The following is a 72,089-nucleotide window of genomic DNA, read 5'->3' as shown; positions in this document are numbered from 1 at the left end:
GCAGCGCCTTACCGGTATCTACAAGAACATTCTAATCAATGCTGGCATTACCTTAATTGAAGGTCGTGGAAAGGTGGGATTATGAGCGAGTCATGGTTTAATTATTGTTTAGATTACTTTATGCCTTGTGTACTGCGTGATGTACATTTGTATTTTTTATTTTTTATTTTTTTGCTTTTTTTAATTGCATTGATGAAAATTGTGTAGATTGTGGACCCACACACTGTTGATGTGGATGGGAAACTGTATTCAGCTAGGCACATACTGATTTCGGTTGGGGGACGGCCCTTCATTCCTGACATTCCTGGCAGTGAATATGCAATAGATTCTGATGCTGCCCTTGATTTGCCCTCGAAGCCTGAGAAAATTGCAATTGTTGGTGGTGGATACATTGCCTTGGAATTTGCTGGCATCTTCAGTGGTCTAACAAGTGAGGTCCACGTATTTATACGGCAGAAGAAAGTTTTAAGGGGTTTCGATGAAGATGTGAGGAGCGATGGATGATGCTAGATGTTTAATTAATATAACTCTACCCTAAGTTTTATTATGTTATAACATTTACATTATTGTGTATTTGTAGATACGAGATTTTGTTGCTGAACAGATGTCTCTGAGAGGAATTGAGTTTCACACTGAGGAGTCACCTCAGGCTATCCTGAAATCAACAGACGGTTCACTATCTGTGAAGACTAATAAAGGAACAGTTGATGGCTTCTCTCATGTAATGTTTGCAACTGGACGCAGGCCTAATACAAAGGTTTGGAATAGCTTTTCCATGGTCGGTTTTATTTTATTGCTGGCATCATTGGGTCCATTAGGCTATTAACTATGCCATATTGTGGGTGTGAAAATCTGCATAACCAATTTCTCAGTAGAAAGAAATGACAAGCAATGAGCATTTATCTTCTAGGTTTGTAATTATGCATTGTATTTTGATGGAATCCCCTTCCAATGTCGACCATGCAATCCTTAAGATGGCCAATTTTTACTCCTTTTTAGCAACTGCAATCTACGTTTGCAAGTGAATTGATAAAACAGTTATGAAGTCCCTCGCTTTTAGCAGGGTTCATCAAAAATAAATAGTTATGAAATGATTGTTATGAGAATTTCTGGTGCATTGCAGAACTTAGGTTTGGAGAAAGTGGGGGTCAAAATGACCAAGAATGGAGCTATAGAGGTAGTGTTCTTGCATCATTGTACATCTACTGTTTCTTCTGTTTTTTTCCTGTTGTGTTGCTCTTTTTAAATAGTTTCTTCTTCATTGTTTTTCCTCTTCATTATTTCCTTAGGTTGATGAATATTCCGGTACAGCAGTTCCTTCCATTTGGGCAGTTGGAGATGTTACAGACAGAATAAATTTGACTCCAGTGGCTTTAATGGAGGGAGGGGCCCTAGCAAAAACTTTGTTTCAGGCTGAGCCAACAAAACCTGATTACAGGTAACATACAAATCTTGCCCTCAAAAGTGATTGATCAAGTGAGCCCTCCATTAATCAATAGCTGTCATAGGAACTAATTTGTTTTTTAAGGGAGGATTATTATGTTATCCAGTAAAGCTTATGTGTATTTTAGAGCATATAATCTGTATGAGTTACCCGCTATGTTAGGTATCTCGATTACTTTTGTTTGCACTGTTTAGTCAATTGATATATAAATGCCATTTACTGTTTATTGTTGGAATTTAAAAACCATTCCCTATGACTCTTATCATAAGCTGAGGGAATATTTTTCTTCATTTTCAAATTTTAAGTTCATTCTGCTAGAATGTTTGTGAGGTTTTAAGATCTAGTGATGTGAATTTCGGTTGATACCCTAATGCCTTGACATTGTTCCCTCTTCCTTTTTTGTTGGAGAATAGCGCTGTTCCATCTGCAGTCTTTTCTCAGCCACCAATTGGACAAGTTGGTCTTTCTGAAGAACAGGTGACGTTGATTTTTTAGTTAGCATTTATGGAACTAGTGCAGTGAGTCCCTAGTGATTTAACCTTTAAGAAATTCACAGGCTATACAAGAATATGGCGACATTGATGTCTTCACAGCAAATTTCAGACCACTAAAAGCTACTCTCTCTGGGCTTCCAGACAGGATCTTCATGAAACTTGTTTTATGTGCAAAGACGAACAAAGTTCTGGGTTTGCACATGTGTGGAGAAGATGCACCTGAAATTGTGCAGGTTTTTGCCTCCAGCGTCAAAAGCTACTCTTTGCCTTTTTAATTCTTTTACTTTAAAGGTCACAAAGTCCAAAAACTCCCATTTAGTTTTGCTAACCAGAACTACCCTATCCAGCGGCTTTTGGTTGGGTTGGGGGGGTGGGGACTTTTCTCTTCTAAACCTCAAATACCTCAGCTATGTTTAGGAGGCATGAACACTGAACATGCAGTGACCATGCCTTTTTTGAGGATCAAGCACCTCTTTGTCTGAGCTATAATATTGGGGATAATGTGGTACAAATACATGTTTATCATTGCACAATATATAACAATTTCTGTGTTGACCTGGAAGGCAAAAGAACTATAAGTGATTTGAAGAAATAGAGGGTAAAAACAAAATTTAGACATGCTGTTTCATGTTGATCTTTCACTAACGGTGCTTACTGTTTTAAGGCGGTCAAATGATGGCCAAAATCCTTAAATTTAGCATCCAAAGTGGTAACATTTTCTGTGCCAAATCTTGCAGCCCCACCCCAAAGGGTGAAAAAGTTAAAAAAAAAAAAAAAGGAAGCTAGGAGTGAGTTTCAGGGATGCTGTGTATTGTTTTACAGATTTCTCAGATAGTGGGATGGATAAATAATGTTATTGGGATTCTGCAGAATCTAATTGGTCATCTTTTGTACACGTGTTAAATTTCCAGGGATTTGCTGTTGCTGTCAAAGCTGGTCTGACTAAGGCAGACTTTGATGCCACAGTGGGTGTTCATCCAACGGCAGCGGAGGAGTTTGTCACATTGAGGACGCCTACTCGGAAGATCAGAAAGAGCCCTCCGTCTGAGGTTTGTCAAGGACTAGCAGCATTGTTGAATTTTATACTGTAATAAGTTAATTTTAGTAATCTTTTTAGAATCAAGGGAAATTATCTCGGCACCACTTTTGTTTTGTCGTGTATATATCTAACCACCTCAAAATTTTGACATATTTTTTGCACCACCTTTGTTTTTAAGTTTGTATCAATAAACTACATTGACACTAAAAAATGAATATTTTACCCTTAAATGAATTAAAAGACCATTTATTCTACAAAATTTTAAAAAATTAAAAAAATTCTAATTACAAGGATACCCCTAAATTTCATAAAATAAATAAATCTAAACAATATGTTAATTTTTTATAATTATAATTTCATTTAAAAATTATCATGTTAATTTTTTGTAATTATAATTTCATTTAATTTGTATGGGAAAGTTTCTTAATATCAATTATATGGAAGTTTACAATAATTATAGGGAGCTTTTCTCTTCTTGTTAATTTTTGTAAACTTTCTATACTTTATTTAATTACAAAAATTAAATGAAATTATAATTATAAAAAAATTATAATTACAAGATGTTAATTTTTTATAATTATACTGTCATTTAAAAATTATGATCTTAAATTTTGAGATTTAGTTGTTTTACTGAATTTAGGGGTATTTTAATAATTATATTTTTTTTATTTTTCAAAATTTTGTAGAATAAAATAGTCTTTTAGTTTATTTTAGGGGTAAAATGATTATCTTTAGTGTTAAAGTGGTTGATTGATACAAGTTTAGAAACAAAGGTGGTGCAATGAATATATCAAAATTTTGTAGTGGTTAGATAAACATATGACAAAACAAAGGTGGTGCAGAGATAATTTCCCTAGAATTAATTTATTACCTATTCTTAACTCTTTTCCCTACTATGTTCTGGATTTTTGAATAGCCAAGCCTGGATCTCTTATTTTAATATCATGAATGGTTATTAATCTGCACTTGTTAACTTCTTTGTTGTTGTGGGCTGAATATTTCAGGGAATGACTGGTCCTGAGGTTAAGGCTGCAGCAGGAGTTTAGTAGAGTAGAAGCAATCAATTTGCTGCATGTTTTAGAAGGCAATTTCAAGGCGAGTAGGTGTCAGCATTTCTTGCTGAGTAGGATTAAGAATATGTTCATTTAGATTTACTGTTATTTCTCTGTTATATACCCTTCAAGGTGGACCCAAAAAAAAAAAGATTATAATGGATATTGAGAATGAGACTCAAGAATTCCTAGATGCTGCTCTACTTAATGCTTGTGTCATCAAAATGATTTAACACATGTTAAGAATACAATGTTAATATTGCATCTCATTGCCAGGTGGTTTACTGCGAAACCAGCTGGTGAAGCTATTGAACTGTGGTGCATGAATCTTACTGCATGATTGAACTTGAGATATGTGATTAAAAGGATGTGATGTTAATGACATTCGTGGGCACAGGTGAAAGAAAATTTTACAGAACCTTTTGATTCTGAATTTTGTAGTTTGATTCTGCCCTTTCCAGCATAGGAATGAGCATAATAGCATTCTCAGAGCCATCATATGGGCAAATGGGATCCCCTAACGCATTGGAAATATTGATCCTTTCTTTCCGTTGTACATTATGATGGAATGAATACTCGTGAGCAGATATGTTAATTTAATTTTCAATGTTCTCCTCTGTTTCTCAGGTGACAATAACAAAACTAAGAAATTTAAAAGTTGTTGTGGTTAGCAGGAAAGAACCATTAACATAGGCAACTGTAAGATCTGAAAGAGTTTGATGGCAAATTGCGGGGCATAGAAGGTAAATGGGAGCTTAAACTTGATATGGACAATTCAATTTAAAATCCGAGATCAAGCAATGCCAGATCCCGGCCTAGTTCCTGTCGTTATCGTTCAGTTCGAGAGAGATCATCTGCTGGTATCACGGCTCTATATAGAATTAAAATTGGACTTTCATTTGAGAATTGATTGCCAAATAACAGGAAAAAGCTCAAGGCAAACAAATAAATTCCACTGATTTGAAAATTCAACCAGAAACTTCTGCAACAAGGGAGCATGTAAGATTCAAAATATCCACTAATAAATTGATAATCGTGATCCTATTAGTAGTATTTCACAGTATAATTTATCCAAAAGTTTGATGTCATGACATGAAAATATAACGAATCTACCGAAACATAATCTATTGCAGCGATCAGTGTCTGCAATCAAGGGTACAAAACATTGAAAGGTCTGCAACTATAAAGTGATTCACATAATCAATCAATAAATCACTAGGAAACAGATGCAGCTCCAATGATAAAACAGAAAAGATAAACCAAAACTGATAGCAGTGTTCATCTAGTGACAGCCATAAGACATTCACCAGCATGAACTAGAGAAGCAAGGAAATAATATTCTTCGAGCACTAATGCAGTATAATCACATATTCCAGACCCTTCTATGTTCACATTATGCATGGTGGTAATGATGCAACTTGCGTAATAAAACTTATGAACTAGAATCGACGAGAGGCGCAATTCTTCTTCTGAGCCACTTATATAGTACGGAAGATCTCCTCTAATGTTGTCTAGCATTTCCTACAGCCATAAAACCACTGCTAAGACTGAAATCCAAACATCGAAGATAATGCTATTCGGAGGAGGCCAGTTAGAGAAAGCATTATATGATGGAATGCGTATCAACTTCAAATTGTTCTTTTTCATGGTAGAACAAATATCCAATTTTTTAGCATCATTATTGAATTTCATAAAATCCATTTTGGTGTTTGATTTTCACTTACCCCCTAAAAACTCTTCTCTATTGTAAAGATTCACAATCCCATTGTCAAAACCCGCGGCAAAGAAAGTTCCATTGGGGGAAGTGCAAAGAGCTGTACCATTTATACACCCTTCACAACTGTTTTTTGGATGCAAGTTCTTGTTTTTAAATCCCAATGATAGACCTGCCCATCACCTATAGAACTCAGCCATCGCTTCCCATCATTGGCAAAAGTCCAGAGAATGAATGGTTCCATTAATCTTTAAAGTTCCAATCAGCTCCTTTGTTTTAGACGAGACTAACAAGATATAATCTTCATTTTCCACAAATGCAATCATACTGGAATCGAGGAAACTTCAAAAAGTTCCAAGCTTTTCTCCTCCCTACCAACCAGGAGGCCTATTTTGTCAACCTTCGCTTTCACTAAATCAAGGCTATAAAAGAACTTTCTTCTTCTAGTTATTATGGCCCGAGAATCATCAGGTAAGAAAGATACCTTTTAAACAGGACAGTCTTCAAAGAAAATGCCCTGTGTTTTAGTATTCATTTGCCATCAATTTGAAAAAATCCTAATCTTCTATTCACCACAGCTAGACTTGGCTGCAATAGCTATAATTCAATCAATAAATCTTTCTTTCTCTTGTCTTTTGTTTAATTTTCTTTAATAAATTTGATATTGAATAATTCAAACACGTGTGAGTAGTCTTTTTATTAGTTAAGGTTGATTTCAAAACTTCATTTTTCTCACAAAAATTTTAAATATAACTAATTTTAATATTTAAGAATTGCTATCTTATTTGTTTAGCTGGCTACTAGATGAATTTGATGGTGATTTGGATACTAGTTTAGGGTTTTTGATCCGTAATTGTTAAAGAATGAAATTTAAATGGCATATTGTGATCAAGATCATGGGATATTTTCATAATTCTAGATAAATAAACTGAGCTTGCGTGTTTATTTCTTGTTTTAGCCACTATGTTTTATTGATTCTAGTTTTTTTATTAAATTGAATGAAATGTTTTATGGAGAGATTGTTTTACTTGACAACTAAGTTAGGACAGATCATGATAATTGAGCTTGTAATTATTTTAAGGTTGTTTTCAAAAGAAAATAAATGATGATTTTGATAATCAACCTAAAATCATGTGTCTAGTGGTGGAAAATATTCCTTAACCATATTTGGCATCATAATTCAACCTCTTTAAATCTATTTTCTACAATTTCAAATTTTCTACTTTAAATTCTTTAGTTTAGTTTACATAGGAAATCAACTACATATCCCATGCATGTTTTTTAGTGTCTTTAGTAAATATGGAAAGTTTGAGTTAATTTCATTAAGTATAGATAGGGTTTTTAATTTAATCTTTTTTACTAGTCAATTTGTGTATCTTGTTAATAACTTGTTAATTGGGAACAATCCTTTATGAGAATGACCCTTAAGGTAATCAATAACGATAATACTTAAGGTAAAGTTTTAAGTGATACACTTTATAGCCTATCACAAAGCATCTAACTTTGGAAGAAATAAAAAAGAGGATCAAAAAGGCTTTTGAGAACTCTGATGATGCGAACCCCATAATGAAACTTTAAAACTCACATTTAATTTGGAGTTTCAACTTTCCAAGAAAGTTCTAAATAGATATAAGCGAAATAAAAACCTTGACATAATGTTTAAGAAAACATGAACCAGAGGTGTAGAGAAGGATATTGACGCCACACTCAAGATTTAGATGAGAAGGTGAGTGATAAATCTATTTTGGAACGTCACAAGAATGCAAATTCTCGGTGAGTTCACTAGCTCTCAAAAGGAGTAAAGAAATAATGATTTTTCAAATTCAAAATAACATTAATCTCTAATTGTCTTATATAGGAAGGTTGTTGAGTTTAAATGGGCTAATAGAAACTCAAGATCCTAAAAATACAAATGGAAACATTGGAATAACCCTCCAAACATAGGTTTATCAAATGATGCTTCAAAAGTCTTCACCAACTCACCATTATTAATGCTAGTCATTGACAAACTTAATAGTAGCCTACCAAAATTAATGCTAATTATTGACAAATTTAATGTTAGCTCACCATCATTGATGGTAGCCTTACCTAAAACATTGATAGAAACAGAACAAATAAATGAAGTTGAATAAACAAAGGAGTGGTTGGAATTTCCAAGTCTGAATAAGCTGTAATAAATTGGTCATAACACCTTCTAAAGAACTCCAAATCCAACTCTGTAAATTGCATTGGAAAGTTAACTTAATTATCTTTCCAACGGTATATAGCTTGCACATTAGTTCCAACTCAATCAATACCAGTTTTATTCTGAATTTACCCTTTCTGCATTTTACCCAAATTGTGTATTTGGCTACTCAACAACTTGAATAATGCCCACAATGCCTTGTCTTCTCTCTAAGCCCAATTCATCATGTCTTGCATCATGAATTCTATTTACCACATTTTCTCAATTAATCCATTTAAAACTGCTTGCATCTTTTTGGCTCAAGCTCTTGTAATTTAGCGTCCATGAATATGCAAAGGATCACTTGAAGCTTAATGGTATTCCCTTGATGGTTCTCATAATTCCCTCTTTCCTCAAAAAGATTCATCCTTGAATCTTCACCTACATCGAAAGGAGAAAGATCAGAAACATTAAAAGTAGCACTCACATTATAATCATCGGGAAAGTCCAATTTGTAGGCATTGTCATTGATCCGTGTAACCACTTGAAATAGACCATCTCCCCTTAAGAGCAACTTGGAACGCCTTTGTGCTGGGAACCTTTCCTTTCTCATATGCACCCAAACCCAAACTCCAGGCTGAAAAACAACTTTCTTATGTCCTTTGTTGGTTTGAGTAGCATATTGTTCAATTTTTTTTTATGTGTTGTCGCGTTCTCTCATGTAATTGCTTGACAAATTTAGCTTTCTTTTTACCATCCATACTAGCACACTCATCAATAGGTAAAGGTAATAAATCGAAAGGAGTTAATGGATTAAAACCATATACAATTTTAATGGTGAAAATTTAGTAGTTGAATGGATAGTTTTATTGTAAGCAATTCAACATATGGTAACACATTCTTCCCAAGTTTTCAAGTTCTTTTGAATAATGGCACACAACAAAGTAGACAAAGTTTTATTTACAACCTCAGTTTGTGGATGACAAGTAGTATAAAACAAAAGTTTAGTACCCAACTTACCCCACAAAGTTTTCCAAAAGTGGCTCAAGAACTTAGCATCTCGATCTGAAACTATGCTCCTTAGTACTCCATGCCATCTAACTATTTTCTTGAAAAACAAATTAGCTATGTTTATTGCATCATCAGTTTTGAGACATGGAATGAAATGTGTCATCTTTGAAAACCTATCAACAACAACAAAAACCAAATCTTTTCCCCTTTTTGACCTAGGTAAACCCAAAACAAAGTTCATAGAAATATCAACCCAAGGTTCGCTAGTGTTGAGTGTTAGAAAGTGTATATTTATAAAGGAGAAAATCGTTATTTTACATTTCAAGTCTTACTAACACCTTTACTTTTATGTATTTAAGTCTCTTGTGATTTAATTATGTATGTTTTATTTTAATTAAGTATTTATGTATTCTAGGGGCATCATGGTTATTTCACAATGAACGAGAGATCAGACAGCAAAACGGACATTACTTTTGAACTCAGGACAGTCGAAAACCTTAGGAGGAGCATAAAATGAAAAATGGCACTGTTCATATGTACAGTACTATTCACATGTACGATATTGTCCATATTACTATTCACAACACTGTTCATATATACAGAACGATAACATTGCATTGACCGATGATGTGGCATTGACCAATGAAATGTCGCAATCCTATTGGACTAAAATTCTTATGTACTGTTGATCGGTAACATGGCAGCATGTTAGTGAACCCAAAATCGCGCATACGGTACATGCATATACCCGGAATTATTTACAACCAAATTGCGTCACTATTCAAACTGTGTGGTCAAACCGTGTTACTATTCAAACCGCGTGGTCAAACCACGTACTGTTGACTGATGACATGGCGCAATCCTGAGCGTCCAAAATATTTTTAATCTGATGGCCATGATTTACTCAGTGTATCTATAAAAAATGGGCTCTCCCTCCCTAATTTGGCATCCCTGAATTCATTTTTGAGTTCCATTTTCTGTAATTCCTTTTCCATCTTATATTTTCTATGTATTTTAATAAATTCTCATTTTACCCCTAGTTCAATTATGAGTAGCTAATTTTCTTTCAAACTTGGGTTAAAGGTGAAGTCTCAACATGTTCCATGAGCTTTATTTGGTAAATTTCATTAATTTTGAAAGTAAAAATTATTCAAGTGAGATCAAGCCCAAAGGACTCAAAGATTTGTTCATTAAGTTAAGACTCAAATTTAAGAAATATTAGATTAGATGGTGCTTTATTTTCATGATTATTGTAAAACTAGTTCATTGGATTTGTGCACGATCAAGCTTTTAAGAACTCATACTGATTATGATCATGGCACTCAAATTATATTTGGTCTCATGAAATATGTTTCTACATCTAAAAAAAACAAAAACTAAATGTTTTATCAAAAGGAACTTCTTCAAAGCATATGGATAGGTTTGAAAAATTCTTAAAAAGTTTTGATGTGTTGAAAAATGTGGAGAGTTTATATGGTCTTAATGCTATTTTTGAAAATATGAAAAAGGACCTAGTTGATAATATTTCAAACTTTTTAGGCAATTTTATAATTATATAAAAGTTTGGAAACATGGATCAAAATACAAAACTTTTAAAGTTGGCAAATCAGCTTGTTATAATTAAATTGTCCAGAGACTAACTAGCTTATAGTTTACCCTAAGCGCCAAATCGATTAGTTTAAAATACATTAATGGTAACTAGCCACATTAGCAAAGCGGTGGACCAGTTTATTAAGCGGTAAATTGGTTTCGCATAGAATGCTTATTTAATACTTCTAACTACTAGTTTTGATCTATCTATATAATCCCTAACTCCAAATCATTTTCTAAGGTTGATCTGAGTTAAAACTTGATATTTCTAAGTAATTTATGAACTTTCACTTACTTATTCATATAAATTCGTACAAACTTGAGGTTAGGGATGACAATTTAAAGGTCTAGGCCAGGCTTGAAATTGACAGCAGGCCGAACCCTCCAAAAGCTCGTCCATATTTAGATGGGCCGGGCTTGGGCTTAGATAAATTTTTTTAAATGAATTTTTAATAGAGTTTAAAATAGGGGAAAAAAAATAAAGGAACACTTAAATTAAAGATGATTAATTGATTATACAATATATCATAGACTAATAATCAAATACACAAAATATAAAATATACAATATTAATATATTAATATATATAAAATTTAAAATATAAAGCCCATAATATATAAAATAAAAAATTTTATTTATCTCATGAGCTCATACTCAGGCCCATCTACTATGGGCTTTTAAATTTTCAGCCCATGACTAGGCCCATTCGTTGTGGGTCCATACCCAGACTTTTTTGTCATCTCTACTTGAGCTATCTATCAAGGGATAAGTATTTTACACAGCAACCCATGCGACACTTAAATAATTTTTAGCAAGTTAGTCTATTGAAATTCTCAAGCTAACTAAGCAAAGATGCTTGTGAGAAAGTTAGAGAGAAGAGAGCAATATGGCCAAAAAGAATTTAATTACTCACATAAGAGAATACAATAGAGCTTTACAAGGATGCTTGAATTACTTGTGTGTGGTATGGTGTTAAACAAAATGGCAAGCACCATGCCCTATTTATAGAGAGGTTTGCCTATGTCTAGACCTTTCCATGCAACTTGTGCAAATATCTACAAAATTCTAGAGAAGCCTAGCTATACACAAATGTAGAACTATCTAAATAAGTACAAGTTGTAGAGAATTCTATAATCGGGCCAGGCTTGCTCACTTTAGCTTGTCAAATTGGGCTGTCCACTTGCTAAGTACACCACGGTTTGCTAATTGTATAAGGCGGCTCACTGCTAAGTGTATCCTACTGCTTAGCACACTCCGCCTTTGGGCGATTCTTTACTAAATGAATCCATGCAAGCCAATTTGGCCTTCATTTGGAGAACATCTAAGTGGCCCGTGACATATCACTTGCTTTATACTCTTATAGTTAGTGTGTTTTTTGTAAACTTTATTTCATTATTTCAATAGAGAGATTTTAATTGTGGGAAGCTCTTGGGTGAAGAGGTATAGGATATACACCTTGAAGTTGTAAAGATTAACCTTTGGGGTCAATTGTACTCATTTTTGGAGCCTCAATATATAAGACTCGGTGCTAGTGGAATCCTTAAGGTTGGATTACTTGGAGGCGTGCATGTAAGTGGGTTTGTCGAACCACGTAAAAATTGTTGAGTTTGTTTTCTTTACCTTACCATTTTAATTTACTTATTGTTGTTAGTTGTTGTTAGATTGTGTTAGTTGGTGTAGTCAATTATAGCTTTTATTGTTGGAGAAAATTTTAAAATCCATTCAAGCTTAATGTTCTTTAACTAAAATTTAATATTCGATTTAATTTTTTTAACTTGTTTTTAATTTAAGATTACTATCAAAATTTAACAATTTATTTTAACTAGTTTGTAATATTACATATAAAAATTATTTAATTATTTATTTACAATAATATTGAAGATTATATATTAAACTCAACAATTAGTAATATAACTTAATAACAATAGTTATTTTAGCTTCAATAAATTAAATTTAACAGTCTTGTCTGACATCGTATAACAATATTATACAATCCAATATAGTTCAATTAAGGTCGGCTCTAGAGTATTGGAGGCCTTAGATGAAATTTTTTTATGAGGTCTCCTTACATTCAACAGTTTCAACACTCAAAGAAATATAAAAGAGCTTAAAATTCAATCAACTTTTAATTATATCTTGAAGATCAATAATTAACAAGATAGTAAAAATTTCAAAAAATAAAAGCAGTCAACAAAATATGTTTTTTACTTCTTTTACAACATGAGAAATTATCATTTTACTACTAAAGTTATTCTGACATATCATGTCAATACCATGGTTTACCAAAAAGTACATTTTACTACCAAACGTTTGCACCGTTATCAATTTACTAATATTCCATTAAGAAAAAGTTAATGTTTAACGGAAATTGAGTTAAAATTTGATTTTACCCCCAAGAGTTTGGTAGTAAAATGATAATTCCCCTAAAACCTTGGTAGTAAAATGATAATTTAATTATCAAATTCACAAATAATTTTACTTTTGCAGCTGGAAGTGTCTTTGATGCCCTTATGACATCAGCAAATTTTTAGCGTTCTTAACGAAATGATAGTGAATTGATAACGACGCAAATGCTTGGTAGTAAAATATACTTTTCAGCAAACCATGGTACTGACATGATATATCATAATAGCTTTGGTAGTAAAATGATAATATCCCTTACAACATTATTTCAAGATTTTTTTTTTTACTTCAAAAGTGAATAATTTCTTTATAGAGAAGCGAATAAGAAATTTACAATGTTAATTAAGTTTTTTTTAACCAGATAAAAAATTTAATCTTTTTCTTGGAAAAACTAATAGTAAATTAATGGATAGACAATACTATAAGTATAGCTCTTCAACATTACAGTTACCAAATATAGAATTTGTTTAAAATTTTGTAATTGTAAAATAAATATTAATTAGAGAGAGGCCTAAAAAATAGATTTTCTAATTATAAATAACCTAAAAAAACTACCAATTTGAGTATATTAAGAAAAAGTTTTTTTTTTAAAAAAAAAGAGATCTTCGTAATATATAGGAATCAGACGATCACAATGGACCGTCTTAACATAAAAGGCTCTTGGCAAATGCGTAGTTCGTTTATGCAAGCCACCTCTGAGTCCAATCCATTTGAAAAATTAATTTAGTCCAATCCACCTTCTAAATTTGGTCTTAAATTCCTAAGTTGAGTACTTAATTAAGCTTGAGAAAAAAAATAATTATTATCTACTCCTTAGTACACAACGTGGACAGCTCAACAAATTTATGATATATTATAATGTTAGATTGTGTATAGGAATTATAGATAAAAATAAAATAAGGTGTTGTATAATATTGAACTTGTATTTTGCAAATTGAAAGTGAAATATAAAAGGAGACTAACTGATGTATTTATACCACGTGTTTTAATTCACTACACCATGTTGCACACATTACAGTGCGCGATGTTGCATATGGTAAGTTATAGTCCCAATAATACCAATTCATGATGTGTCATGTTCAATGTCCGCGCACCATAATACGTGCTAGATCATTGACAAATCCAAGGAATGACCACAAGGGGCTGGAGTTCCCCTTGAACTAAAATTTTCTTTTAAATTAAATTCTTTATTTAGTATAAATAATTAATTTTAATGTTAAGTATATTCATTAAAGCCCTTGGTAATTTATTTCATAAACGCCCACACTAAACTTCATCCTAGTAAAGTCAAAAAAAACTTAATTTCTTTAAGTAATTAAAAAGTTTCCAGTTGGAATTTAATCAAATTAATTTTTCTATTTTAATCTAAAAAATAATTTGACTCATTACCTTCTTTTCCAATTCAAAATCCTACATCTACAATCCCTAAAACCTACAAGAATCTAACGACATTTCATGTTTGCAAATCTCTAAGGCTGAAGACTGACAAATACAAATCATTTTCCAATTAAGTTCCAAATACGAATCCTCTTCCAACTAAGTTCCAACAGATATTCTTAATTCTTAATTTTCTAGTCATAATTACCATCACATATGATTATTTCTGTTAAGTTATATCATGTAATATTATATTAAATGAATTTCAAGTCTTGTATTTTTGTTTCTATTAAAATTGTTGAAAACTTGAATTAAGGTTAGTATTATAAATATTATCACTATTTTTTTATTGAATTGGTTTTATTATCTTATTTTTAGATAGTGACATTGTTATTAAGAATAACCCACTCGTGATAATTCATTTGGGTCCGTCCCTACACTAGATCAACCCTCTTTAACGCTCCTTATAATATTGCGATGGATCAACCCACTTTTCTTGTTTAGTATATGTAATTAAATGTAGCCACCACATATGTGACATTTACTACTAATCACATGCTTAATAAACTAGAGACAAAGGATTAGAAGCGGATAGATACGCCAGGACAGAACAAGATATAATTTATTTCATATTATTGATTTTTGTAACATTTAAAAAGGAATAAATTTGATTTTTTTTTGTTTTTTGTTTCTTTTAATGGAAAGGAAAAGAGAACCACCGCTTAATTTCAATTGATATTATCTGGCAGCCGAGAATCAAACATGCATCAAGTCAAATGCCTGGCTAGAGATATTGAAGATGTGAGGATGCAACGCCTCGAAAGAACATTCCGGTTAAAAATGAGACGCGTGAGCCTCTCTAAACACAGCGACAAAAATTCTTTTTCGAAATTTGATTTCATGGCCACCGCAGATTCCACGCACAACCAATGCTGGACACAGATTCAAACACGTCAGAGATAAATGGGTCCCACTTTCTTAAACCTAGAGATTTCCAAACTCTTCTTTTCGTGGGGAACTAAAAACAGAAAAAATCTTCGTTACCTAAACGTCCCTCCCCCGTTTATCTTAGGTTCCCATACTCGGTGCCTAAAGAGCCGCTTTCAATTCCCCACAAAAATATTGTGGGAGCTAAAATTTCTTTTGTAATTATGTAAATAATTATGTAAATATAATTTTTTTAAAAATAAAAATAGAGTAGACATCTCTTGAATATTTAAGAAAATTCAAATTTAAGTTTTTATCTCATTAATTGTTTGATTGTAAATATATCAATAAATATTTTTATGTAATGTGAGTTGTAATCCTAAATATTAGTCTCTTGTAATAAAAAAAATGTTAAAATGAATCATTGGTTTGTGTTTATATTGTATAAATTTTGCCTAATTTAAATATGACTTATTTAATAATTATATTAAAATATTAAAATATGAAGTCAACATCAAAATAATTGTTTTATTAACAAGGTAAATGGATCAAGAACTAAAACTGTAATTCAAAACAAAAAAAAAAATCATATTGACTTGGATATGATCTATTTAATAAGGATTAAGATTCTCTCTTGATCTGATCATGTCCTGAGCAAATAACTCAATTGTTGATTGGTTGTTAATAAATAAAAAAATAAAACAAATTAAATCTTACTCATACACTATCACTAAAAGACACATGGTAAAAGATATTTAAAAACTCAATAAAACTCATATTAGGAGAGGATTCTATTTCATTTGATAAACGTATTAAATTTGATAATCCAAGCTCATTTATTCTTTTTTTTTTCATGTCAAATAAATGAACCGTGTTAAATTTTGTTAGCTCTACTTGTGACAAATGAATAAGTAGGAATTGCAAAGATAGAATTTTAATTAAGGTTTATAAGGGTATTTTGCACATCTGAACTCCTTTCCAATGTTTATTATATGGATTTCTCTATGATACTATTAAAAGAATTACAGTCATTATTATGAACCATTTGTTTAAAATGAAACATCTCCATCCCTTGATTAATCTTTAATTAATAATTATAAGTTACTCAAGTTATTAGTAATTCCTTACTTTAAATTAAATTAGGTCTAGCTTATATCCTATTATTGCTAATAATTTTTTATATATAAATAATAAATAATTATTTTCATTGATTCATTGTAAAAACATTAAAAAAAAATATAAATACAATTAGACCTTTTTTAACTAAAAAATTATTCCATAAGACTTGAAATTAGATCTTAAAAAAAATTAAATTAGATGTATTTTATATGCGTTATTTAAATGTACCATTTCATTTTGCTGTTTACAATATTAATCTCGAAAATGTAAAATATTAATATGTAAATTATGTGAAGATAAAATATTATTTATGAAGATTATTTTGTTTAACTTTTCACAATACATATAAATTATCAAAATCAACAATGATGCATTACCAAATTTATATCAATCAATGTAATTATAATTTAGTGACATAAAATAAAAATACAAATTGTTTGTGAGTAACAAATTTTATTTATCAAGTGATTTATAAGAAAGAATTTATATAATATAGTTTTATATAATTTATAAATAAATTGTATTATTAATTTTTTTATTCTTTTAAAGTTGTAAATTTCTCGCTAGGGTTATTTTTACATACCTCCCCTGAGGTTTCACCTAATTTCAGTTTAATAGAAAGTATCTCCGTATTTTTACTCCCCTCCCCTGCAGTTAGTATTTCCGTCAGTTGACTGTTAGTGGACTAACAAGAGGACGAAAATACCCTTTAAAGGCTGACAAGTACAATTTCCCAGCAAAGTTGACAGTGCAAGCATATTCAAAAGCTATTCAAAAGTCGAAAATATTGAAATCAAACATAAATTTCTCGGTGCTTAAAAGTTGGAGATTTGGGGTCAAAAAAATTTTCTTTCTTCTCCATTGCACAGGAGAATAGGAGTGCAGAAGCCATGGAATAAAATTAAATCAATTAATATAAAAAATAAATTTTCTACAAATTCAACATACATTAAAACCCATTAATCTTTTACAACAAACATCCACAACATGACAACACCAATTTTTCTAATCATTCGGACATGATTACAAGTGAATTTTGAGTACAAACACCCACACCATATTTTCTTTGACTTTTGCCCAGCCATTTATATAGAGAGAAAAAAAGAAAAAGAAAAAGAAAAGAAAAAGAGTGAAGCTCACGGGGAGAGAGAGGAAAAAGAATCGGATCCAACCCGACCCGCGACCGTGATCCGGTCGGATCTCCCATTTCGAGCCACCGTTTCAGTCGAGCTTGGTACCGATCGAAAGCCCTTGAACCGCTGGTCATCTCCATGCCATCTTTGCCGTCGGAAAGCGTCCGGAAAGCCACCGATCGAAGCCGTGAGAAGCAGCGAAAATGCCTCCTCGATTGGCCACGGACTGCGCCCGTCGGCAGTCTTCTATCAGCATCTTCTCGACTCACGAGGAGAGAGAAAAAAACGCAGCCTCGACTGGTATTAGAGCCGTGAAAAGCCACGGAAACTCGCCCCTCAGCAGTCTTCTATTAGCATCGAAGCTTGTCTTCTTCATGGGTAAGTTCAAAATGGTGATGATTCTTGATCCTCAAACTCACTAACACTCGCTTGTTTTCACACTTAAGCTGCTGAGGGGTGAATGTTTGCGTGAATGATGAGATTTTCGTAAGATTTACACTTTCGTGAAGAGATTTTTCTTTTGGGTAATGAAATGGACGGATGCAACGGTATTTCGCACTTACCAATGCCACTACAGCTAACTTTTTAAGTTTTTTAAAATTTAAATGCGCTTTTACAATTGTAACCTTATATACTGATATTATACTGACAGAAATACTAATAGTAGGGGAGGAATATAAAAATACGAAAATACTTTTTATTAAACTGATATTAAGTGAAACCTCAGGGGAGGTATGTAAAAATAACCCTTTCTGGCTATCCTATTTGAGTCTTGTTTCTTATCCCTTTTATCAAATTTAAGTTATCTACTTTATCAATAACTTCGCTTTTCTATTTATCTTATTTAATTATTGTATACCATAAATTTCACCCAATGCTCCACATTAATCTGTTTCTCAACATTAAAATTTGTTTATCGAGTACTGATGTATATACACGTATAGTTTTTATTTTTCAAAGAATACATACATTAATACATATAAATTTGTTACGAGGCGTCGAGGCCAGCCCATAATTGTTGACTTGACCATATTCGAAGCTCAATAAAGAACAACACTCGTTCGCTCTATTGAAGCAAAAATCTCTCTAAATCTGTAAATCGGGTCGGTTTAAACATCTCTTCTCTTTTCTTTGTTTCGCAATTCAAGGTACAATAATTATTATTATTCTTATTTTGGTCTCTGATTTACACACCTTGAAATTCCTCTTATTTCAATTATTATTAATTTTTTTAATAGCTAAAGAATTTGTGAATGAATTAGACAGATTTGAGTATGGAGGCAGCCGCAGCAAGCGTGGCTCGATCTTCAATCGGCTTGCATAGTCACAGACCAGTTCTTTTTTCTGTTTATTCTGGACCTGATTTTATTCGTTTTGGCACTAAATCGCTTTTACCGATCAAGGTATAATTATCAAACTTACGGATAGACTCGTAGCTATTAATTTTGCCTTGTTTGTTTTTTTAATCGAGATCCGTTACTGTTTATTGTTTCGTTGCTTTTTTGTCTAATTGATTTAGACTCACTTAGTTGAATATGTTCAATTATCTTGCGCCTGTTTGATTGACTATTCTATTGGTTGATTCGCTGCAGCATTACTCTTCAGTTTCAAACCCTAAGCCAAGGCATAGGAGAAAGGGATTTGGAAGCAGGAGATGCATGGTCGTTAGAGCATCATCTTCTTCAGAATCATCTAGGTCAATGGATCCAATTGCTCCGCTTCAGCTGGAGTCTCCAGTGGGACAGTTTTTGTCTCAGATTTTGATAAGCCACCCACACCTTGTACCTGCAGCAGTTGAGCAGCAGCTTGAACAGCTTCAAACTGACCGTGATGCTGAAAAACACGAGGAGGCTTCTGCTTCTGGCACTGAGCTTGTATTGTATAGGTTAGTTGCTCATCTCTTGATATGGAATGTGAAATTAACTTTAAGGGAAAGTTAAGGCTTACAATTTTGTGTTTAGTTTTAGAAATTTGATGAGAATGTCAACATAAATGATGGAATGCTTCTTGTTTGATTAGTATAAATGATGGAAGTGTATAAATGCCACTTACCAAAGCTAGAAATATGAGGAAATGAATTTTTTTTTTTTAATAACAGCGCTATCATTTCATTTGGCTATGCTTTGAAATGTGTTTCATGGTTATGAGTAAACATTAGCATATGTTATGCTGTTTTTTCTTGCATCACAGTTTTTATATACTCTTGGGCTTGAAGCTCCAGAAATACTGTTATTGGTTAACTAATTTTGAAGTTGGCCTTGTATGGAACTTTTCAGATTCTTTCAATTGATCACTATATAAGTCTTGGTAATTTAAGAATAGCAAAGCTCATGAACTAGTTTCCATTACTATGTTTTATTCCTATTAAATATTTAGTTATAAAATAAAGCACATTCTTACATGCTAAATTTGGAAATCAATGTTATAAGCTTGATGATGGAAATTGTACATTAAACATTTTACAATTATACATCTCTCATATAGTTTTGTATATATAATCTTTTTTTTTAAAGTAAAATAAAAAAGCTCTACATTGAAAATAGGATGCACGGTAATTTATGGGCTTTAGGTTTTGACTATTAGGTTCACGAAATCTCACTCCGAATGCTCAAAAATTTGTAGTATAACTGGCTTATACGAGATAAACAGATTAAGATAAATGAATTTAAAGCGAATTAAGTGCAGAAGGTGGTTCGAAAGTGAATTTTTGTGCTGTAGAATGTTATGATATTTTGGGAATTGATTTATTTTATTGTTTTCTTTAAGGGATTTCATAGTTACCAGTGGCAGAGCCACATAGAGGCAAGCGGGGGCAGCTACCCCTGTAAGTCCTAATTTTTTCAGAAAATGGCTTTTAGAATTCAACCAAACATTTTATTTGTCCCCAATAAAATTTTTAATTTGTCCCTACTGCTTTGAATAATATATAAAAATGTAGGCTCAAAATTAAATTATCATCACTAAAATCACTTTAAATGAATATGTTAAATCCAAAATTATTTACAAACATTTGAGGAAAATCAAATTCTTTTAAGGAAATTAATTTGCTCCCACAGATTTGAATTCTGTCTATGCCACTGATTATTATTTGTCTATGGTTGATTTGGTTATCTTCTCGGTATATTTTTCCTCCATAGATATGCTCTGTTGTATTTTTTGAGACTTCTGGTTTGGATTATAATGTGTGCATAACATAAATATTGTTCTTCTCCTGACTTGCTTCTATTTCTCCTCCTCCTTTTCCCTGTGTTTTATCTCGCTTTTCTTTTGGTTGCCTGTGTTATTGGTTAAACCCAAAATTGTTATTGCTCTCTGAGTTCCCTTTCCGTTATCTCTATCCTATCTTTCTGGCAAGCTCCCTACACACCATTCTATGGTTTATGTTCTATTTCTTTGTCTTTTCTTTAGATCTGATTTAGCGACACTACAACACTCGAAATTAGAAGCTTATGTAACCTTAATCAGATGATGATCAATCTCAAAATCATATAAATGTAACCTATATGAAATGTTTACTAGAAATTTGATTTTATTGAAACCATTTATTATCAAAACTTTTGAATTAGGTAAAAGGCAGTAGTAAATTTCTTTGCTCATGCTTGCGTAAATATACCTTCAACATGTCAGTGATAAATTATTTAGTTTTACTGTCAAGAGTTGAACCTTAAACTATGGTATTTCAAATTTCCAGGAGAATTGCTGAGGTGAAGGCTAATGAAAGGAGAAAGGCATTAGAAGAGATTTTGTATGCATTGGTTGTGCAGAAGTTCATGGATGCTAATGTTTCCTTGATACCTTCTATTACCCCTTCTTCTTCAGACTCCTCTGGCCGGGTGGACACGTGGCTAAGCCAAGATGAGAACCTTGAGCAGCTTCACTCATCTGAAGCCTATGAGATGATACAAAACCACTTGGCTCTTATTCTTGGAAATCGGTTGGGTGATTCAACCTCTGTAGCACAGATCAGCAAACTCAGGGTTGGGCAAGTCTATGCTGCTTCAGTTATGTATGGGTACTTCCTCAAGCGAGTCGATCAGAGGTTTCAGCTTGAGAAGAGCATGAAAATTCTTCCAGATGCATCAGATGTAGAAGAGAGTGGTATTCAGCAAGTGGTAGGAGACGTGACACCCACTGGTGCTGAGGGTTCTCATGAAGCTCTGTCATCTCATCCTGAAGTTTCATCCTTTTCTGGTGGTGTCAGTCCTGGAGGTTTTGGTCATGGGATAAAGGCCTCTCGGTTGAGGACCTATGTGATGTCTTTTGATGGGGAGACACTTCAGAGATATGCGACGATAAGATCCAAAGAGGCTGTTAGCATCATTGAGAAGCACACAGAGGCGCTATTTGGAAGACCAGAAATTGTTGTAACACCACAGGGTACTGTTGATTCCTCAAATGATGTACAAATCAAAATTAGCTTTGCTGGTCTGAAGAGACTTGTTTTGGAGGCTGTGACTTTTGGTTCTTTCCTCTGGGATGTTGAGAGCTATGTGGATTCGAGGTATCATTTTGTCATGAACTGAATGATGTTCATTTTCAACTGTTTCAAACAAAGTTTGTACCAGACTGACCAAACCCAAATGGAGCACGGGATAGTTTTGAGGACAAGTATTAGGTAATTTGCTAATTGTATTGTATATAGTTAATAGTTTAATTGTCATGTTTACTTGTTTTATTGCATGCTATAACACTTGTGGTTGCTAAATGAAATTTACCTTCATTTTGCAAGTGCCTGGAAAACTTAGTTTAATCTAGGTTGACGTTGTCTCTTTTGGTTAAATCACAATATGTAAGCATATACTATCTCTAATTTATTTATTTAATATGTTTTAATAACTAATTAAATTTATTTAATATTTAAATTATTGATGGGAACCGTGTACTCCTGGCCACCCCCTTAGTCATCTCTAGTGTTATTACAACACAGAATCGCCGTTTTTAAGTAGCCTTTGATATCTCGGACGATATTTTCCAACAGAACTTCGATAGGCGAGAGGTGTAAGCACCGCGAGGTGTGAAGCGATCTCGTACTAAACGAAACGACTTTCACTTTCCATAACCAAAATGAAAGAAAGTCAACCTATTCCTGCAATTGCGGTCAGTCTCGCTACCTCTTTAGTTGCCGCCCCCTACTTGCTCATTCGCAATTACTACCACAAGAAAGTCGCCCCTAAATTCCATATCCTTGGAATTCTCGTCCGAAACTTTACGCAACAATCCAAAAAGTTAGGGCCCGTTCGGTACCCTTTTTCAAGGCATGTTCTCGTTTTCATTTTTATAATACACACATAAAACATGTTCGGTGAATTTTTTTCACAAAATAAATTACAAAACACAAAATCCGGATTCATTATTATAACTACACACAAAACAAATTACAAAACATAAAATTCGGATTTATTATTATAATTACACAACTGAAAACAAATTAAACAAATTCTCCAAATTTTACAGACTAAACCTAAAAATGAATTAGAAAACAAAAGAAAAATTGTGACCTCCTCCTTATCTCTTCACTGACGCTCTCTCTTGCCCGCAACTTTCTTCATCCAGTTGCAGCAAATCTGCACTCTCTCCCTCCCCTTATCTTCATCCAACATCTTTCTCTCTCTTTATTTCTCTCGATCCACTCTCTTCTCCTTATCTCTTCACTGCCTCTCTCTCTTCCCCCTTGCCCCGTAGCCTTCTTGATTCAGTTGCAACAAATCTGCACTCTCAGCCACTGTCGTTGCTGTGTTTCCGCCATAGCCGCTGCTGCTGTGTTTCCGCCATAGCCGCCGCTACTCTGTTTCTGCTGCTGCTCTGTTTCCGCTGTTGCTCTGCTCCGTTGCTGCTCAGTCGTTGCTGCTCGTCTTCACCCAACTTCTGTTGCTCTCCCGGATAGGTCACTTGCCGGTATTTGTTTTTTTTAAGTTAAAAACAATCCACAAAATGTCGTTGCTGTTGTTTGGCATGTTTTGCTTCTGTAAGCATATACATCATTCTTTGGAAACCAATTTAAAACGAAAAAAAGGACATTATAATTTACAAGATTTTTGACTTAATTAACTTTTAAATATTTCTTAAAGTAGGATGTTTTTGGACAGCGATATATGACATTTAGAATGAAAAAAAAGCCTGAGAATTTAATAAAAATTTTTAGAAATTATTTGAGTGATTTAATTGTTTTTAATAGCATGTAAAGATGATGTTGTTCACGATTGTCGTTGCCATGATATTGATTTTACTCCAAATTCCATTTTGTTGATGATGCAAAAGTTGAATTTATTGCCTGTCACTTTTTTTTTACAGAGAAAATGCATTAGGTAAATTGGACTTTTGTTATTAGAGAGAAATAGAGATTTTTCAAGCTTTGCCCTAGATAGAATTCAATCAAACAATCTGTAATTTCAATTTATTGCTTTAGATGGAATTCACAATTTGAATTTATTGCTTGTGATAGGTTATTTGGAGACTTTGATGTGCAAGATTTGGTTACCAACGAAGGAGATACTGGTAGACCACTTATTAATATTGATTTATCTCCTACAAGTGTCGCAGAGACGAATGCTACAAGAGATAGAATTGCAGCTTCTATGTGGCATGATTACATACGTAATGCATAATGTCTATTATGTAATTTTTTTATAATTATTTTGTTTAAATCATGTGTTGTAATATATATCTTAATTATGGTGTAAAAATAATGACAATGTAAAATTTTTTTTAATTAATGCTAATTCTAAAATTTTATTATCATGTAATTTTTTATAATAATTTTGTTTAAATTATTATGTTGTATTTGTGTATGTATTAGCTAAATAATTATTTTATAATTATAAATATGATGTAAATGCTAGTAAAAATTATTTTTGAAAAAAGTACTACCGAACGCATATTTTTTGTTTTTATTATTTTCAACTGTGTTTACCGAACGCATATTACTGTTTTCAGTTTTAAAATACAGAATACATAAAATGATACCAAACACATACTTAAATTCGAAATACAACAATTACAAAATACCATTTTTATTTTCATTTTTATTCTCAGAAAATACAAATTCAGAAACAATACCGAACGGGTCCTTAGATTCCATGAGTTCTCTTTTCTTTCTTCTTCTTCTTCTTCTTCCGCTTTTTTTTTTTTTTGGGCTTCCCTTTCCCGGTAGATCTATGGCAAATAGAGACTATATATATATATATATATTGATTACATGAGACAATTGTTTAAGAGTACAAGTCATATTATATGAGATTATAACTGATATTTACAACAGATTATAACTGAGACTAATATACATCAATTCTTATGAAGCATGGTCCAAATTTTTACTTTCTCTAATGTTCGAGAGACGTGTACTTCATTCACATTTCGAAAGGGAGAAGACTACTTTCATTTAAATTGAGCAAGAAAATTAAACCCCTACAATGTATTGTGGGGACTCAAACCTATGATTTCACAATTGTAAAATTTGGGTTCTAACCACTAGGTTAAAGCCTAGTGAATAGAGACTATATTGATATCATCACATAGACCTCAAAATAAGGATTATGTCAGCACAAATATGATAAACAAACAACATCTATAGATTCCTACTGCTGGTTAGTGGTGGTTACAGTAATTGTATAATTTTATTAATAAAATCAAAATGATATTATTTTTATAGAATTAATATAAAATATTAAAATACATAACAAAATCCTTACTACACTAAATGTAATTTTCTGTTAACTTTAATATAATAACATAGTATAATATACTATAATATAGTTAGATATAATATGGTGTATCAAACATATTAGAGGAGATGCAGAGGTTATTATTTGGGGCGTTATATATATATATATATATATATAGGGGTTGGCTATGATAGAGGGATTGGATCATAGCCCATTGTTATTAAATAAATTAAAATAGACTAGGTCAATTTTATTGACCCCCTTATTGTTATTAGGGAAATTATCATTCGTATACTCTATATTTGCTCTGTTATAAAAAATACTACAACACTTTGAGGGTATATCAATCGTTGATGAGAACCATCAAGTGATCCTTTGCACATTCATGGAGGCCCAATTACAAGAGTAAGAGCCAAAAAGATGCAAGCTGCTTTAAATGGATTAATTGAGAAAATATGGATTGAAAATGCAATTCAAGATGCAAGACATCATGAATTGGGCTTGAAGAGAAGACAAGGCATTGTGGGCATTATTCAAGTCAGTGGGCAGCCAAATACACAAGTTGTATCAAATGCTGAAAGGTCAAATTCGGAATAAAAAGTGTATTGATTGAGACAGAATTAAAATGCAAGCTATATACCGTTGGAAAGATAATTAAGTTAGCTTTCCAATAAATTTTACAGAGCTGGATTTGGAGTTCTCTAGAAGGAGTTATGACCAATTCTTTACAGCTTGTTCAGACTTGGGATTTTCAACGAATCCTTTGTTTTTCAACTTATTTGTTTGTTTTGTTTCAAGCTTGTCAATGTGTAAGGTAAGTCTACCATCAATGATGGTGGGCTAACATTAAGTTTGTCAATGATAGCATTAATTATAGTAGGCTAGCATTAAGTTTGTCAAAGATAGCATTGATCATGGTGGGTTGGTGAAGACTTTTGAAACATCTTTTGACAAACTTACTTAGAGGGTTGTTCCAATGTTTCCATTTGTATTTTTAGGATCTTGGGTTCCTTTTAGCCTATTTAAATTCAGCAACCTTGGTATGTAAGGAGATGAATGTTATTTTGAATTTGAAAGATTATTCTTTCTTTGGTTCTTTTGAGAACTAGTGAACTTATCAAGAATTTACATTCTTGTGGTGTTCCAAATTTAGACTTATCACTCACCTTCTCATCTTTTTCTTGAGTGTGGCGTCAATACCTTTCTCTATACCTTTGGTTGATATTTTCTTAAGCATTGGGTCAAGGTTTTTGTTTGCCATAAATCTGTTTAGAACTTTCTTGGGAAGTTGAAACTACAAATTAAGTGTAGGATTGAAAGTTTCATTGTGGGATTCATATCAATCGTCCACCCTTAGTTGACAAAATGTATCAGCCGACCACTAAACCGTTAGTTTCCGTTTGAAAGTTAACGGAATTACAGTGAATTGACAATTTTACCTTTGAAAATTATCACTTGTATACCCTTAAATTCTCTTTTTATCACTTGTATACCCTTAAATTATCACTTGTATTATATAAAAAGACCAAATTACCTATCTGATGTCATCATACTTAAACGGCAACTAACGGTTTGGTGGTCAGCTGATACATTTTGTCAACTTAGGATGGACGATTGATACACCCTCAAAATATTGTAGTATTTTTGATAATAGAGTAAACTAAGGGTATACAAATGATAATTTTCCTTCTTATTAATATGCATTTTTAATTTAAATCAATTAAAATAAAAATTTATTAAATAAATAATATTTTAAAAATAAGAAGAAGAAGAAGAAGAAGAAAAGACAAGTAAAAAAGGAAAAAAAAATATTTTTATTACAAATATTTTGAAAAATTAAATCAAATGAGTATTAACAAAAAGACAAAAGTTTAATTCATTTTCTATGAAATCTATCTCATATTTAGCATTTTAAGTTTTCTGTTTAATGTTTAATGTAATTATTTTCTAAATACCCTGATTTTTTTTTTTTGGCTCTCGTTTCATGTTTACGTTCATGTTTCATGTTTCATGTTGCAAGTTCAAAGTTTCATATTTGATGTTTGATATTCACTGTTACAGAGGTACTCGTATTTTATGTTCATTGTTGCATATTTTAAGTAACGTGTTTCATGTTTATTATTATATGTTTCATTCAATTACTTTCGAAATACCCCAAATTTTTTTTTTTGCCCCCGTTTCATGTTTCAGTTCATGTTTCATGTTGCAAGTTCAAAATTTCATATTTGATGTTTTATGTTCACTGTTACAGAGGTATTTATATTTTATGTTCATTGTTGCATATTTTAAGTAATGTGTTTCATGTTTATTGTTATATGTTTCATTCAATTACTTTCCAAATACCCCGAAATTTTTCTTTTTTGCCCTCGTTTCATGTTTATGTTCATGTTTCATGTTCATTGTTGCATATTTTAAGTAACGAGCTTCATATTTACTGTTCAATATTTCATATAATTATTTTCCAAATACCCCAAAGTTTCATATTTGATGTTTTATGTTCATTGTTGCATATTTTAAGTAACGAGCTTCATATTTAATGTTCAATATTTCATATAATTATTTTCCAAATACCCCAAATTTTTTTTCCCCATGTTTCATGTTTACGTTGAAGTTTCATATTTCAAGTTTTGAGTTTCATATTGATGTTTTATGTTCACCATTGCAAAGGTACTCATATTTTATATTCGTATTGCATATTCTAAGTAATGTGTTTCATATTTACTATTCTATATTTCATATAATTATTATCTAAACACCCCGAAATTTTTCTTTTTTCCACCCGGTTTCATGTGTACGTTCAAGTTTCATATTGCAAGTTTAGAGTAGCTTATTTTTATGTTTGTTGTTTATTGTTTCATAATTTATGGTAAGTAAATTTCATTTTATTCATGAATGATTTCTTGTAGAAGTAGTGAAGCCAATGTTAGTAACAATTATGGTTGTGGTAGTTCTAAGTTAGCTCGCTCAAGTGAACAATTTTCATTCAACGCTAGTGAAGCATCATATGAACTTGAAACCCAAAAGGAATGTGGGAGTAGTTCTTATGTGTTCTCACAATCTAATGATTATTTCTAAAATAATTCATCAATGTCACCATCACTAGGAGGGGATACTTTTACATTTCTTCCATATCCCAACATGCAGTCTAATTGGTGGCCTCATGACAATTCATTTGACTAATCGGAAGACGTGACAATTCATTTGACAAGTTAAGATGAACAATTGTATCCAACTTTGCAAGAGTCGTGCTTTAATTGAAGCTTTTGTTAGTGTGTTACTATTTTGTTTATACACTCATGATATGGAATTTATATTCGCCTTAACTTGTCTTATTTCTTATCTTTGATGATTGTTGATATATACTTGAGTTTAACATGTTATATGCTTAAATTTCTGTTTTTGGATGTTCATCATCATGTCTCATGCATAAAAAATGGCATTTGAAATTTTTCAGAATCACAAAATGGTCTCGGAATTGATCAAATTTTGGCCGAAAAACAAGACGGTCTAAATTTAAGGAGAACCGGCTAATCACTTTTTTAAAGCGGCTAACCGTTTTCTTTAAGTGGCTATCTGCTATTCAGTTCTAGAAACTTAGTGGCTAGCTGCTTGAAGCAAGCAGCTGACCGCTTAGTTTCTAGAACTGAAGTAGTTAACCGCTTGGTTCAAGCTGCTAGCCGACTTCATACATATTCACAATCTTTGTCACTCGTTCTCCATCTCTCTCTACATTATTTCGTTTCCATCTCTTTCTCTTTCTCTTTCTCTAAAATTTTTCATTTTCCACTCACTTTCTTGCCAAAGCGACTCTCTAGAACCATTTTCCATTTATTAAACCTCACCTATTCACTCTCAAAACACCATTTCCTTATTTATTTTCAAAATTCCTAAATCTTTAAACCTACTTTACCCGTTTCACATACCCCCGCTTTTGAGTCACTTTTCGCTCATTCTTGACCAAATATTGTGTGTGAATTATATTTCTACACTATATCATTAACAAATCATTTTCCCTAAATACAACAAATTACAAATCTAATAACTTAAACAATTACAAGGATAAGTTTAAAGCTGAGTAACCTCGATGAGAAGAGTGAAAGTGAGAGCCGGGAGTAGGAGCGAGAGTGAGAGAAAGGTAGAGCGTGAGTGTGAGTTGGACCAAGAGTAAGAGCAACAGCAACAGCGACGCGAGAGTAAGAGTGTGAGCGGGAACGGGAGCGTGAGCACGAGCGGGAGAGTGAGCAAGAGCAAGAGCGAGGCATAATGTGGTGATCGAGAGGGAGAAAGATGAGGGTTTTCTTGTTCAATGTTCCAGAGGAGGAAGAAAAAGCAAGGGGGAGAAAGAGAGGGAGATGAAAATGCTTTTCTTCCGTTTGCCCGCTTTTTTTTTTTGCTTTTATTCACTTTTTTTTTTTTATAAATTGATACCCCAACTGTTGGATTCAAATAAGCTGAATCCAATGACTCAAGGGCAGCCCTTACACCATACAGGGGATTTTATGCCCTGCATGGTAGCTGAGGCCATATATATATTGATGTTTCAGTAGTAAAATTACCTAAATGAAACCAAAGAACGATACAAATAATGATCCTACACAAACTCTGGCTCTTCAGTAATCAAATAAACTATACCAAGATGCGGATGCCTCTAGCTTTATACGGATGAGTGACGTGGCTGCTTGATTTTATTCCATCCGTGCAAAACCTTGCCATGAACATCATAGAACTTAATCTCTGCTTCAAATTGAGTCAACTTCACAGACATGAATCCTTGCCCGTCGTAAAAAAAGTTTAAACCATCTCCATTTTCTTCTTTAATATTTCCTCTCCATGCCTTAGATCCTGCTCCACTCGTAAGAAATTGTATAGGGCTGCCACAACAATCTTACGAATTAGTCATATGAAACATAATCCAATCGTTTAGTTTAATGAAAGATAATGTTGCTTCTCAAAATTACCTTTCCCTGTCACTGATATGCTCCAAGCAATGGTCATGGCCGTTCATGTAAAAGTCAACGTCGTAGGTCTGAAATTATTCACAGGATTTACCGGAGTTCAGTGTGCTGAAATGGGTAAATTATTGTATTTACATATAAGTTATTTTTTACCTTGAGAAGTGGGAGGATATGCCTGATAAGTTCCTGGGTGTCTCCATGGTGCCCAATGCTTCTAATTGCATGGTGGCCAACAACTATTTTCCACTTTGCCATTGATTTTTTGAACGCTGATTCTAAATCCTATTATGGATACATGATTGTAAGATTACAACTAATACAAATTTTATCTATTATATCGTTGATTGAAATAACAAATCTTTATATATGTTTTATACCTTCAATATGTTGGCACGATAAGCTTTTCTAGAGATAATACCTCGCCAATTATAAGTATGACCCTCTGCTTTGGAGAAGTACATATTGACAAAAGGAGTGGTATCCACAAAGAAAATCTCAGCTAATTCTGAAAAAAAAAATGTTGGCAATTGAGTATTATTAAGACAGTTTACGTCTATATGACTGAGTATTGAGTATTCCTCTGTATTTGCTTGCATTTACAATAAAAGATCTTAAGCAAATCCATCTTCTATCAATTATTCTGAGGAGGGGGCTTAATTGAGCCTCAGCATCGCCCCTATAATCATGGTTGCCCAGAACTGCATTTTGAATAAGTATTAATTAGTGTCAATTGAATATAGCATTATATTACATGTAAAATTGATGTTGTGATAAGAGATGAGTGATGAGGGAACTTGCTGCTATACCACTGCTTTTGCAAGCTCTTTACTGTGTAGATTTTGGAAAATGATTTTTCAAATGCTGTGTCATCTTCTCCACTTAATCCATTATCATAAAAATTATCTCCTATTGAAACTACGAAATCGATGTCTAGTTTCTCTCCAATTCTTCCCATCTACGTATTAATATCGTAGCAAATCAATATCAATTATTCATTTCTCTTCTAGAATAGCAATCAACATAGTTAAAAATACTAGAACATGAAAGATGATGAAAAAAAGGAATGATGATGTCGGGAGCACAAGCTAATTTGTTATTCAATTGAATAATAGTATACACTAATTATTCCCTTAATAGTCGAATACACAACTACAAAGAGTTTGTCCTTAAGATTATTCAATAAAAGATTACTCAATAAAAAATGCAATCAAAGTGATGAATATGTAATGTTTTGTTACCTGAGAAGTGAGTTGAGACTGGTTGAAGGCACCTCTTCTACCCCAATCACCAATCACCAAAAAGCTAAGCGAAAGCGGCTCATCATTTTTGGTTTCGGTTGAAATGGGATGCTCAAATCTTTGAAGCTCTGCTTTTGCACTTGTAATAAGGAATAGGAAGAAACACAGAGCTAAAACAAGCCAAAGTGCGATTTTGATGAACATATTGGATGCCATGTTATGGTCACAATAACATAATCTACATATCATGATATTTTTGCTTATTTATACGTAGTTGAAAACAATCTCCAGGAAAGTGCTTCAATCACTTAACTTGATACGTAGTCCAGGTTGCATGAATTCTGAGTATGATTAATTAAAACTATGTCGTTACTTGGTAAAATAGAGGCAAAGTTATGTCATATCCGATTAGTTTTAGTAGTTGTAACTGTAACCGCACGGGAGATCGCAGAGAGCAATTGGAGGATATGCGAATATGCCATTGGCATTAGAACATTATTAGAATATTCGTCCCAAGATTTAGAGAGCTCAACTTGTTGTGGGCCCTCTCTGCGTAATATAGTGCTTAAAATATTACATACAATTTTCTAATTTCATGAGAAGAGCATCCAGATTTATATTAACAATAAATCAATTTTATGGTCGGTTTGGCTGGACAAAAGAATGAGGTAGCCGGGTCTAAATTTCATGAATGCCATCAAATCGCCTCTTGTTTTCCATACTGCAGCTATAGAATGTTGGTGTCTTGGTGATATGAACGAATTGCACAAATAAACTTGGACTATTTGCGGCCTCAAATGAAATGGTCGGGTAAGAACTTAAGAAGTAAAAGATCTCGGTCAAATAACTTAAGCAACGCGCGCGCGCGCATCTATAAATATATATTTTAAAAGATAAAAATTTAGGTTGTGCTATAATAAAATATTAATAATTAAATTTTAAATCATAAATATTTGTAGATTTTTTATTATTAAGGACAAACAAGTATGAAAAAAATTATGAGAAGTATTTTTTTTTGAAATTGTTTTTTACTTATATTTACCACTTTTTAGATGCATTAGAGGTGCTTTGTGAGGCAGCACATACACATATGTATTCTCTCTAAAATAGCACTTGTAGTGACTCTTAAGATTTTACTATTTTACTATTTAATCTTTTAAATATCTCTGAACAGCCTTTGCTTTTTAATTAATTCCATTTACTTTAAGGGTTTCTCTATGATGCTGTAAAAAATTTACAACATCAATAATGTATTAATTTTGAACCATTAGATTTAATCAATGGTGTACAATATTTGTACTAAAAAAATAATCTAAAAATAATAGTAAACAGTTTGTTAACCGTTCAAGTGGGTGGAGAATTTTTGTAAAATAATACCACCCTTAGTGTTTGAAACAATTTCACTTAAATAACATATTTTATTTAAAATTACTTTTCAGCCCTCCTTTAAATTTGTAATATGATAATCTTTTTTAAATAAATCTTCCAAAATCAATTACCATTAAGTATAAAATATAATATCAAGTAGGTTATTTAACACAAAGTCTTATAATAATTTGTATTGTATGAATTTAATTACAAACCATTAATACCTAAATAATAATGATAATAGAAGGCATTTCAATAAACTATTTTATATGTGTTTTATTAATAATACTATATGAGTCACAACAAATGAGAAATATTTTATTCACCAATTCTTATTGAAAAATATATATGTCTATATAACTATAGAGTGGGAAATATTTTGATTTAATTTTTTAACAAAAAATTAAACTATTTATTTCATGCAATTCAATGGTGGAGGATATAACATTATGAAATGTTGCTTTGACTTTCAATATCAACTATTAGATTATGATATATTAGTGGCTCAAATATTGTGTCAAAATTTTAAGTTAAAGTATCCCAAACCATATCTTTATAATGGAAATATAAAAACATGCAATGATTTTTTTTCTTCATTTTGTCCATTAAATATTATTTGATGTGATATTTTATTTATTGTCACTATTAATTATCATAATAAAAGTAATGACTCTTCGTAACATAAAAATTTATAATTACTATCAAAGAATAACAATAAAATAATCTTTCAAGATTCATAAACTAAAGTTAATTAGGAATATGTGGTAGATTTAACTTTTATGAAATTAATAAAGTGACATTTGAAAATAAAATGAAAACAAACTTGTGAAAATTAAATTTTATAAGGCTCAGATAATTTTCTACTATGTCAATAAAAATCTAAAAATATAAATGATTTTCGTTCACTTTTTTTCCCACGTAAATATTATCGGAGGCAATATTTTATTTATTATCACTATTAACTATCATAACAAAAGTAATGACTCTTCATAATATAAAATTTTATAATTACAAGCCAAGGATATCAATAAAATAATCTTTCACGATTCATAAACTAAAGCTCATTAGGAATATATATTCGATTTAACTTTTATGAAATTAACAAAGTGATATTTGAAAATAAAATGAAAATATATAAGCTTATAAAACTTAAAACTCCCACCATATAAGGATATTAACTGTAAGATAAATATAAAGTACAGAAAATAAGTATGTTAAATGGGTGTTAAAAATGATACATATTTCATGATCAATTATACAACGGCCCTTAATATTATATAAAATAATGAGTATTTTAATATACAATATTAAATTTTATTAAAACATGTGTGATCAAGTAATTTTTATATTACAAGCAATCTCAACAATGAGTTTATTGATGTAACTATGACATTTACTTAACTATATGTACTTAGTTGTGTTATTTATTAGTATTATATCATATATAAATTTTACAATTGCAACTTATTTATTTGATTTGTGTTAAATAACCTACCATTACATTTTATATTTAATGGTAATAGATTTTGGAAGATTTATTTAAAAAAAATTATCACATTTCAAATTCAAAGGGGGATTGATAAATAATTTTAAATAAAATATGATATTTAAGTGAAATTGTTTCAAACTCTAAGGGTGGTCATAGTTATTTTACAAACTTCTCCAACACTTACATATTTGTTAACCGTTTACCATCATTTTTTATTTTTATTTTTACCTACAAATATTGTGTACCATTGATTAAATCCGCACAATTAAAAATATTATTGATGTTGTAAAAAAATTACAACATCATAGAGGAACCCTTATTTTAAAGATTATCCATATTAAAAATAAAATTTAATAAAAAAACAAAAAAAAAAATTTATAACCTTAACCACCTCTCACTGCGTCAAGCCACTGCGCCACTAGCTCTTAGTCATCAATTGATCCCACCGATAAAAATCCCAAGCGACCACCGGCCAAAACCTTCATTATTTGATTAGGAAATGATAAGGTCGATGGTTACATAGGAGTTTAATGTATTTGTGAAGCAATTGTCCTCATCGTCTTCTTTCCTTATTTGATGGATTTGTTGCACCTTCTTTGTATGAATATGGATTCGTTTCAATCTAAAAATTTCAGTACATTAGGTTCATTAACAACACATATAGTGCAAGAAGGAGATTTTTATATTATTTTCTCAATAAATTATTGGGCTACGAATCGGTGTGTTGATAATGGAGATAGAAGGTGGTTAGGATTTCTCAAAATTATATATTTTTTATTTTAAAAAGTAAATAAGATTAATTAAAAAATGAATGCTGGAGAAAAATTACCTCCATTCAAGATTTTTATTATTATTTTTTAATTTCAAAGATACCCTCCAACTCAATAAGTATTTATAAATATTTTACATAAAATATTCGTTAATTATTTAAATCTCTAGTAAAATAAAAAGGTGACACGTGCCTGGAGTGGTCACCCGTGCTCAGTGGCAGTTTGGCGGTGACAACGTCACGGACATACTATTAGACTTTAAATTCTCACACACCTATGCTTTTGTGAATTAAGTAAGGTGGGAGGCTTATGCGTGGCAACAGAAACTCGCCGCCGATAACTCTAGCTAACTAGGGTGTCGTCCTGCCGCCATGCTATAGATCGAGAAGCAAGATTCTGCATCGCACATAGGCCTCCCACCCTGTTCAGTTTCCAAAATTGATCTCACCATCATGTAGATTTTAAAAAAGGGAGATCTAAGGATCTTTTCACAGTACCTTGCTCGTACGGAAATAATGACCTGAGCCTGACGTAAAGAACATGGTTTCTTTAAGGAGGGTCGATAGTGACGAGAGAGTCGCGGATCAATACTGAAATTGGAGAAGATGACGAGTTTGGAGAGAATTCATACGGCAAATTATGGAAAGGCAGAGAAGATTCAACCCAAAGAGAGAGAAGACCAGAAGTAAAGGAGACAAGCTTGAAAGTCCGAAAGTAGAGAAAAAGATCCTTAACCTAGAATCCAGAATACATTTGCAGACTAGGATATTTGTTTATTTTGGCCACTTAAACCCAAGAACAAATGTGTTAAGTTTTGTGCCCAAAGCAAACGGTTTGAGAGAGATTTAGTCATGATTCTTTAATAGAATTTGTATAGTAAACAAATACGTTAATTTGTACTTATTCATACTCACAAGGGCAAGCTTAAAGGGAGATGATAGTAGCACCGTACAGAAATAAGCACAGTTAAGCTGTACATTCTGCAATATGCAGCACGACCATAGACATTTAGGTGTACACAAGATGGCATGAACCATATCCTATACCATCATCAAGTTCAATTTGTGATCGTTTTAATTACAAGCGAGAAACAAAAACAATTATTTTTCATTAAGTCCTATAATCAGCTAATATTTGGGACCCAAAAGAGAGAGAAGAAAAGCCCTGTAATTGCCTGATGTTTCAGAGTGAACAGCATCAGTCAAGGTCTTCTTGTATTTCTTCGAGTACTCAGCTTTTATATACTGCATATCAATCTCAGTTCTAGTCACAATTACCCTTACCAGTGTAGTATCGTCCGTGCCCAGACCTTTCATTGCTTTGTGTAGTACCTGGGAAGTTGAGTCAGGTTTTTCATCATTCTACAATAGTTGGTCAAACAAATAAGCAAATGCTGGTAAGCATCACAATTTATTGAAATAAAACTCCTCTGCAATGTCTTTTCAGCACCACCATCCTATAGCATTTGGTTTAATGGAACGCATAAATGCTTCAAAATTATTATTGCCCTGTAACAGTTGTGTTATCATTTTGTTGTTGGAGCCTGAAAGTATTTAAGGTGCACACAATTTGAATATCTCCAAGATGGCTTCCAAGAGATGCTTCAATGAACTGTAAGCTTTTTACCTTTCCAACCCTGTTAAACAATCTGATTTCCACTTCACATATTATTGTAGTTCTCAATAATAGCTTCTTATGACAGCATATGTTCAAAAGTATCCCTTTCCAAACACTGGCTGAATATGTCAATTCTACCGTGCAACATGAACAAAGGTACATGTAATCACCGAACAAAAATATTTGCATATTGTAAGATCACTTACCTTCGTGAAATACTTCGCAGGATTCTCTGAGCATTTTAAAATTGTCAAAAGACCATACTCAAAATTGCCCGATGTTTCCTTCTTCACCACCTGGTAGAAAGCATCATGGATAAGCATCAAATAAAAAAATTTCTCGAGTAATAACAACTGGGGAAAAAATTCACCTTTTTAAGTGAGTTTCCATACATACTGTGATAAACAGAAGCAACATAAGCCAAATGTGCCCTGCTTCGTTCACAGAATATCCGAATGAAAGTCCTCTCATCAGTTCCTAATCTCTTCTCCCCAGCTTTGTAAAGTGCCTTGGCATCATTCTCAACCATTTGTCTGTCAACTTCCAGACCTTCATTCCAAGGGGGGCTCACATATGCCAACAAGAGCTACACCAAATATATTAAACCAAGTCATAAATGCTACTATTTATTATAGAGTAAATCTCTAATACGGAAATTCAGATTTTTCTTTTCCTTCTGACTTGTAGCCTAAGCCATTAGAGCATTCCAATAACTGAAAGCAGTCACTGACAGTACCATAGAAATAACTTATTATCTCTTCCGCGATTAACACACTAAATAAATGGATCCACATACCTTTTAATTTTCTCTTCTCATTTCAAGTAGGGCTGTAGAACCTCAGATTTGGATGAATTCGATCAGATTTCAGATTGTTTGGATTGGGGGAAACAAAAAAAAACCATCTGAATCCATCCAAACCTCAAATCTGATCTGATCCTAACCGAAATAAAACGGATCGGATGAATTTGGGTTCGGATCAGTTTGGATGAGTTCGGATTTGGATGATATTTCGAATTCAGATGGTATTTCGGACTGGGTTGCATTCGGATTAGGGGTCTTTTAGCAATTTTCATACAAAATTCATGAAATAATAATTGATTTGATATATTTTTAATTTGTTCCAATAAGTAATGCAATCTGATCCAATTGTGTTGGATTAACCCGGATCCGATCCGATTGGATGGTAAAAATTGTACCCAATCAGAAATTGGGCAATAACCGAATCCGACCCAATGCCCAACCCTAATTTCAAGTCATCCATTGACTTTATTCACTTTTCCATTATCTCTGCTCTTTTATTGTATCATCAACCCTCTCATATTCTTTGTCGATCTATGACATAACAAATTTTTTTAATTAGGTGGCTCTAAACACCTAGAAAAAGTTTATGACATGACAAGGCGAAAGATGAAGCCAGTTTGGCTCTTCTAATGGGGCCTCTTGGTGGTGGTTCTAAGTGGACAAAACTAGGCTCTCACAAGATAATAAGATTGAGACCAATGTGAAGGGCCATGTTGGATCTTGAGAAATATGTAGAAAGAGAGGCACAAATAAATATAGAAAGAGAGGCACAAATAAATAGCTGTAATTCAACTATGCTTTCAGCATTTGTTCAATGGGGCTTGTAGTATCTTCGGGAATAAGATGATTGTGTAGATGATATTAGTCTTTGGAGGTTCAAAGCAAGCACAGGCAAGAAAACTTAGATTTCAGTTGAGTTGCCGTTTCCTTTCTCTCTCTCTTTAATTCTTATTTTTTGGGTGGTGATTGTTGGTATTTAGTAAGTTGAATAAACAAAGTCAGAATCCATATAGATATTATCCAGTGTTTTTATGTTATGGTAATAAACTAACTGGAAGAATGAATGAACTTAAAGGTCAAATAATTTTCTGCACAAGGGTTTCTTGTGAGAAATAATAAAATTAAGAGAGTTGGAGAAAACAAGGCAACCAAACCAGTGAGAGAGACGTATAGGGAGTTGGAGAAAGAAATAAAGGCACAAGCAAGAGAGGAATTAAATTGTAAGTTAGGCCATTGATCACTTTATTCATGAAAGATCTCGACCAATTGAATGATTCAATAGCAGGGACTGAAGTCCAGATGTCCATGAATATAGGCTCTCCACATGTACGTTAAGTTATTTGGCAAGTAAATTGCATCCTATTTTTTGGAGTAACAGCATAGAAAAGAATAGCCCCGCAGCAATTGCCCTCTCATTTGATGACTATTTTCTAGTTTGTTATCAATTTCAAAAGCTTATCCCTAAAGGGCATGCAAGAACTAAACAATATCCCGCAACTGTTAAGAGTACCCAGGTTCAGTTTGAGTACACAGTATTTTTCTTTTCTTTTTCTTTTCTTTTTTTTTTGGATACACAATTCAGGTTTGCTAAAGAAATAAACAGTTATGAAAAACATACTTATCATTTATGGCAATCATGAATAATACAACTTTCATGCAGATCCTGGTACTAGCTAAATTACCCTATATAAAATTGCAGCTAATATTTCAAGGCATAATTGTCGGATGTTAGCACAGCATATAACATGTTTCTCAATCCTAATAGAATTGTGTTTAATAAATACGTGCCTTCTCTGCCCACCTTTGCATTTCAATAAATCAATAAATAACTAAATATATGCATTAAGTATTACCTTTCTTCAACATTTATAAACTTACTTTCAAAAGTTGCTGCTGAAGATATAAAGGTTGACTATGGATGGACCATTCACATCAATAAGAAACCCTCAAATATGTCGAATTTTCTGTGTAATCGAATTACTTCAACAATGCTAAGAGAAAATGAGAAACCAGAACATTTCTGAAAAATGAGGTGGGACCACAAGCAAAGTAAGGCAAAAAGTTTCGAAAACAAGGAAACTAATAGATATTACTCCAGATGACAAATATTTAGAGCAAAGTTAACAAACACAATATTTCAGATAGAATAAAAAGAGAAACATATTCTACCTTTTCATGATCACCAGAAGTGTGTCTCTTAATATCATCTTCAAGGTGGACGCCAAACTTTGAATGGTAATGTTGTCTAATCAACTGAATCTGGGATGGTGTGCGAGAACAAATTACTTCAGTGGCAGCTTTTAAGTTACCTGTGGTAAGTGAATTTCTCACAACTACTGCATCACGTCCTGCTGGGTCATGCATCCAGAGCAAAACTGCCATCTGATTTGTAAAAGATCAAATATAGGAAGAAAATTAATAAAGGGAATAGCCAATATTTCAAAAAAGCTAAAATAGTTTTGAAAAGATATACTGAGTGCGTATTACAGTGGTACCTCCAATTTGCCACTAAGCTCTGAAGACAAGCGTTTACAAAGGTCTTCAGAATACATAGCTCTGTAATCTTGTTGGATAAGAGCTCGTTGTGTTGCATCTCGATGGGCAAGAATGTCGATCACCACAGCAGTATCACATCCCCATCCTGAATTCACATGAAAGAGCAAACATTTGATGCAATGAAAACCATAATATTCACACAGAATGAACTCATCGGAAGAAAATCTATGGAATCGTAACTGTGTCAGCCCATCCACCTCCAGGGTGCGGTTAGATTATTTTACACAGAAAATAGAACACTATATACAACAGATGTCCAAATCACCCATTTGGTTAACAAGGGTGAAGGCAGCAATATCATAATGCCAATAGTAGAATATTCAAATAATAATTTTTAAACATTCCAAATGAAAAGAACTCCACAGATACTACTTACTTTAAAATTAGAGGAAAAGAAAAAAGACATTAAACCTGCCACTTGTCATTTAGTTTAGACTTTAAAAGAAATTTGCTTCTATACAATATAAAATCCTCTTATATAAGGAAAGCATATATAGGCCTTCTCTTAGAATTTCAATTGAAGAGAGCACCTCAAATATTACTTTCTTCGCTTATCTTGTAGAAGCATTTTCTTGATGAGCATTTTCTATATATGAGAAAGGATTCGAAAGACTAATCTTGGAAACATTTCACATCAAGGCATTACAACAACATTGTGCCGGTCTCACTACTCTTAAACATGGCTTAAAAGCCTAAACTTGTTAGATCCAGTCTCATGACAAAGTAGATTTTCATAAACTACATGACTTTAGACTACAGTATTAAAATGCTCCCACATTACATTTCGTGTGTAAACCTTGACCATATCCTTGATGCTGCAACAGAGAAAGTGAGCATGTTATAGAAGAGATGCTCATACCAACAAGAAAATTTTTTATCCTCAACAGTGTTATCCGAAAAAAGTAGTATTAATATTAATGAAAATAGTTATAATAAAACTAGTGAAAGCCTAGTGAGAAAAAGAAATAAAAACAAAACCAAAAGTCAAAAGCGTAAATCCTACCTAAATGACTATTCTTTTCTTGTTTCCCTTATTGGTGACCCACTAAAACATTGATATGATCATTTTTTTTTTCTTTTCACGTATTCAAGATTGTTATGAAACAGTAAAAGTAAGAGCAGTTTTCTAAGTCGACTAATAATAGACATGTCAGGCACAATTATCATCATTTCTCTACAATTTGTACTGCTGTATTTTATATAAATATAAATGGTGAAGTGACATAATCACTAATTGTTATTAACAACTTGCAATGCATTGCGTGCTTCTGCCATTTGACATTTTGGAAAAGCACCCAATTATGGATATTGAAGGGATCAATGTAGCAACTCAATTAATGTCGACTGTAGAATGACTCAATGGGTTTGGTCTTGATGGCTCAAACTGAGGCTTTATTAAAGAAAATAAAGAATAAACCCATGTATTGCATACAATAACATTATGCTGTTTGTTGACTATTTATATGTCATAGCCCAAAATCTACATGTTTAACATATTAATGGTTCACCCATTTCCTTTTATTTGATCAATTAGCTTACCTCACTTAAGACCTTCTATTGGCAAGTTTCTCAATCAAAAACACTTATCATTACCATCTCTTACATCAATCAAAGAAGCTTTTATCTTTTTGCCTACTTTCCGACTGTAATTCCATCCAAAATTTCTTTTACATAACACTCTTCCAAAATAAAGAATCCAACACCAAGTTCATTTAAGCATAAGATAAGATTTGTCAATAATTCCAAAAGTTCCTGAGTACTATATTTATCCATGACATAAAGTTAAATCACAGAAATAGCAGCAGTCCTGGTTATGTGACATATCGTATGCTCAAATTTCAAATCAAATTCCTTCATCCTTTTAGAACCCACACTACACCGAGATTTAAGCCTAGGTTCATTATCTTTGAGCAACTCTATGAACTCTGCCTTCCTCACATCCTTTTTTTAATTTTTTTTAGCAATAGTAATTTGTAAGATTTTCCACATGGCCAAATCTTCTTTCAAAAAAATTCAAACCACAACTCAATTTTAAGTCCTAAATCACATATCCAGATCCTCAAAATCTAAGCATACCATTTTGCTTTTCATCAAATCATAACAAAGAAGATAAGGATTATGAAAAAACAAATGGGATTGTCGATTTCAACATGCCACACATGTCCCTAATTCTCTCACTTGAATTTATACGTTCAATCCGACAAGCAAATTAGCAAATTTACAATTGATTTTATAAGTCTCTGTAATCAGTCAAGAAATTAATCCCTGAGCATTTCAGAATTTCTCTACCGAAACATGAATATACGATATAATTAACAAATTCTTTAAATAAATAATTAAAAAATTATTACAAAAGTTTCATGATTGGAAGTAAATTAAAAAAAATGAAAATTCGTAGAAAAAGAGAAGAATACCCTTAAAAGCACCGTGAAGCTTGATGGCATCATCTCGTGGAGAAGTTAGGATTGGTGGAACGATTAGGCTTGACATTTTTGTTTTCTTTTTGAATTTCAAAATATCTCTCTATCTTCATCAATATCTGCTATGGGTAGGAGTAAAGGGTTTGTTGAAATTTGATTACGTAAGCACCACAGTTGCCACGTGTCAAATGCTTTTATTAGTTTTTGACAAGTTACTAATATTTGCTTCACTTCAATATCTGGCGCGTGGAACAGAAAAGGTCAACCCCAGCGATGTAATTATGGTTTATTTACTGGTAGTAATCGGGATCCTTCAAAATCGGAACAAAGTAAAATGAGAAATGAGAAGTAAAATAATTTATTTATTTTAATTATAAAAATTATAGTTGAAATGAATTGTATTGTTATTGATGTGTTTATTTTTATTTTAAAATTAAAATAAATTTTTATAAGTTATTAAATTGATATTAGTTGATTATTATCATTAATAATAATAAGAATATTAATATGATAATAATAATAATTAACATCGTTATAATTAATCTTAATAATAAAATTACTATAATAATAATGATAATAATTACCATTATAATAATATTAATTATTGTTAATAACAATTATAATTATAATTATTTATAATCATTATATTAACAATATTAATTATTATTATTATTGTAGGCCTAATTTGAAAATCTGACCAGGCCTTCAAGAACAAATTTTTATGGCCCAAATTTAGCCTTCAACCATAATAAATGTTAATATAGCCCGATGAACTACATAGAGCCCAAAGATTCATCTAAAAAAGCAAACAAAATTTATTAAGAATACGTTTAACACACTATATTATATTATTTTAATATTAGAGAGTGTTTGGTACCCCTCATTACATGTGATTGCATTGCATTAGCAATGCAGCCCCATGTTTGGAGTACCAAATAACTGCATTAAGGTGCAATTATAAATTATAATGCAGCCATTGGGCGCATTAGGTAAAGTTAAAAATTTATTAATAAATTATAATATAAAAATAAAAAATAATATACTATTATTGAATGATAAATTATTTATTTATTAATTTATATTAATAAATATAATGTAAAAAAAATAAAAATATTATATTAAATTAAAAACTTTATTTATTTATTATTATTATTATTATTATTATAAAGCAAAAGGAAAAGTCAAAAGCAAAAGGAAAAAAAGAAGAAGCAAAGCTAATGCATTAACTGACGGATTAGCTAAACCTAACTCACATCTTAATTCCTTACAAATTTGTTCCAAACATGAGGTTGATATTATTTTAATATGAACAGTATTTTAATATCATATAATACAATGTACCAAATATGCCCTAAGTTTCAATTGGCTGTTCTTCACACTAATCTATGGCTTTTCTACTAATTTTTTTTTAGCTTAAAAATTCCTACAAAACATAAAACACTAATAAATGTTCAAAAATTTCATGAAAAATAATTTAAATAACCGCAAAGAAAGTAATAAAAATTTATGTAAAATTAACCAGTTATCAACTGCAATCAATGAATAGAGAATTCATTAAGGTGTGCAAGAGCACATTTCCTTTAAGACCAAATTCTGCGCCTTAAATGAAGGTGCAAGAATGACAAATAAGTAGCTTAATCTTGAGAATATAATGAATTAGTCATCCACTTTTTCATTTAATTTATGTGACTCATGATTTTATTCAACTTAAATAATCGAAATCCAATACATGATTAGTTCAAATCAAACACAAGACTATTACTCTCACTTCCCTCCAATATGAACATTAATATTTTGAAACACCTACGTAATTCCAACATATTATAAAAGAATTTTTTAATCTCCTCAAAACAGGTACAAAACTTTCTCTATTCCGTTTGATGATTTTTGGGTACGGCATTTACAAATGGAAAACGGGGCTCTATTTATAGTGCTAAATCACCGCTTAATGAATTTGGCAAACATGCCTAATTTTGCTCAATATATCTTCTACTTGCGTGGCCATTTGATGAAATAACACATCGCCTTTTGCATTCCAACTCATGCATGCATGATCAGGTGTCTATCATTTAGATTACTACTTTGGCTTAATAATAAGACTCCGTGAGCCTTGGTTTATGTTGGATATGCATCATATTTTGACACTGTCTATTATTTGAACGCTAAATTTAGTAAAACCTCAATTCAGCAACTGTCATCAGTTGAAATTCTGAAAATTCTATGCCTCATTTAGTTTCTCTTGATATGTGATAATTTTCTTTTTAGAGAATTACTCTGAGAAACTCAAAAATTCTAAATTCTTCTCTTCAGAAAAAAATCAAATAATGGCAATTGAAGAAAGCCAACCTTCATTGATTCTAACATCGGGTGCAAGCGGACGTATAAATGCTCTGTTTTCTCTGAGAGCATTAAAATGTCTTATAGCAATTGTAAATGCATTGATTTTAATATTGCTGGCTCCATTTCGATTTCGAGGGCGAAAAGGTTCAAGAAGGATTGTGCCATGGAAAAGCACTATTAGTGGTTTGGAGCAGGAGGTTTTGGCAAGGAGATCATTGGCCATTAGGAGAGTTGTGCAAGACGATCATGAAAATAAGAATATTCATTGTCTCAGTCTTAGAGACTTTTCTCTTTTTGTGACACCTAGAGGTGATACCATTTTTACACAATCTTGGTCTCCAGCATCTGTCAATGTTAGGTAAGGTTTCTATTAATCTGAATTACGAAAATCTATTTATTTGTTTGTTTGTGCATTGATTTGATAGCTATTAGGGAATACTATCACAACATTTCCATGAATTGACGACATAGTTACGCGAGTCATTTTATTAGAGACACACATCATAAACTTATTTGGAAACACAGTCTCTCTTTTGAAAAATTAATTTTAATATGGTATGACTATTTTTTTTCTCTGTAAATAACAAAGTTTCCATGACTATTTTATCTAGCTTCTATTATGGGTGGTGTCCGGCTGTCTGCTGTTCCTTTTTGATGCCTTTATGATATAATAATTCTTCGTACCCGAACAATTTCCTTTCTTGGCTACTTCTTCACTACATCCCTTGCATTCTTTTATATTTGCTTCAAAATATGGTTGATCAGAATTTAATCCGATTCATTCAAACTATTTAAATTTTAAAAAAATCATATCTGTAAAAATTTAATATGTGGATTAATGGATTGGATTAAATTGAAAAATTGACAATTTGCAGTTGGTGGATTAGAATTGGATATAGTAAATTCATAAAAATCTGTGAATCTACAAAAAAAATTTACTTAATTAAAAAATAAAATTTATAAATGTGGCATTACTACTCACTTCTAAATAAAAAAATTAAAATGTAGTTATATTAATACCATTTATATCTTACCCGACAATAATATAAAACAAAAAATTAAATAAAAAAATTTAGCTTCCTTAACAGTAAAAATTCTGAAGCAAAACAAAAACCATAAGTCAAACAAAACACTTTAGCACATAACATCACAAAACTCTACCTCGCCGCACGCACAGAGTCATCATTGTTTCACCTCATCAATTGAGGTAATTAAGCTTAATTTCTTATTTTCTTTTCAAGCTTCTCAAGCTTGTCATGTATTGATATAAATAATTGAGATTTTTTCTTTTGGGTATGTTATATTTTGAAACTTTAAATATATTACTCTATCTATATTTATACAATTAATTTATTTAAATTTTATTCAATTTTGAATTTGCTTGATAGGAAAATTATTTTTATATTAGATTTGTTTATTTAATTTATTTGTAGATTGGACAAAATTAAAAAATTTTAATATGCAAACCAATCTACAAAATAGTAGATTGAATATGGATTGAGTCAAATACACATTCGATTCACAAACATATGAAGTAGATTTGAATTGAATTTAACCAATCCAAGGTTTTGATTGGATTGAAAATTTATAATTAGCAAAATTATGGAATGGATTAATGTTCAATCTGCAAAATTTGATCCGCAAATACCGCTATAAAATTAAGATGGTTGCTATATTTGTCACGTATGAATCACAATTTATTGAACCAGAGGTCTGAGATTGTATACCTAGTATTTCTTTTTCTTTTTTTCCTTAAAAAGCCAAACAATGTATTCCGTAAAATGTCAGTAAAAAATAATGAATTAATTGGTTTGGCCAATTCATTTAATAGCAGCATTTTGGAATGGGGCTCAATTGCTAAGGTCTGAGTATTTGAGACATTAGCCTCCTGAAACTTCACAAAATAATGAACTTCTTATATTCAAATGTACACATAAAACGTAAACAAATCAGCGTCTGAAACTAAAAGATATCAAATTCAAATTGTTGGCACTTCACTGTACATACAATTTGGACAAGGGGCCCTTTCAATAATTTATATTGTTAATTTTTTACAGAAATGTCGTGTTTAGTTCACTAAAAAATATTATATTAATTTTAAAAGCAACTTTTTGCGTGGTTGAATTTCTGGAGTTCTAAAATCATGAAGTCGAAATATTACTTATCAACTAAATTTATTATGTGAGTCTTATATATGACTATGAATCTTTTCTTATACTTTAATTTAAACGGTCCTAGTTTCTCATAAAAATGTATGGTTGTGACCGTACTTTTCAATGGACCATAACTTGAGTACTGGATTGTCCGCTGACTGATTAAATAAAACAAACTTCATGAAGACATCATTTGTTATAGGTTCATAAAATTCTTGCTTTCATTGGACCGATATATGATAATTATCACAATCATGTTATACCACTTTAAGGCAACACATAACGACTCCTACTTTTATGTTACCTATTTCTTCGCAATTGGTTAAGCAAATGAATCTGTTGTAAAAAGCATTTTTCAATTTTGTTACTCCTTTCATTTCATTTTTCTTTTTTTTTCTTCTTGTGTGCTCAACTTCACAATATTTTCATCTTTCCTATATAGAGAGTTAACGTTATCTTAATTCATTCTCAATCTTATTACGCAGGGGAGTAGTGGTTCTATTGCATGGCTTGAACGAACACAGGTTCGTTATTTGTGCAAGTGCATATTTTATATTAATTTGATTCTGTACGGCTCAATCTTTTATTAATGATGATTTTCCGATTTATTTTCTACAAAAGCGGCCGGTATAATTATTTTGCCAAGCAGCTAAATGCTAATGGATTCAAGGTTTTTGGTATGGATTGGATTGGTAAGTTTGAAGCTTGTTGGCACCCTTAACATTCTCAAAATTTTCTTTTCTGTCTATAATGACTACTTATTTTACAACTCCTTTTTTTAAATTTAATATAAATAAACAAACATAAAATTAGAGAAGAGATACTTTTTTCTCATCACCTTTGAACATAAAAAATATTGTAAATTATTTCCGGAAAGTACTATGTATTATGCTTATGATGTATAATTCTGTAATTATTGCAATTTCTCTATTTTTTTTTAAAGGAAATAACAACCCTTAAAGGAATCCTATTACTGAAATTAAAGGGAATAATTTAGGTTTATTAACTATCAGTCACATGCTATTCTAGTAAAAATGAGTAAATTTTAAATGTAATTGGGCCTGGTGCTGCTGTTGTAATGATATGAAAATTCGTTGTTACTTCTCTTTCGCAAAGGATAATGAGTTGTCAGTCAATTTTAAAGGATGAAGATCATAATATTTCTGTAGGTTTGTGGAATAGTAAATATTCTAGGAGTGAGTAGGAACTCAGCAAAAACTTTTATTTTCTTTTTCTGCAGCACACAGGATAGGTTTAACCTTTTAATAACACATATGGTACTCGTTTTATTCAATCTGTCCACACATATATATAGCTAACTTTCATCTACTTATCCTTCAGAGGAAAAAAAATTGCATTTTTTAATATTCTAGTCTAGATCTAAGACTACGCTCCTCCTCTTCAACGATGCATCTATATTTGGATGTTGCAGGGATTGAGTAAATCAATTGGCATCCCATTGGTGCGAAAAAGTAAAATCTGAAGCTTCTTATTTGTGTTTTTGCGTCTGAACTTTTACTTCTAAAGTTGGCAAGGACATTAAGGGAGGAGGTTGCATTTGGAAGACGAGCTAAGCCTTTAGGAACTACGTTCATTTTATTTGTTTCACAGGGAAAAATTTTATGCTAGAAAGGCTCTTTTTTTTTTTTTTTAATTTTAATTTGTTTATTTCTGATTGATGGATACCAGAAAAAATCAGTATATGATTTTTCTTACCCAAAATTTTAGTGGATTCTAATAACATGCTTATGTAAATTTGCTTCTCACTTCGTCCTCTTGTGCATTTATTTTAAAGTGACCTTGGTTATAAATTAAATGAAATACATTTGCGGATGTATAGTTTCATCTGTTGTTGGGTATGTAGTTTGTGCTTTTAGTTTCTTAAGATTTTGATTTTCTCTTGATTGTCACGGGAAAGTGAAATGTGCCCCGTTTCCAAACATTGGACTTGATCTCATGTTGCACAAGCAGAACTTTTGCTGATCTTGTAATCTTGTTTACGGGCTATTAATTTCTAGAGTTCTCCGTAAAACTTTTATTTAGTTAACATAAAAATTTAATTAATCTTCTGTCTTCGTTCTCTTTCTGATAATAATGAATCGTGATAATGTTCTCTGGAATAACTTCTTTCGGGATTCTACTATCTTTGGTTTTATTAATCTTTTACTATTATTATTGTTTTTGTCACTTGCTAACTAGCTGCTCTGAGTTTGAACCTCTGGGTTATGTATCATCCTATTTTGTGATTCAAGTTTTCATCTAAATCATTTGTTCAGGCTCACATGAGCTTTTGTTTCTATTAGGACATGGTGGAAGTGATGGACTCCATGCATATGTTCATTCTCTTGATGCTGCTGTCAAGGACATGGTATGTCCAAAGATTCGAAATAAGATGCTGATGATCATAAATAATAATTAATACATTTAAAATAAATCTCAGATTCAATTAAATATTGATTTCTTTAATTTATATCCAGAAATTATTTGTTGAAAAGGTTTTAGCTGACAATCCTGGCCTTCCATGCTTTTGCTTTGGGCACTCGACGGGTGCAGCCATTGTACTTAAGGTTTTTGTTTCTTACAATACTCTTAATGAGATGATAATTTTGTTGAGGAGGAAAGCTTATTAACTTGGGTTGTTAATAAATCGCAGGCGGTGCTTGATCCAAAGTTTGAGGCCAATGTTGCTGGTGTAGTGCTAACTTCGCCAGCAGTTGGAGTTGAGCCATCCCATCCAATTTTTGTGGTACATATACATACGTACATACATACATACATATATATACATATATATATATATATATATATATATATATATATATATATATTGATAGAGATATATGATGAATCAAATTATTCAATTTGTTTATGTATAGTTATCTATTCTCGAGATAATGTTGTAATTTGCGTTGTGTCATTGTAGGTACTTGCTCCGATTGTGTCGTTTTTATTGCCAAGATACCAAATCAGTGCAGCAAATAAGAATGGAATGCCGGTGTCACGTGACCCAGAGGCACTAGTGGCTAAATATACTGACCCACTTGTGTATACTGGATCCATCAGGGTAAGAACCGGTTATGAGATCCTTCGAATCACAACCTACTTGCAACGAAATCTCAACAGATTAAAAGTTCCTTTTCTACTTCTCCATGGCACTGCTGATACTGTAACTGATCCAGAAGCTTCTAAAAAGCTACACAAATATGCCTCTTCAGCTGATAAAACCATGAAATTGTACCGAGGATTCTTACATGATCTCCTTTCCGAACCAGAAAGTGATGATATCGTGAAAGATATAATTGACTGGTTAAGTTGTAGGGTACATGGTCAGGTAGTCCAATGATCGATATACAGAATGATTTGACGATCTCAAATCCCACTGTTCATGGAAAAATTAAACAAGTGTGTCTGGATGAAATTCATAAGTCTTTGTTGAAAATTCTTGACTTCAATACTCTCAAGGTTAAAGAATTTCTTAAATATTTTTAAAGACTATATTTTTCTTGTTTATTGCAAACCTTTAACAGGGGTTTAAAAAAAGAATTAGACTGAGCTTGGTGTATTTTATTTCATACTTTCTTTAGAATTAACTCCTACCGGAATAACAGAAACAGTAGGTAGTTCTTAACTTCTTGCTTTAGTTCAGCTAAGACTTCTATTAAAATGTTTATTCTAAATTCATTCCCTCACTATAAATAAACTGAAATTTGGATGGATGATTTGAACATATACAAAAGTATTCTATAAAGCCTAATTAAAAAAAATGAAAATAATAAACTAATTATAGTCATGAGTGTTTAATGCATGATTTCAATGGAAGAAAAAGTATTGTTTCACTTTAGTACTCTTGCAAGCCTAATACAAAAGTGAATTTAAAAATAGACTAGTTATAGTCATGGGTGTTAATGGATGATTTGAACAAAAGCAAACATACTCTATAAAGCTTAGTACCCAAAAAAAGAAAAAGAAAAATGAGAAGGTTTCATTGAGTATTTTTCCTTTTGTTCAAATCATTCATTCAAGATTTATGAATATAATTGATGAGAACCAGGTTGCTAAAGCATCACAAGATTCATTGAGCATTCATGAATTGGTTGAATGACAAAAGACAAAAACCAAGACAATGAAGCACTAAATGAATTAATTGAGCATGTCTCACACACATTGTTCACGACACTAATTTGTATTAATTGAGTGTTCAAGATGGTCAATACTTTGTCAATTTTATTCAAACTTGAAAATCTGATTTGGAATGACTGGAATGAGGATCAAACCAGGCCTTATCAAATTAGGAAGCAAAATCAAGCATATTTTTTAGTTTCCTGGTCTGTATTGAAAAAAAAAAAGATCTTTTATTTCTTTCTTACTTTAGATTATATTTAGCAACAAGGAAACCTTATTCTATTAGTAAAATATAACTATATAAACCCATGTAACCCTTATTTGTGAGAGCTTTTCACTTTGGTTCTCAAAGAACTTTAAAAACTTATCAAGATTTTATCTTGTGGCGCTCTTTCTTGACTTATCACTCATAGTCTTTCTCTTTTTTCTTGAATGTGGCCGTCAAACCTAGTCTTCTTATACCTTTGGTTCTTATCTTTTTATAGATAATGAGTCAAGGTCTTGATTTCATAATTGTTTTTTTATCTGAATTAGAATGATCCTCAGCAAAGAAGCCTCATTGAGTGTAGGGTCTCACTTATCTTTATAAAGTTCACATTAATTGTTGTTGGAGCTTAGGTCCTAAATCATGTTTGATCTATTATAAATCTATTTAATTTCTCTAATTCCGCATCCTTTTGTTTCTTTCTTAATCTTTGTTTGAATATGCAAATCTATTTTCTTTTAAGTTTTCTTTTCTGCGATTTTGCCCTAATTCTTTATGTTCTCTTCTTTTTCATCCAAAACTAAAAAAGAAGAAGAAAGAAATATAAAAAAAAACCAATTGAATTTAAAGCATAGCTTGTTATTTAACTTTTGTCTATTCTTATTTTCTACAATTCGACTAAAAACAGAAAAGAAAAAGGCAATCCTAATTGCATCAAGATTCATGTTTTTTTTTTTTCTGTCTTTCTTTGTTTGTGATCTAATTTGTTGAGATTTGAATTTTGTAAGTAAATTTTGATCGAGGTCATTTAAGTTGATAAATAACTGAAAGAGAAAATTAGAGAGTGGAAAAAAGCAACGGAGTGTGAGCTTATAAGAAGTAAAAGCTAAATTTGAGTAAATATAAGAATGAGTGCTATTAGTCTTGAGAGAAAAGCAAGTAAGAGTGTTTATGAGGTTTTTCTAGCTCTATTTTGCAAGTTTTCTAAATATCTCAAGACAAAAATCAAAACTCAACAAATGATTCTTATGAACAAATAGACTTCAGACTCTTCTTTAAATCCTTAGAACAAAAATTTGAACATTTGAAATTAAGGTTTGAGGAGGTGAGTGAGAGAAAAGATAGGGCTAAATATAGTTTACAAAAGGGGCAGCCATCTAAAGCTCCTAATGCAACAAAGAAAGAGAATTCGATATAGGTATATTGATTAAGATGACTATGGGGAAGACCTAGATAGAAAAGATCATGCTCCTTATATCAATTTAGGTAGATATGGGTAGGGATGGCAAAATCAGGGTTCAGGTGCGGGTTTAGCTTTTTCAGATCCAGACCCGAACGAATATTTTTAGTACTGGACCCAGCAATAAACCCGGCTTTTTCCACTTTGGGTCCAGTCCGGGTTCAACTCGAGAAAATTCAAGTTCCCGAATTGCGGGTTTTCAACCTGGATTGATAATTGAATTAAAAAAAAACTGAATTCAATTGAAAAATCAAATAGAAATACAAATCCAGGATTTCAACAAATCAAATACAAATCTAGATTCTAAACAAACCAATTACAAATCAGCTCGTTTGTTTCTAGGTGCGAACCTCCCACTTATAATGAATGTTATCATCATCATTATTGCTGCTTCTTCGCATTTGAATCAAACCAATCACGTTTCCAGCACTCTAATTTATTAACAGCAATAGCCAACAATTAAAAAATATTTCAAAATTAAATAAACTATAAATAATAAAATGGAAGCATATCAAAGCACAAATATTCAAATCAAATCATAACAAAGCATAAATAGCATAATTATAAAATGGAAGACATCAACTTCCAACAACGAAAACATGAACTTAGGATTCGGTATTTACGAACTTGAAGGATTGGCATCCGGTGAATCAACAAACGGCGAACGCAAGCCCATTGCTTCTGACCATATCGGAGCTGGTTACGACGGTGCTTGATGATGATGAACATAGCCGCAATCGCGATTGGCGAAGGTGGCGTTCAACCCACATCACAGTTGGTTATCGGTCGCGCCAAAGAAGACAAGGAAACAACGACTGATTATGATGATGAACAGCCGCAAAGGTGGGCAAATGATGAAAACGATGATGAAGATGAAGATGAGCTAAAGAGGGACTGAGAGAGGAAATGTTTGTTGCGACTGTGAAAGATAAATGAATTAGGGCACCATTTGGGCTCCTTTTTTTCTAATTTATATTAAAAATAATTTTTTAAAAAATTAATATTAAAATTATTAAATATTCGGGTCCGGGTTTCGGATATACAGGTTCACCTAAACCCGGAACTGGACCCGGACATATGTGGGTTTTAAAAATAGCATCCGGATACCGGATTTTATTTAATTTGGTACGGGTTGAACCCGGTCCAGAAAATCTGGGTTCGTCCATGATGCGAATCCCACAATGAAACTTTGAAACCCACACTTAATTTGTAGTTTCAACTTCCCAAGAAAGTTCTAAACAGATTTATGACAAACAAAACCTTGACCCAATGCTTAAGAAAACATGAATCAAAGGTATAGAGAATGATATTGACGCCACACTCAAGAAATAGATGAGAATGTGAGTGATAAGTCTAAATTTAGAATGCCACAAGAATGCAAATTCTTGATAAGTTCACTAGTTCTCAAAAGAACCAAAGAAAGAATAATCTTTCAAATTCAAATATCATTAATCTATAATATTATTACATAGCAAGGTTGCTGAATTTAAATAGGCTAAAAGAAACCCAAAATCCTAAAAATACAAATGGAAACATTGAACAACCCTCCAAGTAGGTTTGTCAAAGGATGTTTCAAAAATCTTCACCAACCCACCATAATTAATGCTATTTTTGACAAACTTAATGCTAGCCTACTATAATTAATGCTATCATTGAAAAACTTAATGTTAGCCCATCATCATTGATGGTAGACTTACCTTACACATTGACAAACTTGAAACAAAACAAACAAATGAAGTTGAAAAACAAAGGAGTCGTTGAAAATCCCAAGTCTGAACAAGCTGTAATGAATTAGTCATAACTCCTTCTAGAGAACTCCAAATTCAGCTCTGTAAAATTTATTGGAAAGCTAACTTAATTGTCTTTTCAACGGTATATATCTTTCACATTACTTCTGGCTCAATCAATACATTTTGTATTCCGAATTTGACCTTTCTGCATTTGATACAAATTGTGTATTTGGCTGCCCAATAACTTGAATAATGCCCACAATGCCTTGTCTTCTCTTTAAGCCCAATTCATGAGGTCTTGCATCTTGAATTGCATTTTCAATCCATATTTTATCAATTAATCTATTTAAAGCAGCTTGCATCTTTTTGGCTCTTACTCCTGTAATTGGGCCTCTATGAATGTGTAAAGGATCACTTGAAGTTTTAGTGGTATTCCTTTGATGGTTCTCATCATTCCCCCTCTCCTCAAAAGATTCGTCCTCGAATCTTCACCTACATCGAAAGGAGAAGGATCAGAAACATTAAAAGTAGCACTCACATTATACTCACTAGGAAGATCCAATTTGTAGGCATTGTCATTGATCCGTGCAACCACTTGAAACGGACCATCTCCCCTTGGAAGCAACTTGGAACGCCTTTGTGCTGGGAACCTCTCATTTCTCATATGCACCCAAACCCAATCTCCAGGCTAAAAAACCACTTGCTTACGTCCCTTGTTGGCTTGAGTAGCATATTGTTCAGTTCTCTTTTCTATGTGTTGACGTGTTCTCTCATGCAATTGCTTGACAAATTCAGCTTTCTTTTTACCATCCATACTAGCACGCTCATCAATAGGTAAAGGTAATAAATCCAACGGAGTTAATGGATTAAAACCATATATAATCTCAAATGGTAAAAATTTAGTAGCTGAATGGACAGTTCCATTGTAAGCAAATTCAACATGTGGCAAACATTCTTCCCAAGTTTTCAAGTTCTTTTGAATAATGGCACGCAACAAAGTAGACAGTGTTCTATTTACAACCTCAGTTTATCCATCAGTTTGTGGATGACAAGTAGTAGAAAATAAAAGTTTAGTACCCAACTTACCCCACAAAGTTTTCCAGAAGTGGCTCAAGAACTTAGCATCTCGATCTGAAACTATGCTCCTTGGTACTCCATGCAACCTGACTATTTCCTTGTAAAACAAATTAGCTATGTTTGTTGCATCATCAGTTTTGTGACATGGAATGAAATGTGCCATCTTTGAAAACCTTCTAGATAATGCATCAGCCACCACATTCTCCTTACCTTGTTTATATTTGATCACATAAGGAAATGGCTCAATAAATTCAACCCATTTGGCATGTCTCTTATGTAACTTACCTTGCCCTTTCAAATGCTTCAAGGACTCATGATCAGTGTGTATAACAAACTCTTTAGGTAAAAGATAATGTTGCCAAGTTTCCAATGCTCTCACCAATGCATACATCTCCTTGTCATAGGTAGGATAGTTTAGGGCTGCTCCACTCAATTTCTCACTAAAGTAAGCAATTGGACGCACTTCTTGCATCAAAACAGCTCCAATACCTATACCTGAAGCATCACACTCAATTTCAAAAGTTTTAGTAAAATCAGGTAAAGCAAGTAATGGTGCAGAAACCAATTTCTCCTTAATTAGATTAAATGCCCTTTCTTGTTCACTACCCCACTTAAATCCCACATGTTTCTTCACAATTTCAGTTAATGGTGCAGCAAGGGTGCAAAAATCTTTCACAAATCTTCTATAAAAACTAGCCAAACCATGAAAACTTCTTACCTCACTTACACTTTTAGGTGTAGGCCACTCTTTAATAGCCTTTACCTTCTCTTCATCAACCTCAATTCCTTTAGCACTTACAGCATAACCAAGAAAAACAATCTGATTTGTACAAAAGGAACACTTTTTCAAATTAGCATACAACGTTTCCTTCCTTAAAACAGTCAATACACTTTGCAAATGTTCAATGTGTTCATCTAAGCCTTTGTTATAGATCAAAATATCATCAAAATAGACAACTATGAATTTACCAATAAAAGCACGCAAAACATGGTTCATTAACCTTATAAAAGTGTTAGGTGCATTAGATAACCCAAATAGCATCACTAACCACTCATATAAACCATATTTTGTTTTAAAGGCAGTTTTCCACTCATCTCCCTCTCTAATCCTAATTTGATGATATCCACTTTTAAGATCAAGTTTACTAAACACACAAGAACCATGCAATTCATCAAGCATGTCATCAAGTCTAGGAATAGGATGTCGATACTTTACAGTGGTTTTATTAATTGCACGACAGTCAACGCACGTCCTCCATGTTCCATCCTTTTTGGGCACTAGTAAAACTGGTACTGCACATGGACTCATGCTCTCCCTCACATATCTTTTTGCCAAGAGTTCTTCAACTTGCCTTTGAAGCTCCTTTGTCTCCTCGGGGTTACTTCTATATGCAGGTCTATTAGGAATGGTAGCTCCAGGGACGAAGTCTATTTGATGCTCAAATCCCCTAATAGGTGGCAAACCGTTAGGGACTTCATTTGGAAACACATCATCAAAGTCCTGCAAAAGAGTCACAATAGCACTAGGCAAAGAAAAGTTAAGCTCATTAGTGTGTAAACAAGCCTCTTTGCACAAAAGTACAATGATAGGCTGTTTTGAAATGAAAGCCCTCTTAACCTCGCTCTCTTTTGCAAACAAGTTCACTTGCTGCCTCTCTTTTCTCTCAACAATAATTTTTTCTATCTTTTCACTTGCTTTTCTCTCAATCTCTCTTTCTTTTGTACTCTCATTTTCATTTTTTGTATCACTCTCTTTTTGTATTGACATTTGATCCTCATACACTTGCCTAGGTGTTAATGGTACAAGAGTGATTTTTGTTTGTATAGATTATAATTGGGATTCATTGATTTGGGCAGACTCGGGGATATAGGAATATTCAACAAGGTTTTCAATTTTAGAAGTTATGTGTTTAGAACATGACTTTAGAAGAGATAGAGTAGATGAAAGAGAAATATGAGAGGAAGATGATGAAAGAGTCGAGATTGAAGAACAGTTCAAACTGGTCAAGAAAAGAAACTTTCCATTCATGGTTTCTCATCAGAAGGATATCCAGTATATCCAGATAAAATCAATGGTCACTTCTTATGGGATGTTCCTGAAGCCCATATGTGCAATCCAGATTGTCCTTGCTTGGATGATACGGATGTTGATGACGAATTGGAAGTTATGAGGAGAAAGAAAAAGAAGAATAAATCCTCTCGCCCAATAACATCTTGTAACTCTTTTTCTCTACAACCTCCACCAGATCCCAAACCTCTTATTCACCAAATAAGATCATGCCTAATGTTTTCAAGCCAATCTTATGAGGAATCATTCCCTCCACTTGAAAAACAGACAGACACACAAACCAGAGTTATCTCAAAACCTTTTTTCCAATCCCCGGTTACGGCCTCTGGGCAGCCTGAAGAACCAAAACAATATAAATCTGTTTTAAATTGGGAAACCAAAAATGCCAATGCTCAGAACCAAACTCTTTAACAACTCGAAAAGAAAATTGATCGAGTTGCCAGTAAAGTCTCTCAGATTGAAACTAAAGTTGATTCAATCAGCAATCGTCTTGATCAGATGTACATCCATCTACAATATTGTATCTCTGAGCTAGACACCGATCTCCGACGAATGATCAACAACCATATCTGGGGACTAGAGTTTAATAAAAAAGAAGCAGAGATCAGAAAGCTCAAAGCTGAATTGATAAGAATTGATGCTGAAAAAACTCGACCTTCCCTTTTTACTCAAACACAAACCCCAACAGTATCTCCTTCGATCTTTGAAACTTATGCACCTTTCTACACACCATCCAGACCTCATCAACCTGTTTACAATCAGTTCTTTGGATTCTCCCACCTTCAACCAACTCCTCAACCAAAGCCATCTTCACCCAAAAAACCAAAATCCAAAGTTAAGATCTCAGAACCAAAGTCAAAGGCCACTTCATCTTCATATGTTCCTCCGGTACCACCAGAAGATTCACCGAAAGCCACTCCTAAACCTCCCAAAAAAGTCAAAGGCCCAATGGATCAGTACCATTATCATACTGTCCAAAACACATCTTCTGACTCCTCTGAGCCAGAAACAATCTATGAGTCAAACCAATCAGAGTCCAACCCATCTTCCTCTTCCTCATCCACAAACTTAGTCGGTACCTCCATTGACTTTGAATCCGAATATGCTGACACTACAAGCATATTAATGGCCACCAAAACTGAAGATCCAAGCACTTCAACTGCCACACCTATTGTTGAAGACAATTCTTCTGATGTTGAAAATAAATCATCTCCAACAGAACCAGAGCCATCAATGCCTCCACCAGTCCCTGATCACTCAACAAAACCATCTTCAACATCTTGGTTCACATTTGATGACATTCCCCATCATAAATGACCTGCTCGACTTCAAGAATTTGCCGCATGGATTGACCTCCAAGGAACCAAACATAATGCTCAACCTCAAGCTGTTCTTCACGAATTCATGGCCCAATCAACGGGTTCTTTGCGAGACTGGTTAGAAAGCTGGGAGAAATCTCCAATTGGCACAGCACTCAATATCATCCATGAACAATTCGTCGGTGAAAAGACAGCATCTACCGATGCAGACAGAAAAGAGTATCATTAGATGAAGTGCTGCTCGCTCAAAAGACACCTTTTGGAATCTCATTACAAAAGGATGAGTATTCTATTTTATAAGCTGAATGGGTTCAATGAGCCATCTCTCAAACATGTCTTCATAGCCTCTCTTCCTTCTGAGTTACAACCTGATCTTCAAAGAAAACTCACAGCCACTAATCTCAATATAGCTGATATCTCTCTAGGAAAGATTTTTCAAATTGCAATACTATGTCTCGACAAGATCTGTGAGCTGAAAAAATTCTTCAAAGATCTCATGGAAGACAAAAAATCCTTTTCTGAAGCCTGTAAAAAACCCTATCTCAAGATAAAATGCAAAGATGAAAAGAAGTGTATTTGTCCGACCAGCAAGAAGAAACATTTCCAGAAACACTTCCACAGAAAATCATCCTCTAAAAAACCTCTCCGATATTTCAGGAAAAAAGATGCTTCCCAGTACATAAAGAAAAAGCACAACCGTTGTTTCATCTGCAAGAAACGCGGTCACTTTGCGCGAAACTGTCCTAAAAAATTTGCCAAAACTATTCGTCTCATACAACATCTTCAACATTCTTCCCTGTTATCTGAAAATGAAGATGTTGAATCAAATTTTTCAGAGCAGTCAGAATAAGATGATCAGACTGCCTTCATTATCGTAGAATCTTCTGATTCTGATAATATTTCAGTCATTTCTACAGTTCAAACTGTCAACCATGTTTCAACCATTCCTAGACCTTCTCTAAAAATGTCAATCCTTCCTTCAAAATTTCATAAACCTGTTCCTGTCATCGGGTTTATTGACACTGGTGCAGATACCAGTATGATTGATCCTTCTGTCCTTCCCTCTCATTGTTGGGAAACATACTTGAAACGTTTCTGAGCAGTTAATGGAGAAACTTTTGAAACCACTTTGATTACCAAAAAACCCATTGGTATTCAATTATTTCCAAATTGCATAATTTGGAAAAAGATTGTAGCATTCAAACTTCCAGATAAAGATTTACTTATAGGTTTTGACATTCTCCATTTGGTTAAAAACCTATTCCTCACCAGTTCTGGAGTTCGCTACAAGCAAATGTTCTTACCGTATACAGATACATTACGCCTGTATGCACTTTCAGAAACACCATCTCCATACAGTCATATTTCACAGAAGTTTCTAGAGTTTTGTCCAGAAAACCATTCACAGTTCCACCACCCTTCACCTCTTTGGAAAAATGAACAATTCTTCATTCACCTTCCTTTCAAGCTTAACGAAGACATCAACCCCACCAAAGCATCACACACGGGTATGTCTCCTTCCGACCTTCTATTGCTAAGTAAGTGTTGTGCAAATTTCATTGAACTTGCAAGTGCACGAATCTATTGTAGTATAGATCAATGGTGACGAGTGTCGATCCCACGAGGAGGTGGATTTTAATTGTGTGTAAAATTAATTTTCTAAATGGGTGGTTGGATTTGTGGTGAAAATGATTTGGATTATCCTAAAATTCGAATTAAGATGGCAAGAATAAATTGAAGTGAAAATCTATTAAATTGATGTACTTGGGTATCTGGATCCACATCAACATGCACCATGGGCTAAATATTCCTTATTAATGCCAATTAAATCATGAGGGGGGAATCCACAACTCATGAACCACACTCTAATCAATATGGTGCTAAGGACTTATCGTGCCAAATAATAACAACCTTATACTAGGGAGCCGGTGTAACCAGGGCGGTATCTAGACAAGATTATTATTATTTGTCGACGAAAAGTCAAATTATCCACAAAAATTAGAGGGGAAAAGAAAATAAATTTACCAAATAAAGCCCATGACACATGTTGAGACTTCACTTTCAACCCAAGCTTGAAAGAAAATTAGCTACTCATAATTGAACTAGGGGCAAAATGAGAATTTATTAAAATACGTATAAAATACAAGATGGAGAAGGAATTACAGAAAATGGATCCCAAAAATGGATTCCGAACTATCAAATTAGAGGGGGAGGCCCCCTTTTTATAGATAAATTGAGTAAATTATAACCATCGGATTAAAAAAAGTTTGGATGCTTAAGATTGCGCCACGTCATCAGTCAATAGTATGCGGTTTGACCACGCGATTTGAACAGTAACACGGTTTGACCTAGCTTGAACAGTGACGTGGATTGGTTGAAAATAATCCTGTGTAATGCATGTACCGTATGCGAGATTTTTGGTCCACTGATATGCTGCGACGTCACCATCAGCAGTACATAAGAATTTTAGTCCAACAGGATCGTGTCACCTCATCAGTCAATGCCACATCATCGGTCAATGCCACGTCATCGATCCGTCAATGTGAACAGTGTCGTGAATAGTAACGTAGACAGTATCGTACATGTGAACAGTGCCATTTTTTCTTTTATGTTCTTCCTAAGGTTTTTGATCGTCCTGAGTTCAAAAGTGATCTCCATTTTGCCGTCTGATCTCTCGTTCATTGTGAAATGACTATGATGCCCCTAAAATACATAAAATACTTAATTATAATACAATACACATAATTAAATGACAAGAAATTTAAATACATAAAAGTAGGAATGTTAGTGGAACTTGAAGTGTAAAATAATAATTTTCTCCTTTATAAATATACATTTTCTAACACTCAACAACAAGAATGTTCTCAGTTGCTTCAGCAAGGTCTCATTGAATCTACTGACTCAGATTGGGCTTGTCAAGCCTTCTATGTTGAAAAACATTCTGAATTAGTTCGTGGAAAAAAGAGGTTAGTTATTGATTACCAGCCACTTAATTCTTTCTTTAAAGATGATAAGTTCCCCCTTCTAAAAATTCAGACCTTATTTGTCTATCTTCAAGGGGCTCGTATATTCTCTAAATTTGATTTAAAAACTGGTTTTTGGCAACTTGGTATTTCACCAGTTGACTGTCACAAAACTACCTTTTGCATCCCTGATGCCCATTATTAGTGGACTGTTATGTCTTTTGGTTTTAAAGTAGCTCCTTCATTATTTTAAAAAGCCATCATGCTTTGGTGTACATTGATGATATTTTATTATTTTCCCATGAGAGCCACCAGAAGCTCCTTTTGGATTTCTTTCATATTGTGCAGGAACATGAAGTCTGGGATGAGGTTCTGTTTGCCTTTTATGTGTGGGACAGTAAAATCATATTTAGCAAATCAATTTTTGAGGCTGAGCAACTGTTTGTCAGGGAGAAACTTATTTTTGAAGTCAACGATTCGGGAAAAAGAGGAGTTGTCCATGTTGATAAGGAATTTATGGCTGATTAGATGAAATTCAAACTTTTTGATTTCATACTTGATCGCCAAAATCTCTTTGTAGATCACATGGTAATTCTTTTCAGAGTCTTTGAATTGTCCACTTGCATGTGCACATAAGTGCTGTACACCATTTATCTCTTTAAGAAGGATGGCACTCCAGTAATCATCACTAACATCGGTTTGCAGAATGCGTTGTCCAGTTGTAAAAATTCAGAGAGGAGGAGGTGACTGGGCTATCACCTTTAGTTGTTGGACAGCTTCTGTTTGTGCTGGTCCCCATGGAGGGCACTGTTTTTTTAGCATGCAGGACAGCTGGTTTGTGTGGATTGCAACTTTAGGGATGAAATTACAGACATAATTAACAATTCCAAAGAATTGTTGGATCTACTTTTTGTTGAGATGTGTGTCCAAAAACTTTAATAATTCAGTTACAATGTGTGGACTAGGTTGGTAAGGGCCATCTTTAATCACCATGCCAAGAAAGTCAATTGATTCTTTTGCTATACTGGTTTTCTTTTGAGAAAGCATGGTCAGAGGAAAATAATAAGATATCATCAATGTAGACAAAAGCATGATGAAGAACATGATTGAGGATTTTTGTCATGGCTTTTTGAAATAATGAAGGAGCTATTTTAAGACCAAAAGGCATAACAGTCCACTGATAATGGGCATCAGGGATGCAGAAGGCAGTTTTGTGACGGTCAACTGGTGAAATACTAAGTTGCCAAAAACCAGCTTTTAAATCAAATTTAGAGAAGATACGAGCTCCTTGAAGATGGACAAACAAGGTCTGTGATAGCCCAGTCACCCCCTCCTCTCCGAATTCCCACAACTGGACAACACATTCTACAAACTGATGCCAGTGATGATTACTGGAGTGCATCCTTCTGGAAGAGATAAATGGTGTACGTCACTTTTGTGCACATGCAAGTGGACAATTCAAAGACTCTGAAAAGAATTACCATGTGATATACAAAGAGATTTTGGCGGTCAAGTATAGAATCAAAAAGTAGAAACAAGAGACTTTGGGACACAAGATATGGCCTATGAATGGAAAACTTGTCCTCATCCTTATACCTTAATCCATGATACATCTGTTACCTCTGTTATCAAGTCATACCTAATGGAACTCAACAATGTTCAGCCACCCATCCAGTCATGTATGATGTTCTCTTCAAGTTTTTACCAAGAACATTTCCCTACCCTAGAAAAATAAACTGATCCCTAGACAAAGGTTACTACCAAACCTTTTATCCACTCTCCAGTTACTCCGAATGGCCAACTTGAAGAACTCAAACCTTTTGAAACTATTCTAAATTGGCAAACAAGAAGCAAATCAACCTATTCTTTATTCAACACCCATCCAGTCATGTATGATGTTCTCTTCAAGTTTTTACCAAGAACATTTCCCTACCCTAGAAAAATAAACTGATCCCTAGACAAAGGTTACTACCAAACCTTTTATCCACTCTCCAGTTACTCCGAATGGCCAACTTGAAGAACTAAAACCTTTTGAAACTATTCTAAATTGGCAAACTCAAAATGCCAGAGCTTAGAATTTAGCTTTCAGATCCCTTGATGAAAAAATTGAGAAAGTGGCATTTCAGGTCAAGCAGATAGACACAAAGGTAGACAATATTACATCTTAGTTGGAACATATGTATCTTGACATGCAAAATTGAGTTACCCAACTTGATTTAGATCTTCGGTTCATGACCCAAAACATATATTGGGGCCAAGAATTCAATCAAAATGAAGCAGAGATTAGGAAGTTAAAAGCTGAACTTGCCAGGATTGATGCAGACAAACAACAACTTTCTTTGTTTGCAAAATCTCCTGCATTGCCTTTGCACACACCAACCTTTAGTACATACCAATCTTTCTACACACCATCCAGCTCTAGACAACTTGTAGACTATGCCGAATTCTTTGGCCTGTCTCATCTCAAACACACTCCAACTCTTGCTCATTCTAAGCCACAACCCAAGCCCACTAAGGCCCAATCAGCTCTAGCCTATCATCCAACTTCAACGGTCCTAGATCCAGAAAACTCTCCAGAATTGCCTCGAGAACCTCAACCAACCCAGAAGAACAAAGAATCTATGCACCAATATTCATCCCAAATTCTACCACACCTTTCAGAAACAGAAGAAACCTCCACAGATGAAAAATCATTTACTTCTTTAGACTCTAAAAAAGAATTAGCTGATGCCTCTAAGCTTTTTATGGCCCAACCATCAACAGGGTCAAATGATCATTCTTCTTTCTCACCCCCTTAAACACCAATAGTTGACGAAGCAGATTCATATACCAATCCTACAGCACCTCACCAAGAAAATTCTTTCACTAAACCATCAAACAACCCATGATTTACTTTTGATGACATTCTAAAAGTAAAAAGGCCATCCAGGTTTCAAGAATTTTCTGTTTGGATTGATGTTCAGATGCTCAAACAATCCTTAAAGAGTTCAGTTCTACGAGATCCTTAAGGGATTGGTTTGAAAGTCTAGGACAATACGGACAACTCCAGCTGATCCAAACGGAAATTTCGCAAGTCCTTAGAGTAATTTATGAGCAATTTCTTGGAGAAGCTACAACTAATAATGAACAAATAAGAAGAGAGTTTCATTTAATGAAGTGTTGTTCTCTCCAGATAAAAGATCTAGATTTTCACTATAAGAGAATGTCTACAATGTATTACAAACTCAACGGCTTTAATGATCCCTCATTGAAGCATGTCTTTGTAGCATCTCTTCCGAAAGAGATACAGCCAGAGCTTCAGAGACAGTTCACAATCCACCAGTTGGGCATAGTCAACTTCTCCTTCGGGAAAATCTACTAGTTAGCAGTCAATTGTCTAGAAAAACTTTGTGAACAGAAGGAATTCTTCAAAGACCTCATGGAAAACAAGCAGTCTTTCAGAAGTGCTTGTAAAAAATCCCATCTTTCTATTAAGTGCAAAGGAGAAAAAGATTGCACTTGTTCAACCTAAAGAAATCTCATTTCTAAAAATTCCGGAATTCAGATAAGAAAAGCCAAAACTCTTTCAGATCTAAAAAGCCTTATCGATTCTTCAGAAAAAAAAAAAGAACCCTGACCAGTCCTCTAAATCCAAAAGCAGTCGTTGTTTTATTTGCAAAAAGAAAGGGCATTTGATAAGAAATTATCCAAACCGACTGTAACACCCCAAATCTAACACGTGTGGAGCACGTAAAGAAGGAGGTTACTCACAAATCATAATCTTTACTCATAAGTTTCAAATTGAAATACCTCCAATTCTTATTCAAATTGAATCCAAAAAATTCAAACGTCTAATACTAAATAATCTCTCCCGAGGACATAAAAATAATAACAAAAGTCTCAAACTCCAAATTACATGTTCATAACAGAAATAACTAAATAGAAACACAAGTCTATTCCTCCTCTAATTCGAATAGCAACGGAAACAGAAAATTACTAACTCCAAAGCTAAGCGCCCCTCTCAAAGAAACTTAATCTGCAAAAAGTAATGACGAGGGGTGAGCAGTCAACTCGGTAAGTAAAACCATTTCTAACATACTAGGCCTATCGATACAAAAAAAAATATTGCAAGCCTTCTTTTGTTTAAAACATATATCATAATCCATAAATTTCATAAAACGATATATCACGATAAATAACATAAATTCTTAATAATTCAGAATATTCAAAAGCATATTTACTTACAAAGCAAATCATATAATACGTATACAGAAAACAAAATGTTAGCTCTTGTCACATAGTGTCACCTATAGTCCCGGTGACCCGGCCAGAAATAGAATCAGAATATCGTGTGCACACTCAAACAGAAACCTAGTACTGGTCCAGACAGATATATCGTATATTACGATCAGAATCAGAATCAGAATCAGAATCAGAATCAGAATAACTATGGACAATAAGCCAAAACATTAAGAATCTCATACAATCATCAATAATTGAAATCAAACATAGGTACAAAACATTCGTACCAGTTTCATAAAAGTTCATATCAATAATTTAGGCTTGCACAACATTTTAAAGATAAAATCATAAAAGGTTGTCATGTCATAAAATCATTTACATATTAAAAAGTATTTATAAAATACTTTGTTAAAAAGAATTTAGGTTTGAAAACATTTACATAAAACTAATTTTGTTATCAAAATCAATTAATCCTTTAAGTAGTATAAAAACATTTATACTTATAATAATAATATCAAAATACTTATACATATCCAATACATTAGGAATGAAGTTACTTACCTCGACAAATGAATGAATAAACACACCTCTAAGCTTCTAAGAGCCTCAATCACCTTCAATACCTTAAACAAATACAATATATGACAATCAATAACTTATTCTAAGAATCTGATTTTCTAATTCATACCCGTACAGGTCTGATTCTCAGAATTTTAACTCTTAATCTAAGATTCAGAATGATATAATATCCTATGGAACTATTCTAGACATCCATGAGTACCCCATGTAAAATTTACAAGAGGATACGATATCAAAAACATTTTAAAAACTATTTACTTCTCAGCAATTTCGAAATTGTTTTCACATAATCTAAACTAAACAAAACGGGTTCCATGATTTTTTTATAAAATAAAATACTAATCAGAAAATTATGAAATTAAAACTGGGAATCCTAGACACATATATTAACCTACATATAAACTTTCAAAATTTTTCGAGTTCATTTGATGGTACAAATAGTCTTGTGAATCCGATCACAATACTGGAATCGCAGTTTTCCAGTGTAGTGGTTTCTATTTCTAAAATACATATAAAATTGAAAACGAAGTCGGATTTAATGAAATAAAATTTAATCAAGAAGCCCTACATGTCTAGTTTTCAGAAATATAAATTTTATAAGACAATTCATTCAGAAAATATAGCTTTAAATTCGAGATACTCATGCTGTCCAGAATTATCCTGTGCTTAATGCGTCAAGGATTGATTAACTAAACTCATAATAAATCAAAACCCTAAACAAAGCCTAAATATATTCTAAATCATGCATTATGATCTACAACCATTTAGAATCGTGCCAATATAAACCCTAGCTAGATAGAGTGATTAGAAATCTGTTGAGAATAGGGAGAATAACTTACCCGTCGCTTTGATTCTCTCCTAAACAAAGGTTTGAATCCTAAGATTTGGGTAGGAGCGTAAAGAGCAGCAGAGAAGAAGAATAAACGTTGTGAACTTAGGGTTATGGAAGGGGAAAAAGTATGCATTTATAGGGGATCTTAAGAAACCCTATTTAATAAGGAAAAATAACCATTTTCCAAAATTATCTCATAAATAATCTCTTAATAAGGGTTTTAGGCCACCCATAATTCTCAATGAAAGCCCAATTTCCATAATTTAATATATATGGGAATTTGTGGCGTTACACCGACCTTCAAAATCAGTCAGGCTTATTGAGTATCTCCAAGGTTCCATGTTACTTTTAGAAAGTGATGATGTTGAATCCTTCTTCTCTGAACAAGAAGAATATGATGAACAAACAGCCTTTGTCCTTGCTGAAACAGAAGATCACTCTGAGTCTGAGAATGTTTCTGTAATTCAAACTGTTAAGCAAATCTAGAAAGTCCAACCATTCATTCCTATCCATTCAATCAAGATCCACCTTCTCCCTGGAAGATTTGACAAACCAATTCCCATCATAGGATTTATTGATACCGGAGCTCTAAAGAGCATGCTTAATCCTTCAATTCTCCTATCCCATTTTTGGGAAAAGCACACATAATATTTCAAAGCGGCTAATGGAGAACTGTTTCATACAAGTCTGATTACCAAAAAACCCATTGGTATTCATTTCTTTCCAGGATGTGTTTTTTGGATTAAACTTGTTGGATCCAATCTTCTTGACAAAGATCTTTTAATCGAGTTTGATATTCTTCACCTGGTTAAAAAGCTTCATATAACAGGTTCTGGAATCCGTTATAAATAAATATTTCAACCTTATACGGATATCCTGAGATTGTTCTCAATCTCAAACTCTCCTCCTTCTTATGATCCTTTTAAATCCCATTTTCTTCCGTATTGTCCAGAGAGTCATAATTTGTTCTTTCATCCTTCCTCTTTATGGAAAAATGAAAGCTTCTTCATCAAGTTCCCTTTTAAGAAACCCAATCACGGCTACTCATCCAAGAATGACTCCAACCGACCTAAAACTAGCCCAAAAAGAATGTTCTCAGTTGCTAAAACAAGGACTTATTGAGCCCATAGATTTAGAATGGGCTTGTCAAGCCTTTTATGTGGAAAAAATGTTTGAAATAGTTAGAGGCAAAAAACGCCTTGCTATTGATTACCAGCCTCTCAACTATTTTCTTAGAGATGATAAGTTCCCCTTGCCAAAAATCCAATCCTTATTTGTTCATATCCGAGATGGTAATGTCTTCTCAAAATTTGACCTTAAAGCAGGTTTCTAGCAATTAGGAATCCACCCTGATGACAGACCTAAAACAGCTTTTTGCATTCCAAATGCCCATTACCAACGGAAAGTAATGCCATTTGGCCTCAAGGTAGCCCCCCCACTTTTCCAAAAGCCCATGATCAAGATATGTGAACCTATCTTTCATCACGCACTTGTCTATATATATGACGTGCTATTATTCTCAAAAGATCATGATTCCCATCAAAAATTACTTTCCCACTTTCTCAAGATAGTGGACACATATGACATAATGTTGTCTGACGAAAAAAGTATCTTAGGCCAAAACATTGTTACCTTTCTTGGCATGACACTAAAAGATGGATACTATAGTCCTGGTCCACATATTGCCAAGAAACTCATGCATTTCCCAGATGAACATTTGTCAAAAAAGCAGATTTAGCAATTCCTAGGTATCATCAATTACCTTCGGGAATTCTTTACACATGTAGTGGTTCACACTAGCCAGCTTTCAAAGATGCTAAAGAAAACAGCCCCGCCATGGGGCCCCCCTTAGACTACTGCTGTCCAACATCTCAAGCACATTGCTCAGCATCCTTCTCCATTGAGAATCCCCACTGATGGTCAGCGTATTCTTCAGACTGATGCAAGTGATGAATACTGGAGAGCCATTCTTTTAGAAAAACATGATGATAAAGAATTTTACTGTGCCCATGCTAGTGGACAATTCAATGAGTCAGAGAAACACTACCATGTGATCTACAAAGAAACCCTAGCCATTAAATATGGAATTAAAAAATTTGAATTTCATCTTATTGTCCATAATTTCCTTGTCTGGTTAGACAGTTCCTCATTTCCAAAAATCCTTAAATTTAAAAATAAGGTTCTCCCAACCAACCATCTTCTCCGTCTCAAAACTTGGTTCTTGAAATATGACTTCACAGTCCAGCACATAAAAGGAGACCAGAACTTCATCCCTGATCTCTTATCCCGACCTTCATCTTCATCCCTAAAATCCTCCTTTGTTCTAGTCCCAGTTATCTTCATGACTCCTACTCTATCCAACACAGCCTTGACAAAAAAGTCTTTTCCTTATAACCTCACTTTCTCCAGTCCCTACCAAATCCAAGATTTTGTAAAGAAATTTATTTTCAGATACTTCATGAACATATATCGCACCCAACTGTCTGAATTTCCAAGCTTCCATTCGGATCACCTTTTCCTTACAGGTATGATGATTAATCCTTCCAGGGATATCACAGAAGATGAACTGTGGTATCTATGGTGTCTCATAGTCTTGTATGCCACCAAACTCATCTTTCCTATCCAACCAATGTTTCAGTGTCTCATAGATCCAAATCAAGCCCATTCTCTCACATGGACTCTTTTTGAGTGGTTTCCCCCCTTATCTTGGTGGAGAAAACAACTTAACTTCATCATCAAGCGCCACCATATCAATCTCCTCCCTGACCAAGAAGGAGAACAGTTCACCTCAGTCTTTATTGTCCATCGTCCATACTTCCAGCACCTAGTTACCAAAAGTTTTTGGACTCAGGATCAAGCTTATGAATGGAAGACTGCTCCTCATAGTTTTCCTCTAAATCATGATCCAAACCTTGTCTCTACCCTGAAACAATACCTCTTTGAATTAAACAATGCCTAGTCTACCCCTACTGACATACAGTACATCTCCCTTGGACCACAACATGAACTCATGGTTATCCCTACCACCAGGTCACCTTCATCCAGTAACCCTCCTCCCTCTGGAATTTTGATCAAAGAACGAAAGCCTAATTTCACAGATATTCTCTTCCAAGATTCACAGGATCCATGGGAAGAATTCACCTCAATCCTGCATCCTATAGAAGCATCACATGCTCCTTCCACAAGCACAGTTCCACCAACAGACTCACCTACCCGACAATATTATGAGAACCTGCCTTGGTGGAAAGAACCATTTGCTGAAGTTGACAGTGAGGTTGACAACTTATCTCCCTCACACAGTTTTTAAAGTATTTTGTAATAATTGCTTTTACTTTCGTAAAAGCAAAGCATTTGCTTTACTTTATCTTTACTTTAAGGCATCTTCCTTTTGCTTTTACTTTTGGCTAAAGATTAAAAGACAGGGGTCCTGTCCTGCCGGGAATCTTTTGCTTTTTACTTTTGATTTCCAAAAAGAGGATAAGGCATGTCTCGTCCTCCTCTCTTGAATTTTCCTATATAAGGAGAATTCATGCTCAGTTGTAAGCAGCTTAAATTTGGAGAAATAATAATCCAAGTTTTCATATATCATGACTTTCTAAAAAACCTCCCTTTTTCCTTTATTTCCTAAGAAAGACAACAGGCTCTCATAATAGTTCACTTCAATTTCTTTTAACGAGTATGCTCTGCACTCCCCTCATTAAAGGACCTTGTGCATCAGAAAGTTTAAGGTTTTGAGATCGATCGTACCATTGGGGGAGATATTTTGCCATAATGAAGGGGGTCTCAAGGCATATTTCTCGAGAACAAACCATTACCCTAAAGCTTGTAATCTACAAGCAATTTGCTTCTATCAGCAGTATTCAAAACTTAGGCAATTTTTGAAAAAAAAAACTTTGACCGAATCAACCTTTTGCAATACAATTCAAATAAGCTCCTGAATTGATTAAAGCTACATCATCAAAGATTTAATCTTCTACCACCCTTATTATGACTCTTGAATATCACTTTTGAGTCATTGTCTTGTCTAAAGTTGTTATTCTTGATTGCTTCTCTATAAAATTGATAGTTTTATCCATTCAGGTGATTTCTCCAATTTGGATTTACTTATTAAAGCTTTTAATATATGCGAGGATTCTAGTTTCTTTTCATCCACATCTTGTACACATTGGCATTCTCTTCTTCACCTTTAGCTCCATCTTCGTCTTCCTCATTCACACTTCAACTCAAGGTTATTAATAGAGCTGGGAAACTTTTGATTCAAATCGGATTTGGATGAATCTGATCGGATTTTGGATGGTTTGAATTGAGAAAAGATCCATTTAATTCTAATTCGAACATCAAATCTAATCCGAATAAATGTGAATTTGGATTAGTTCGGATGAGTTCGACTTTTAGTGGTATTTTGAATTCGGATTGTTAAATAAAAGGAAGAATACAAAGCAATGAAAATTAGGGAAGGAACAAATGGCTATCTAATTTAATAAGAAAATTCCAAATAATATATGTTACGAAAATACATTTCCATAAACTACAAAGACTCACTATCCATTTAGTCATCAACACAACATCTAATTTAATAAATAAGCTCTCAGTATGACTATTGTTACCTTTTCTCAAGTCAATTGACCAATCTAGTGTTGTTTGAAAAAACATTTCAATAAGTGTATTAAATAACAAAAACATAAAGAATCAAGACAAAAGATGAGTATATTCTCCTCAAGGACCTCAAGCATTATACGACGAATGGACATCAGCGTCAATCAAGATGTTGCCGGGATCGTTTGGGTTGCGTCATCAAAAATGTCGTGGTGATTGGGATTGTTTAGGTTGTGTCATCTAGATGTCAAAGTCGTGGTGGTTGAACGTCGATGTTGTTTTGTGTAGATTGATGTCTTGG

General features: G+C 33.0%; 6 protein-coding genes across 8 annotated transcripts in view; 4 read left to right on the top strand and 2 right to left on the bottom strand.

Moving 5' to 3' along the window:
- The window catches only part of LOC102611650 (glutathione reductase, chloroplastic), a 5,466-nt gene extending 830 nt beyond the window's left edge, over positions 1-4,636 (top strand). The window contains exons 2-11 of one of the 2 annotated variants that reach the window (XM_006493205.2): positions 1-73; positions 208-486; positions 581-757; positions 1,124-1,177; positions 1,290-1,438; positions 1,858-1,921; positions 2,001-2,171; positions 2,850-2,987; positions 3,982-4,072; positions 4,306-4,636. The exon at positions 1-73 is cut by the window's left edge and continues 153 nt beyond it. In XM_006493205.2, coding sequence (XP_006493268.2) covers positions 1-73; positions 208-486; positions 581-757; positions 1,124-1,177; positions 1,290-1,438; positions 1,858-1,921; positions 2,001-2,171; positions 2,850-2,987; positions 3,982-4,023 — 1,147 coding nt within the window. In that variant the 3' untranslated portion in view covers positions 4,024-4,072; positions 4,306-4,636. The other variant, XM_015525571.3, reaches the window with a different exon arrangement.
- Positions 4,637-18,447: 13,811 nt separating this feature from the next.
- LOC102611948 (UV-B-induced protein At3g17800, chloroplastic-like) lies at positions 18,448-22,303 on the top strand. Of its 2 annotated transcripts, none has more exons than XM_006493206.4 (4): positions 18,448-18,615; positions 18,734-18,870; positions 19,060-19,352; positions 21,159-22,303. In XM_006493206.4, exons 2-4 carry the CDS (start codon positions 18,742-18,744, stop codon positions 21,988-21,990), a joined length of 1,254 nt encoding a protein of 417 aa, XP_006493269.2. In that variant the 5' UTR covers positions 18,448-18,615; positions 18,734-18,741; the 3' UTR covers positions 21,991-22,303. The 2 variants fall into 2 exon arrangements, with proteins under 2 accessions (XP_006493269.2, XP_006493270.2); XM_006493207.4 differs by having other exon boundaries at positions 18,451-18,615; positions 18,730-18,870.
- A 7,176-nt stretch (positions 22,304-29,479) lies between these two features.
- On the bottom strand, positions 29,480-32,165 carry LOC102612438 (purple acid phosphatase 17-like). The gene is made up of 7 exons (XM_052436324.1): positions 31,322-32,165; positions 30,882-31,038; positions 30,674-30,781; positions 30,461-30,588; positions 30,237-30,365; positions 30,087-30,154; positions 29,480-29,999 (listed from the first exon to the last, which is right to left on the bottom strand). Exons 1-7 carry the CDS (start codon positions 31,568-31,570, stop codon positions 29,783-29,785), a joined length of 1,056 nt encoding a protein of 351 aa, XP_052292284.1. The 5' UTR covers positions 31,571-32,165; the 3' UTR covers positions 29,480-29,782.
- A 3,740-nt stretch (positions 32,166-35,905) lies between these two features.
- Positions 35,906-42,502, bottom strand: LOC102612738 (annexin D5-like). The gene is made up of 6 exons (XM_006493209.4): positions 42,338-42,502; positions 39,863-40,008; positions 39,537-39,749; positions 36,936-37,151; positions 36,772-36,861; positions 35,906-36,279 (listed from the first exon to the last, which is right to left on the bottom strand). Exons 1-6 carry the CDS (start codon positions 42,411-42,413, stop codon positions 36,076-36,078), a joined length of 945 nt encoding a protein of 314 aa, XP_006493272.2. The 5' UTR covers positions 42,414-42,502; the 3' UTR covers positions 35,906-36,075.
- A 2,165-nt stretch (positions 42,503-44,667) lies between these two features.
- LOC102616178 (uncharacterized) lies at positions 44,668-50,179 on the top strand. The gene is made up of 7 exons (XM_006493212.2): positions 44,668-45,041; positions 47,322-47,360; positions 47,458-47,528; positions 49,140-49,204; positions 49,314-49,403; positions 49,490-49,582; positions 49,760-50,179. Exons 1-7 carry the CDS (start codon positions 44,668-44,670, stop codon positions 50,177-50,179), a joined length of 1,152 nt encoding a protein of 383 aa, XP_006493275.2.
- Positions 50,180-57,830: 7,651 nt separating this feature from the next.
- LOC127900644 (uncharacterized) lies at positions 57,831-58,595 on the top strand. The gene has a single exon (XM_052435822.1). The coding sequence runs from the start codon at positions 57,831-57,833 to the stop codon at positions 58,593-58,595; it is 765 nt and encodes a 254-aa protein (XP_052291782.1).
- Positions 58,596-72,089: the final 13,494 nt, after the last annotated feature.

This window comes from Citrus sinensis, chromosome 3 (genome assembly GCF_022201045.2).
Source record: "Citrus sinensis cultivar Valencia sweet orange chromosome 3, DVS_A1.0, whole genome shotgun sequence".
NCBI lineage: Eukaryota > Viridiplantae > Streptophyta > Magnoliopsida > Sapindales > Rutaceae > Citrus > Citrus sinensis.
This window is presented reverse-complemented; position numbering and strand designations above follow the sequence as displayed.

What these genes read in the sequence shown, in the direction of transcription:
- LOC102612438 (XM_052436324.1), bottom strand. Translation starts at nt 31,570, where the DNA reads ATGATATGTAGATTATGTTATTGTGACCATAACATGGCATCCAATATG. An exon ending in ATCTTTTATTGTAAATGCAA is followed by an intron (nt 30,589 to 30,673) that starts GCAAATACAGAG and finishes TTTTTTTTTCAG; the next exon opens with AATTAGCTGAGATTTTCTTT. An exon ending in CATATCAGTGACAGGGAAAG is followed by an intron (nt 30,000 to 30,086) that starts GTAATTTTGAGA and finishes TTGTTGTGGCAG; the next exon opens with CCCTATACAATTTCTTACGA.
- LOC102612738 (XM_006493209.4), bottom strand. Translation starts at nt 42,413, where the DNA reads ATGTCAAGCCTAATCGTTCCACCAATCCTAACTTCTCCACGAGATGAT. An exon ending in GCTTCACGGTGCTTTTAAGG is followed by an intron (nt 40,009 to 42,337) that starts GTATTCTTCTCT and finishes ATGTGAATTCAG; the next exon opens with GATGGGGATGTGATACTGCT. An exon ending in ATGGAAACTCACTTAAAAAG is followed by an intron (nt 36,862 to 36,935) that starts GTGAATTTTTTC and finishes GCTTTCTACCAG; the next exon opens with GTGGTGAAGAAGGAAACATC.
- LOC102616178 (XM_006493212.2), top strand. Translation starts at nt 44,668, where the DNA reads ATGGCAATTGAAGAAAGCCAACCTTCATTGATTCTAACATCGGGTGCA. An exon ending in CATGGCTTGAACGAACACAG is followed by an intron (nt 47,361 to 47,457) that starts GTTCGTTATTTG and finishes TTTCTACAAAAG; the next exon opens with CGGCCGGTATAATTATTTTG. An exon ending in ATGCTGCTGTCAAGGACATG is followed by an intron (nt 49,205 to 49,313) that starts GTATGTCCAAAG and finishes ATTTATATCCAG; the next exon opens with AAATTATTTGTTGAAAAGGT.
- LOC127900644 (XM_052435822.1), top strand. Translation starts at nt 57,831, where the DNA reads ATGATCAACAACCATATCTGGGGACTAGAGTTTAATAAAAAAGAAGCA.
- LOC102611948 (XM_006493206.4), top strand. Translation starts at nt 18,742, where the DNA reads ATGGAGGCAGCCGCAGCAAGCGTGGCTCGATCTTCAATCGGCTTGCAT. An exon ending in AATCGCTTTTACCGATCAAG is followed by an intron (nt 18,871 to 19,059) that starts GTATAATTATCA and finishes GATTCGCTGCAG; the next exon opens with CATTACTCTTCAGTTTCAAA. An exon ending in ACTGAGCTTGTATTGTATAG is followed by an intron (nt 19,353 to 21,158) that starts GTTAGTTGCTCA and finishes TCAAATTTCCAG; the next exon opens with GAGAATTGCTGAGGTGAAGG.